Source organism: Salvelinus namaycush, chromosome 24 (genome assembly GCF_016432855.1).
Source record: "Salvelinus namaycush isolate Seneca chromosome 24, SaNama_1.0, whole genome shotgun sequence".
In the NCBI taxonomy this organism is placed as follows: domain Eukaryota; kingdom Metazoa; phylum Chordata; class Actinopteri; order Salmoniformes; family Salmonidae; genus Salvelinus; species Salvelinus namaycush.
This window is the reverse complement of record NC_052330.1, coordinates 14,310,725-14,371,672: the sequence shown is the minus strand read 5'-3', so window position 1 is coordinate 14,371,672 and position 60,948 is coordinate 14,310,725. Positions and strand designations below refer to the sequence as shown.

The 60,948-nt window shown below is 42.4% G+C and overlaps 2 protein-coding genes across 3 annotated transcripts; both read right to left on the bottom strand.

Annotated features, from left to right (window-relative positions):
• Positions 1–452: 452 nt before the first annotated feature.
• Positions 453–42,728, bottom strand: LOC120019746 (tubulinyl-Tyr carboxypeptidase 2-like). 2 transcript variants are annotated; one of them, XM_038963172.1, is made up of 7 exons: positions 41,842–42,728; positions 32,978–33,066; positions 32,296–32,352; positions 31,755–31,829; positions 26,038–26,419; positions 23,924–24,042; positions 453–616 (listed from the first exon to the last, which is right to left on the bottom strand). In XM_038963172.1, the coding sequence occupies exons 1-7, from the start codon at positions 42,157–42,159 to the stop codon at positions 547–549; spliced, it is 1,110 nt and encodes a 369-aa protein (XP_038819100.1). In that variant the 5' UTR covers positions 42,160–42,728; the 3' UTR covers positions 453–546. The 2 variants fall into 2 exon arrangements, with proteins under 2 accessions (XP_038819100.1, XP_038819101.1); XM_038963173.1 differs by lacking the exon at positions 453–616 and having other exon boundaries at positions 23,920–24,042.
• Positions 42,729–45,066: 2,338 nt separating this feature from the next.
• LOC120019505 (feline leukemia virus subgroup C receptor-related protein 1-like) lies at positions 45,067–53,588 on the bottom strand. The gene is made up of 10 exons (XM_038962802.1): positions 52,716–53,588; positions 52,394–52,538; positions 51,863–52,003; positions 51,232–51,299; positions 49,193–49,296; positions 48,337–48,447; positions 47,804–47,909; positions 47,341–47,452; positions 47,033–47,100; positions 45,067–46,506 (listed from the first exon to the last, which is right to left on the bottom strand). Exons 1-10 carry the CDS (start codon positions 53,376–53,378, stop codon positions 46,420–46,422), a joined length of 1,605 nt encoding a protein of 534 aa, XP_038818730.1. The 5' UTR covers positions 53,379–53,588; the 3' UTR covers positions 45,067–46,419.
• Positions 53,589–60,948: the final 7,360 nt, after the last annotated feature.

The window sequence follows — 60,948 nt, the reverse complement described above, 5'->3', positions numbered from 1 at the left end:
CACACTATTTGATCTTTTTTACATGATGTCAGCATCAAATTCACAGCTTTTAAAGCTCGCTTCACATTGTAAATGTGACTGAAGTGTAACTGTTGATCTCCTTTTTACATAAAACAATGTAGAGCACCCACACATACAGTATGTACTTCCCTAAAGGCATGAGAGATCTTGGATATGATGTCCGCTATTTAGACATAAGTCCTTTATTCAAAACATAATAGATGTGTATACAGAAGGCATACTGTCCTTCAGGAGTAGAGCAATGTTGAAATACTTATGATGTATGTTTTCGTACTGGATTTCAACCTCCAGTTTAGCACTGAGCATAATGTCATCATATTCACCCTTTTAGAAGAGGCTGGTAAAACCCTATAAATACTTTATGAATATGATATACACAATGTCTGTTAAATAGATATCCCATTTGAGGGTTTGTGAGGCGGACTGGGGGGGGGGGGGGGGGGGGTCAGAGTGCATGAAAGAAGCACCATGGACAGGAGAGGGTGGGATGGGGGTAGGGAGTCGCGGACACCAGGAGAATGAGTCTCAGATGCGGATCTGGTAGCCGTCATTCAAAGTACTGAGTTCCGCAGGCTTTCGATCCAGAGCTGCAGGTCTGCAAAAAGAGAGAGATCGGACCAATTAGCTTTAGCATCATATATTTTAGAGCAGTAAAAGACAAATAGCCAATCAAACTAAGGCCCTATCACGTTAGCTGATTAACTGTGTTGAACACCTCAGACACACTCAATAACTTCCTATTGAAGTGATGATCCTCTGTCGCACACAGGGCAAAGGTAAGATGGGGAATAATTGACTAAACCATTTGCTCATGTAGAGAGCCAGTTATTCAGTTCCCCAGTGTCAGTAAAGCCTGGGGCATCCTTTAGTGTCACGGCCTGGGTATAATACTGTTTTATGAAGTGTGGTCACGTAGACTGGCTCCCCATAGGTTCTCATCAGCATAGTGCAGTTGTCCTTGGGCTGAGGAGAGCAGAGGCGCAGCATTTTCTGACAAACACACACACACGCACGCACGCACGCACGCACGCACCTTACACCGTCAGAAGCATCTGATACCTACTGTTGAGCTCAGAGAGTAAGAGTGAGTGATACCAGAATAGGTATTGGGTTTGTGCTGTGTCGTAGCTGAATCAGAATTAGTTAGGTAACATAGATAAATAAGATGTTTTATTTATTTTATACTTGTCATTAGAATGTCTTCTTTTAGACTATACTGTTGGCAGTTGCATTTTCCTTTCTCCTCTAGGGAAAATGTCACTTGGGGCCCAGAGAGGGGAGAGGTCAGGCTTGTCTTTTACATGTCTGGTAATATGCAGAATATCAGAAAGGGAGAAGTCAGGTTTGACCATTGTCTTGCATATGTGAATATATCTGTGAAACCATGTGAAGGGCTCCACTATGTCTGTATGCCAGTCATACCCTCCTTTTCCCATTGCGGGGAGGAGTATGGCAGTGTCTGGAACCATTATACCACCCCTCTGATGTTGAACTTATCTTTCATAGTATATGACCTAGAGGTTCACTCCCCTTAGTGAGCTTCTCCAGGAGTGGGGAGAAGAGGGGGTGTATTTGAGATGGGAGTATCTAGAATTGACAATTGATATATGCCATTGGATGAGGTAATTTATTTTGGTAATATGAAGAACCAAGAACGAGAAGTAGAACCTCGTCTAAGAGACCAAACTGAACAATAATTTATAGCTAATGCTATCTGGCTATGGGATACTGCTCTCTCAAGTAAAAGTCTTTCTTTGTGAAGTTCCTAAGATCTGTGGTTCGTCATGTGAGTTGAGAGGGGTGTATCTTGGCTATAAAAGATACTAAGAATTGTTTTGTAAGGACTCTCAGAGAATTCATTTATAGACACTGAATTGATCTGAGAGTCAAAGGGCTATGGTGAAGCTCATATAATTAAAGATGGACTTCAAAATATAACTCTGACTTGTGTGTGGTTTGTAAACTCTCATCATTTAGTAATACAGGAAATTACCACGACAGCTGTAAAACAAACACACACATTTAGTTTGTCAGGGAACTCAGGGGGAAATAGAGGAAGAGTTAGAGAAAGAGAGAGAGGTACGGGGCAGACAGAAAGGGAGTAATGAGTGAGAGAAAGAGAGAGAGAGAGAGTGAAGTATGAAGTAGCAGCAGGACAGTCAGTCAGACAGTCAGACATCACTTTATAATCCTGCGCTGTGGTGGTGCTGTCCTGTCAGCTCAACCCTGCAGAGTTCTAGCACACAACACTGGCACTGCTATCACTCACACACACACACACACACACACACACACACACACACACACACACACACACACACACACACACACACACACACACACACACACACACACACACACACACACACACACACACACACACACACACACACACACACACACACACACACACACAGCACCTTCTCTCTGACAATGACAAAAATACATTTCAAAGAGAGTAAGTATTTCTAAAAAGAGGCTTAGTAACCAAGGTTTCATATGTCTCCTCTAATGTTGTCTGTTTTCAATATTCTGTTTGGCTCGAAGACCTGAAGGCACTCCTCCTGTCAGTGTTTCTCATGCTCCATTCCCTCCCTCAGAGTATATTTCCTGCTCAGCAGGGTTGGGGTTAATTCCACAAATTCAATTATACTTCAATTCTCTCTTGCTGTAAATTCCATGTAATTCAATGCAAATTCCAGATCAGTCTTTGAATTCAGAGATAATTAAATTATTCTAAATTCCAATGTTAGGTAAATTCCAATATTTAAATTCCCAATTCAATTTTATCCCCAACAATTCCACAACTTCCAATTAGATTTCAATTCCCTCAGGCTTTCAGGCTGATCATGTCACTGTTTAAACAGCCTAGCTATACTGCAAATATAGAAATATTTTAAAACAAATTCTGCATTCAACATTTGATACTATGTGCATTAATTCCATTAACTAGGAAATGTAAAATACTGAATTCTAATTCAATTAAATTATATTACATTCCACATATGAAATTCCAATTAAATTCAAATTCAAAAAGTCCAAACAGTCTTACTACAATTCAATTACAATTACATAACTTGAATGATTGTTGAAATTTGAATTGAATTCAACATAAATTCTCCACTTGAGTGAATTCAATCATTTAATTGGAATTTAAAATTCAATTGGAATTGACCATAACCCTGCTGCTCAGTCTCTCCCATCCATCGATCCCCATCTCCCCAGCTCCCTCCGCCAGAAATAGTGAGAATAAGCACTCATCTCAACATCAAACCACTCCATCAATCCAGCGTGTGTGCGTGTATGTGTGAGAGTATCGGATAATACTTCTTCAGTACCCTGGACAGCGCTCCAACTCCCTCCCCTGCTGCTCCGATCAATAGCAATCTGTCTTCCAGGGAGAGGGGGTACACTTAGAGGCCAAGCTTCAACACTCAAAGCACCTAGTCAGTCGATCAGTTAGTAAGACAGGCGTCAACTCTCTCTGAGCCACACCATTCTCATATTAAGGCTTCCCAGCAGCCCTTGTTAAAAGCCCAACTTTCACCACAAGCCTCGGAATTATCATCATTCCTCAACACAAAGAAACACCACTGCTGACCAGTCATCAGAATAAAGCCCTTAGAGAGAGGACAAATTACTTGAGGGTTGGCTTTCTGTTTTAGGCCTGATCAAAACAATTACAACTGTGATGATCCCCTGTAGGGATCACAGTCCAACATGCCACTGCATGGGTTTCAAAGCTGATTACACAACATAGAAGAAAGAGCTCTGTTGAACAATGATAACTCTGGTTTGGGGCAAAGTGAGGAGAGGCAAGTCTATGCTCACTGATGCCAAAGCAGAAAGCAGCAGAGGTGATGGCAGTGACCTTTTCTGGTTAGTTGAGTCAGTGGCCACAGGGGGCCACACTGGCTATGGGACACTCTGGTTGAGGTTACTTGTATGGGCTGACCAGTATTGAGGAGAGTAGGCAGGGGGTGTGGAGGGGAAACACAAGGACAGAGGTCCTAGTAGGCAGAGGACTGTTAGCAGACTATGCCACATGTCTGAACGTGGATGACTGCCCAGAACTGAAGGTACAGAGGGCAGAGGAGGTGGTCTGTGGTGGTTAGGGGACTCACAGGACATGGGGGGTCAGTGAGCCAGAGAGCTCTGTGGTGTCTGAGGCTCCATGTATGGGCCCTAGGCTGGCAGGCAGATGAGAGGCTGCAGACCTAGACTCCAAGCTCTGAGGAAGAGAATGTATTCTGACAGGCCAGAAGCTCAGAGCAGGAAAAGGACAAACACAGCAGTTAACATTCAGCAGCCAGCCCTTCCCAGCCCATTACAGAATAGACAACAGCCAGCCCAGCTGCAGTACAGTCTGCCTCTACAATGTACAGCTAAAAAGGAAAGACAGTGAAGATACGAACAGGAATGACAATGACAATTTTGTCTAAAGCAACGGATCTGACCCTCTCTGACTTTCCTTGTCTAAACAACATCATTGAATATTTCATTTTTCCGTAAAACACGTGATTTCCTTCCAAGCATTAACATATTCCAGTATTATAAACTGGGTGGTTCGAGCCCTGAATGCTGATTGGCTAACAGCCATGGCATATCAGACCGTATACCACGGCTATGACAAAACATGCATTTTTACTGCTCTAATTGCAGTACGTTGGTAACCAGTTTATAATAGCAGTAAGGCACCTTGGGGGGGTTTGTGGTATTTGACGGGTTGTGTCATGCCTAGCAACAGACCTTAGCCATGGTATATTTCCCATAAAACCACACCTCCTCAGGCATTTTTGCTTAAATATAACCTTGCATTTGATATCGGGAAACTGGGCGGGTCTAGAAGGTTTCTTGGAGAGCAAATCAATAATTGTTTAGTAGCGATATGACTGTCTCCTACGATGAAGCCAGATGAAAGTGACACAGCCAGAAGAGTGGTAAAGCAGAGCGTTTGCCTTGGGGTCTGTCAGCCTGTCTGAGAGGAAGATCCTAGGGAGGAAATCAATATTTATAATATTCATACACCTTCGTCTCCAGTGTGACACTTCCCACTGGGCACAGACGTCAACTCAACATCTTATCCACGTTGGTTCAACGTAATTTCATTGAAATGAAGTGGAAACAACGTTGATTCCACCAGTATGTGCCCAGTGGGTTATGACTATTTCATCTCTGTCTCACCTAGTGTTGATTTTTCAGTTTAACAAAATCCAAGATGGCAGCATGTCAAGTCGTTTGTTTGTGACTAGTACATTTTAACCTACTAATAATCTATTTATTTATGGTTGCGTAACTTCGTTGTTGCGTAGTGCAAACTATTTTATTTTTGCTGGTGTAAAGATCACGGGTCCTCCTCAACTCGGAACTTCATTACTTGAAGTTTACCAAAGTAACCCTATCTCTGGCTGGCCTGAGTTTCTCCTTCGTCCGCGGAGTGTCTTGTCCAAGCTGCTCCTTTTTGCTCTTCGCCTGGCTGTCAGTGGCAGCTCAACCCGTTCTCTCTATCGCCCTCAACACCCAATCTACTCACACGCGCAAACACTCACATTGACTCACATACACGCTGTCCCTCTCTCCACTTACCTTCGTTGGCCTCTTGTTTTTTGGTCAGAGAAAATGACAATTTACGTGGTATTGCTTTGCGCACTGACTTTACTGAACTCTGGAGAAAACGAACATTGTCGCAGGGTGAGTACATCTGACAATGTACTCTCGCGTCCATTAGACATTTTGTCTGCAGGAACTCGCTCTTTTTCACTCGGTCCACTCGTCCAAGTGCCGATGCATTTGTGGCATGATGTGAACAGTACGAATTTGTGTCACTACCAAAGTCTAATGGTTTTAAATGACTGTTTTGTATTGTCTGGAAACTCACTTGTAGAATTCGCTTGCAGTAGGTCTCTTAAAAAAGAGAAGCCGTGCAAGGTTATTAAACAGAGGTGCTTAGTTATTCTTCTGTTGTTGATATCAGGTAACGTGCAACCTAACCCTGGCCCTGATATGCAATGTCTCCAAACCCCCTCTGATTTTAAATCAAGATCTGGTTTTGGTATTTTTCATTTAAATGTACGCAGCCTGTTGTCAAAAATTGATGGGGTTAGGATTTGGGCTAAATCAACTGATGCTGATGTAATTGTGTTTTCTGAAACCTGGCTCAGCAAGTCTATTTTTGATAAGGATATTTGTATAAGTGGTTACAATGTTTATCGCACAGATCGGGTTAAGAAAGGTGGGGGTGTGGCTATATATGTAAAATCTAAATTCCATGTAAGTGTGGCAAAGTCTGAAACTATTTGTAAACAGTTGGAATTTCTTGCTTTAAATATTGAGGTTTCAAAGGGCCTCTCTATAACTGTGATTGGCTGTTATAGACCCCCCTCTGCTCTTGGTGATGCATTTTCTTCTTTGACGCACCTTATGTCTAAACTTCTTTACAGTGAAATGATCTTGATTGGTGATCTCAACTGGTGTTGGTTAAAGCCGGTGTCTGATGATTTAAAAATGTTTTGTAATTCTATGAATCTTACCCAGTTGATTAATTCACCCACTCGCCCAAATCTTAAATGCCCAGATAAATCTACCCTGATTGATTTGATATTGACAAATGTTCCACATAAATATTCTGCGGTTGGTGTTTTTTGTAATGATTTAAGTGACCATTGTGCTGTTGTTGCTGTTAGAAATACTAAGGTTCCAAAGACAAATCCACGTTTTATTCGTAAGAGAAATTTGAAGTGTTTTAATGAGCAGGCTTTCTTTCATGATTTGTTTTATTTTGACTGGAGCAAGATTGAGCTTATCCCTGATGTGGAAACTGCCTGGAAATTCTTTCATGATGGGTTTTTCCAAATAGTAAACAAACATGCACCATTCCGCAGGTTCAGGGTTAAAGGGCGGGATAATCCATGGTTTTCTTCTGAGCTGTCTTGTATTATTCACGACCGTAATCTAGCCTGGGCTAAAGCAAGGAAATCTTGTTCTGATGCTGATTGGCTTATTTTTAGGCAGTTAAGAAACAAGTGTTCTTTTCTTCTCAGGAAGGCCAAGTCTGAATATTTTATGTCTGTTACCACTGATAACCTGAATGACCCTAGAAAGTTTTGGAATGCTATTAAGTCTATGTCTGGTAACAGTAATGTTAATGAATTACCGTCATGTGTTTTGAAGGACTCTGTTGCTATATATGACAAAACTGAAATGCTGAATTGTTTCAATGAGCACTTTGTATCATCTGGTAGGCTGTTTGATTCAGTGCCCTCTGTCTCTGTACAACCCTGTGTGGATGAACCAGTGTCCTCTGTCTCTGTACAACCCTGTGTGGATGAACCAGTGAGAGCTGGTCAAACTTTTAGCTTTCTGCCATTCTCAGTGCAGGTGGTACATAAAGCCCTGAAATCCTTAGATCAAAGAAAGCCTGCAGGTCCTGATGTTTTGGATCCCTGCTTTTTAAATCTGGCAGCTGATTTCATAGCTGAACCACTTACATATCTGTTCAATCTAACCCTGGAATGTAATGAAATTCCAAAGATCTGGAAATCAGCATTTGTCCTACCACTTTTAAAAGGGGGAGATCCAACTCTTTTAAATAATTATAGGCCAATCTCAAAGCTGTCACCCCTGGTGAAAATACTTGAAACCCTTGTAAGTGAACAGCTAAAAGAGTTTTTATTTACTAACTCTATTTTATCAATGTACCAATCGGGCTTCAGGAAGAAGCATAGCACAATTACAGCAGCCATGAAGGTTTTAAATGATATCACTGAAGCCCTTGACAAAAAACAGCACTGTGTCTCACTTTTTATTGATCTCTCTAAGGCTTTTGATACAGTTGATCATGCTATACTGAGGCAGAGATTGTTGAGTGTAGGTCTTTCGGAGCATGCAGTTGCATGGTTTGCTAACTATCTGTCTGATAGAACTCAGTGCACTCAATTTGATGGGCTTATGTCTGTTAAATTGTCTGTCCTGAATGGTGTGCCCCAGGACTCTGTACTTGGTCCTCTCTTATTCACTATTTATATAAATGATTTAGACAGAAATGTCCAAAATGCACAACTTCATTTTTATGCTGATGATACTGTTATTTACTGTTGTGCCTCATCTCTTACAAAAGCTTTCCAGAACTTGCAAACTGCTTTTTATACTGTTCAACATACCTTGTGTCAATTGAAGCTTATCCTCAATACTGACAAAACTAAACTAATGGTGTTTTCTAAAGCAAGAAATAGACCTCTGAACCTTTCACCTGTTACTACCTGTCAGGGCAAGGAGATTGAGGTTGTAACCTCATACAAATATCTTGGAATTCTAATTGATGACGGCCTCTCTTTTAAATTGCATATTCAACAACTTACAAAAAAATTGAAGCTGAAATTGGGATTTTATTTTAGGAATAAGGCCTGTTTTTCTTTTGAAGCCAGAAGGAGGCTAGTATCAGCTACATTTATGCCTTTACTAGACTATGGGGATATTTTATATATGAATGCTTCGGTGTTTGAGATCAATTGACACTCTTTACCATGGCACTTTGAGATTTATTTTAAACTGCAAAACCCTTACGCACCACTGCACTTTGTATACCAGGGTTGGCTGGCCTTCTCTAGTCACTCGTAGGCTCAGTCACTGGTATACTTTTATTTACAAAGCCATTTTGGGTTTACTACCTTTTTATTTGGGCATTTTTATTGTTCAGAAATGTGGTGGGTACTCTCTTCGTTCACTGGACTTTATCCTGCTAACTGTTCCAAATGTCCGAACTGAATTTGGTAAAAGGTCTTTTATGTACTCTGCGCCATCGTCTTGGAACACCTTACAAAATAATTTTAAACTGGAAGAACTTGTCCCGATTGGTGTTTTTAAATCACTGATGAAGGATTTTGAGGCTGATTCCCTGACCTGTCAATGTTTTTAATTTGCTGTTTTTGATATTGTTATACTCTTGTGAATTCATGAATGGTTTTTACTAGATTACTTGTAGTTTTTCATGTTGTCTGTCTGTATTTTTTTGTAATGACTTGGTGCTGCCTATCTTAGCCAGGACGCTCTTGAAAAAGAGATTTTAAATCTCAATGAGCCCTTCCTGGTTAAATAAAGGTTAAATAAAAAATAAATTAAAAAAAGTCCATCTGCTGCAAAGACTTTGTCTACAAAGTGAAGTTAATGTCAGACTTTATCTCAGCTTCACATTTGAGTGTTAATGAGAACGATAATGCTGTGCTGAAGCCCACTGCTGAGCAGAGCTCTAGATAACTCCCTTAAGTGCATTACCTCTATATTCAGTCTTTTTCATGGCACTGCTAACATTTCTATGGGGACATCTACTGAACCATTCATCCACAACAGAGGAGATTTTCCAAGCTATTCAGGGATACATTAAGCTCTCAAGTCTAGCTATCATTCTGCATTTAACCAATTAGATTTAATACTGTGTTAATAAATCACTGTGGGGATAAAACTCCTGTCTTTGCCAATCAATGTTATTTGGCAGCATTCGTGCCATTAAACAAACCCAACATCTACAAATCTCTGAGGCGGCTTTGCTCGATGAGCAGGCAATGGATGGAGAGAAAAGAGCATTAGCAGGCTTCCACAGATCGGCTAGAATAACATGCTGACCACACCGCCCGCGTCTCGCTCGCTAGCTTTGAAAAATAAGTTTAAACATACATGTTATTCAATCATTGCACTCACAATGCTCGCGCATGTCAACGAGCATCTGCGAGGCCAGGCGCTAAAATAGAACCCGCCTCTCCCGTCTCCTCATTGGTTTTTAGGAGCATATACCCATGTGGGTGATTGAAAGATGAACAGAGGTCCACAATCCAGTCCAGTTGGTGGTGGTAATACACCTTAAAGTTGGTCCAAGTCCAAAGAAGAAGAAGTCTGAAGGAGGAGAGATTACTAGAAACAAACTTGGTTTATCTGTGGATTAATTGTCGGAGTAGAGGACCTTGTGCATTTCAGTTAAAATAACAAACCAGTGTTTATATCCCAGGACAAATTAGCTAGCAACAGCAAGCTAGCTAGCTAAAAATGTTTAATGCTTTTCAACCTGTCCCCAAATTAATATAGTTGGTTCAGATTTTTCAACCTGCGTGTCCTGATCACGTCTGGTGTAGATGGACAAAATCAACATGCACGCGAGCGGTGTGGTCAGCATGTTACTCTCCAATCTTTGTACACAAACTCTGACTGCTGATGACATTTTCTGAGGCGCTGGCTGAAAAAAAATGTGTATACCATAGCCAGGGACTCGGATAGACTATGTTGGTTGGCTCTGGGTTTGTGGTGAATAATTGAAGGTGTTGGTGACAGAGGACAATGACGTCTCCCTAGGGGGGACGTGTAGGCCATTACGGGAAAAAACACATGAATTTCACACGTGAACACGTGAAGTGTTCCAAAAACACATGATTTCACATTAAATTTCAGGTGAAATCATGTGAATTTCAACATGTGAAGTCGTGTTTTTTTCAGTAAAAAAATGTGACACGTACATTGAGGACGTATCAGGGGTTGGACAAGACTCTCTTCCTCAATAACTAATATCTTACAGGAGGTGACAGGCAGAGAGGTGGGTGTCTAAGAACAGGCTCACAATAAAACCCATCAGATTGAAAGGTGGTACTGAACACATACAGTGCTGTGAAAAAGTATTTGCCCCCTTTCGAATTTTCTCTACTTTTGCATATTTTTTATACTGACTTATCAGATCTTCAACCAAAACCTAATATTAGATAAAGGGAACCTGAGTTTATAAATAACAAAAAAAAGAGATACTACTTTAATTTAATTAACAAAGTTATGTAAAACCCAACACTCAGTAACTGGTTGTGCCACCTTTAGCTGCAATGACTGCAACCAAACACTTCCTGTAGTTGTTGATCAGTCTCTCACATCGCTGTGAAGGAATTCTGGCCCACTCTTGCATGCAGAACTGCTTTAACTCAGCGACATTTGTGGGTTTTCAAGCATGAACTGCTCGTTTCAAGTCCTGCCACAACATCTCAATTGGGATTAGGTCTGGGCTTTAGCTAGGCCATTGCAAATGTTTTGCTTTTTAACCATTATCATGTAGACTTGATTGTGTGTTTTGCATCATTGCCTTGCTGCATGACCCAGCTGCTCTTCAGCTTCAGCTCATAGACGGATGGCCTGACATTCTCCTGTAGAATTCTCTGATACAGAGCAGAATTCATGGTTCCTTCTATTAAGGCAAGTCGTCCAGGTCCTGAGGCAGCAAAGCATCCCCAAACCATCACACTACAACCACTATGCTTGATCTTTGGTATGAGGTTCTATCTGTGGAATGCAGTGTTTGGTTCACCAGACATAATGGGCTCTATCTCATCAAAAAAGTTGACACAAGTTTGCCAAAAAGCACCTGGAAGCACCTGTATGATCCTCAAAACTCTTGGAAGAATGTTCTATGGACAGATGAGACCTGGACGACTTGCCTTAATAGAAGGAACCATGAATTCTGCTCTGTATCAGAGAATTCTACAGGAGAATGTCAGGCCATGCGTCTATGAGCTGAAGCTGAAGAGCAGCTGGGTCATGCAGCAAGACAATGATGCAAAACACACAATCAAGTCTACATGAAAATGGCTAAAAAGCAACACATTTGAAGTTTTGGAATGGCCTAGCTAAAGCCCAGACCTAATCCCAATTGAGATGTTGTGGCAGGATTTGAAACATGCAGTTCATGCTTGAAAACCCACAAATGTCACTTAGTTAAAGCAGTTCTGCATGCAAGAGTGGGCCAAAATTCTCCCACAGCGACGTGAGAAACTGATCAACAACTGCAGGAAGCGTTTGGTTGGAGTCATTGCAGCCAAAGGTGGCACAACCACACATTGACTGTAAGGGGGTAATTACTTTTTTCACACAGGGGCATTGGGTGTTGCATAACTTTGTTTATGAAATAAATGAAATTGTTGTTTTATTTGTTCACTCAGGTTCCCTTGATTAAATATTAGGTTTTGTTTGAAGATCTGATAAGTCAGTATAAAAAATATGCACAAATCGAGAAAATCAGAAAGGGGGAAAATACTTTTTCACAACACTGTAGATCTCAGCCTGCAGGCCCTCTTTAAATGTCACTGTTGTTCACTTAGAAGAGCCTCTTCCCACTCCTTTGGTCTGTCAGGAAAGATAATGTGCATCATTAGTCTCAATTACTATGGTGTAAGAGGCTATTGTCAAGCCACTTCAAGTGGGGATTATGCACATGAAGAAACTCACATTCAGAATTGCATACCCACACACTCCCCTGTGTATTTATTTGGAAAGCGAAGCTAAAACTATTAATTTGGCTCTATACTCCAGCATTTTGGATTTGAGATAAAATGTTCATATGAGACAACAGTACAGAATGTACTTTACTGTAAATATAAATAAGAATAGAATATGTTTCTGAACACTTCTATATGAATGTGGATGCTACCATGATTACAGATAATCATGAACGAATCGTGAATAATGATTATGAGTGAGAAACTTACAGATGCACAAAGATCATACCCCTAAAACATGCTACCCTCTCACCATTACGAATAACAGAAGAGGTTAGCATTTTGGGGGGGGGGTATGATAGTTATGGCTATGTAACTTTCTCATTCATCATTAGACACAATTCATTAATGATTATCCGTAATCATGGTAGCATCCACATTAATGTAGAAGAGTTCAGAAACATATTCTATTCTTATTTACAATCAAATTTATTCCAAAATGACACAATGCATTATTTACCATTAATTTCTATTCGGCACAACATAATCCAAAACACAACCGAAATAAACTGCAAATGCATACAACGAGTTTGTAGAGTCACAAACTTCATGTAATCATTGCGTGCTAAGAATATGGGACCAAATACTAAACATTTGACTACTTTAATACACAAGTGAATTTGTCCAAATACTTATGATACCTTCAAATGTGGGGACTAGACACATTAAGTTCTTTCATTTCTAAAGGACAAAACAGATAATTAAAATACCCTCAAGCAAAAGGTGACATTCTGTACTGTTGCCTCATATGAAACATTTAATCTCAAATCCAAAATGCTGGAGATTAGAGCCAAATGAAAAGTTTTACCATCACTGTCCAAATAAATACGTAGTGTGGCTACCCGAGTGGCGCAGTGGTCTAAGGCACTGCATCGCAGTAATAGCTGTGCCACTAGAGATTCTGGGTTCGAGTTCAGGTTCTGTCGCAGCTAGCCGCGACCAGGAGACCCATGGGGCGGCGCACAATTGGCCCAGTGTCGTCCGGGTTAGGGGAGGGTTTGGTGGACTGGGCACAGTGCATGCTGACATGGTCGCCAGGTGTACAGTGTTTCATCTGACACATCGGTGCTTCTGGGTTAAGTGGGCATTGTGTCAAGAAGCAGTGTGGCTTGGTTGGGTTGTGTTTCGGGGGATGCATGGCTCTCGACCTTTGCCTCTCTCGAGTCCGTACGTGTAACGTCTGCTTCCAACGCACACCCTCAAACACGTAAATCCCCTCAATGCAGCTCACACTCTCAAACACATAGATCCCCTGAACACAGCTCACTCTCCAGATCCCAATCACCTGAATTCTAATCACCTGTATGTCATTGTCACACACTATTTAGTTCAGTTCTTTGCACTCCATCACTGTGAGGTTTGTTTTGTGACACTTCTATTCGGAGCGCTGGGTTTCCCGTAATTTAATCCTCCTGTGTATGATAGTTTTTGCCTGCCTCACTAACGACTCCTTTTGCCTATTCCCTGCCTGTACTTTAGCCTATCGAATTTCCTGTTATCTACCTATTGCCTGATCTCCCGGACTACGCTACTAGCCTTTTCCCTGCCTGTACTGTTCCCTTTTTGGACCCCCTGTGTATGACCTTCTGCCTGCCCCTGGACCCAGCTACCTGCCTCCTCCTGTGGTCCCTTGTAATAAACACCTGCTGCGCCCTGTCCTTGAAACCAGCTCTCTGTCTCCCCTCGTGTTCAATACAGATAAGGAGTTGCAGCGATGAGACAAGACTGTAACTACCAATTGAATACCACAAAATTGGGTAGAAAAGGGGGTAAATAATAAAAATTACATAATTTTTAAAAATTTAAATAAATACGTAGTGTATAAATGCACACACACGCGCGTGCCCACACGCACACAGACACACACATACCAGATGTCAAAGAGGTTTCACCCTCAATGTCAAATTACAACACACACAAACATACTGTAACCCATGCATGACAAAAATCCAACAATAGGCTTTGGATTGCTGAGCTGAACTATGACTTAAAAAAAACATATCTAGTCAGTCTGAGCCGGGCTGTACAAGTGTGATTACTAGAAGGCATCTCTCATGTATGTAGATCCTCCTCTCTATGTCTGTGTTCCCTGAATACTGTTGTAGCTGCTGCACCCTGAGCCAGCCCCAGATCCTATTACAGCCTCAGCCTGCCCTCTGCCAGCTGAGAGGACACCAAACCAGGCCAGGAGGATGGGTAAGAAGGCTCTCATCTTACCAGATCGCAACAGGGCACTGTGTGTTTGTGTTTGTGTGTGTGTGTGTGTGTGTGTGTGTGTGTGTGTGTGTGTGTGTGTGTGTGTGTGTGTGTGTGTGTGTGTGTGTGTGTGTGTGTGTGTGTGTGTGTGTGTGTGTGTGTGTGTGTGTGTGTGTGTGTGTGCGTGCGTGCGTTAGAGATGCGTGGGTTGACTCATAACCCGCAGGCCCTGCGGCTATATCGAAGGGGCGGGCGGGTTTAGGATCATGAAACATTGTGTGGATGAAGGGTGGGTTGAATAAAGAGAAAGTAATACATAAAAAAATCCGTAAGTGTATCATTCTTGTGCAATTTATATCTATAGGCAACAATGAGATTTTTCTTTCATTAGTGTGTAAGCAGCTTTAGGGCCTAACTTTACGCGAGCCAAATAGCCTCATTGCCAAATAGCCTAGTCGCCAAATGCTTTTGGGAATGGGAAGAAAAAGTTCACGTCGATCCACTGAGGCAAAAAGGGCAATGTTGGAGTTTAATTCAATAAGAGAAAAGCTGCGAAATGGAGAGTTGAAAATAAAGAGAAGGGATGGCTAGAAAAGTAATGTTTGGGAAAGATTTGGTGAAGTGGTGGAGGATGATAGCAGTGCCTATGTTATGCATGATGATTGTGAGGCGCTTTACAAATTTGACAGTCACAAGACAGGGACTTAAAATAAATAATATAAAATTGTATTGGTCGCGTACACATATTGTGCAGCTGTTATCGCGGATGTAGTGAAATGCCTATGTTCCTAGCTCCAACAGTGCAGTAATAACAATACAAAACAATACACGCAAATCGCCCAAAATTAAAAGAAAGGAATTAAGAAATAGAAGGTGTTTAGCTTGTCTGGGAGCAAGGCGTCTGTGTCCGCAACGTGGCTGGCTTTCCCTTTATAATCTGTGACTGTTTGGAGTCCCTGCCACATACGTCTCTTGTCTGAGCCGTTGAATTGCGATTCCACGTTGTCTCTGTACTGTCGTTTTGCTTTTTTGATTGCATTATGGAGGGCATAGCTGGTCTGTCTGTATACGTCCATGTTCCCAGTCACCTTGCTGTGGTTCGCTCTTTCAGTTTTGCACAAATGCTACCATCTATCCACAGTTTGGATAAGTTCTAATAGTCACAGTGGGAACCACATCCTCAATGCACTTGCTGATGAGCTCAGTCACCGAGTCAGTGTATACGTCAATACTATTCTCAGAGGCAATCCAGAACATATCCCAGTCTGTGTGATCGGCCAATGGCAAATAGGTCTATGGCACGTCAATGGAACTGTAGTCTACTGTTTGTATTTGTATTTATTAAGGATCCCCATTAGCTGCTGCCAGTTACTCTTCTTGGGGTCCATCAACATTAAGGCAGTAATATACAATTCAAAATATTACATGACATTACATTTCATAACACTTTTCACAACACATTAAGTACAGTTGAAATCGGAAGTTTACATAAACTTAGGTTGGAGTCATTAAAACATATTTTTCAACCACTCCACAAATTTCTTGTTAACAAACTGTCGTTTTGGCAAGTCGGTTAGGACATTTACTTTGTGCATGACACAAGTAATTTTTCCAACAATTGTTTACAGACAGATTATTTCACTTATAATTCACTGTATCACAATTCCAGTGGGTCAGAAGTTTACATACACTAAGTTGACTGTGCCTTTAAACAGCTTGGAAAATTCCAGAAAATTATGTCATGGTTTTAGAAGCTTCTGATAGGCTAATTGACATCATTTGGGTCAATTGGAGGTGTACCTGTGGATGTATTTCAAGGCCTACCTTCAAACTCAGTGCCTCTTTGCTTGACATCATGGGAAAATCAAAAGAAATCAGCCAAGACCTCCACAAGTCTGGTTCATCCTTGGGAGCAATTTCCAAATGCCTGAAGGTACCACGTTCATCTGTACAAACAATAGTACACAAGTATAAACGCCATGGGACCACACAGCCGTCATACCGCTCAGGAAGGAGGCGCGTTCTGTCTCCTAGAAATGAACGTACTTTGGTGCGAAAAGTGCAAATCAATCCCAGAACAACAGAAAAGGACCTTCTGAAGATGCTGGAGGAAACAGGTACAAACAGGTATCTATATCCACAGTAAAACGAGTTCTATATCGACATAACCTGAAAGGCTGCTCAGCAAGGAAAAAGCCACTGCTCCAAAACCGCCATAAAAAAGCCAGACTGCGGTTTGCAACTGCACATGGGGACAAAGATTGTACTTTTTTGAGAAATATCCTCTGGTCTGATGAAACAAAAATAGAACTGTTTGACCATAATGACCATCGTTATGTTTGGAGGAAAAAGGGGGAGGCTTGCAAGCCGAAAACGTGAAGCACGGGGGTGGCAGCATCATGTTGTGGGGGTGCTTTGCTGCAGGAGGGACTGGTGCACTTCACCAGTCCCTCCCTCAGGCCACTACTCTTCTACCACATACAGTATCTACAATACAAAATCTACAATACAAAATCTATGTGTATGTGTGTATAGAGTGTGTGTGTTAGCATGTGTATGGGTGTGTGTCTCTTCACAGTCCCCGCTGTTCCATAAGGAGCATTTGTATCTGTTTTCTAAATCTGATTCTACTGCTTGCATCAGTTACCTGATGTGGAATATAGTTCCATGTAGCCATGGCTCTATGTAGTACTGTGCGCTTCCCATAGTCTGTTCTGGACTTGGGGATTGTGAAGAGACCTCTGGTGGCATGTCTTGTGGAGTATGCATGGGTGTCCGAGCTGTGTGCTAGTAGTTGAAATTGATTGCTCGGTGCATTAAACAGTCAATACTTTTACAAAATCAAGTAGTGATGAAGTCAATCTCTCCTCTACTTTGATCCATGAGAGATTGACATGCATATTATTAATGTTAGCTCTCCGTGTACATGTTCTGAGCCAATTGTAATTTTCCTAAGTCCCTCTTTGTGGCACCTGACCACACGGCCAGACAGTAGTCCAGGTGCGACAAAACTTGGGCCTGTAGGACCTGCCTTGTTGATAGTGTTGTTAAGAAGGCAGAGCAGCACTTTATTATGGACAGACTTCTCCTGATCTTAGCTACTGTTGCATCAACATGTTTTGAACATAGCCGTTTACAATCCAGGGTTACTCCAAGCAGTTTAGTCACCTCAACTTGCTCAATTTCCATTTGCTCAATTCATTGCAAGATTTAGATGAGGTTTAGGGTTTAGTGAATGATTTGTCCCAAAAACAATGCTTTTACTTTTTGAAATATTTAGTACTAACTTATTTCTTGCCACCCATTCTGAAACTGACTATAGCTCTTTGTTTGTGTTGCAGTGATTTCACTCGCTGTAGTAGCTGACGTGTATAGTGTTGAGTCATCTGCATACATATACACACTGGCTTTACTCAAAGCCAGTGGCAGGCCATTAGTAAAGATTGAAAAAATGAAGGGGCCTAGACAGCTTCCCTGGGGAATGCCTGATTCTACCTGGATTATGTTGGAGAGGCTTCCATTAAAGAACACCCTCTGTGTTCTGTTAGACAGGTAACTTATCCATAATATAGCAGGGGGTGTAAAGCCATAGCACATATGTTTTTCCAGCAGCAGACTATGATTGATAATATCAAAATCCCCACTGAAGTCAAACAAAATTGCTCCGACAATCTTTAATCATCAATTTCTCTCGGCCAATCATCAGTAATTTGAAGTGCCATGCATGTTGAATGCCCTTCCCCATAAGCGTGCTGAAAGTATTTGATTTTAGAAAAAGTATTGACTGTTTGCACCGAACAATCAATTTCAATAATGATTGGTCAGCTAGTTGAGCCAGTAAAGCGGGCTTTACTATTCTTGGGTAGTGGAATGACTTTTGCTTCGCTCCATGCCTGAGGGGACACACATTCTTGTTGGCTTAGATTGAAGATATGGCAAATAGGAGAGGCAATATCATCCGCTATTATCCTCAATAAATGTCCATCCAAGCTGTCAGACCCAGGAGTCTCGTCATTGTTTATAGATAACAATAATTTTTTCACCTCTTCCACACTCACTTTTCAAAATTACAATGCCTGTTGTTCATAATTTGGTCAGTTATACTTTTGTGTATAGTCGGCATTTGTTGCTGGCATGTCATGCCTAAATTTGCTAATCTTGTCAATGAAAAAATCATTGAAGTAGTTGGCAATATCAGTGGGTTGGTGATAAATGACCCATCTGATTCAATGAACGAGTTTGCCTTTTTGCCCAAAATTGAATTGAAGGTGCTTCAAAGCTTATTACTATCAGTCTTTATATCATTTAACTTTGTTTCATAGTATAGAGGGGTTAAATGGAAACTGAAATCTGAACACTGACTGTAGGTCTATAACCTCTCACATGGTCTAAATATTAACTCCTGCAGAATTAAGCAATTCTTGCAGTAAAATTATACACCAAATGTACATTTTGACTCGGGAACAGGAGTGGAGAGAATGCTAATGCGCATTTAGGAACAGTGGCCGCGTCCCATACAGGCTGTTTGAGTATGAAAAAAATAAAAGTTTAATAGCATGTGACATTTCAATGCCCAGATGCCATACTAATTGCGGCTTTGACAACAGCTGCTCAATTTAATATGGGGATGTGCTACTGAAATCAATGAATAGTAGGAAACAACGCAATCGTGCATGACACATTATCAGTATGCAAAAATAGAATGTTTTATAGTATGTGAATTTTCAAAACTCTAATATGGTTTAAATGCCAGGATGTTATACTTAGAATTCGATGCACACTTTTCCACAATGCATTGGAAGAGGTGGCTGCGAGTGATAGGCCCTAGTTCTCTTCAAGTAGCCAAACAACAAAACTAGGCTACTTAATTGTGAAGATGCCAAATAGCGAAGCTTCTGCGGTGGTGTTCAAATGTAGGCTAAGTAGTTTTTGTTCTCCTTAAAATGATCACGAGTATTGCATCGTAGGTTACATCTTAGAAAACAGATTTTTTATTATTTTTTACCCAAAGTGTATTTCTGCTTTCTCATTGAAAAGTGTTTCTTGTTCTCTTGGCCTTCGTCATAGCTTTTAAACTAAATATTAAACCATATTTTTACATCTGAATGTGTCTGCACTGGGGACTCGGGATGTGGCTGCGTTATTGATGTCATGTTAATCAGGCCTTTTGATTTGAACATATGGATTGTTTTAGTTTTGTAGGCGTGGCTACATATTTCATTATTTCATTTAATGATCAAGCCTTAGCAGTTATTCTGATCTCGTTCCCAATGATCAGTGCTTTAGTTTATTATGTTGCTGTCAAGCGGTTCTGAATTTGTGATGCCCGACTGTCCACGTTTTCATGTGCAATAGCCTTTTGATTTGAACATTTGAAAAGTTTTGGTGTGTTTACTAGGCTATTTGATGTAATGTATATATGTTACAGCACTTTGGTTTCACTAATAAATATGTTGAAATGGAACCAAATGATCTGTTTCTGTCTTCAGTCCTTTTTAAATAGGATAGATGGGCTATAGGCTGCGGTATAGGTCAAATGTGATAGTTTGCCTATAACCAGCCTGAGTAGGCCTATAACAGTTTGGCCGGTATAGTCCGTCATTGTAAATAAGAATTTGTTCTTAACTAACTTGCCTAGTTAAATAAAGGATACATTTAAAAAAAATCTGCATCATAAAAGCTGATAGTATGTCAACCACATAAAATATGCATCCAAGCTGAACTTAAATCTTATCAGAAACGTATTGGGTCATTTTCACAGCATTCTATTTCCTTACAACTGGTCAAACTGATATAATTAGGAAACTTTGCACAGAAAACATTTCCCATATTTATTTTTTTTGCATTTTCTCCCCGGTCCCTAATGTCTTTGCTACGCGAAAGATGCAGAGATGAAAGAAAGAACTTTACCGACATTATTCTGCTGAGCAAGGGTTTATTTAGTCTTCTAGGGCAACATATACTGACAGAAGAGAAGCTACATGTATCTAATTATAGACAAGTTAACTAACAAACAGCCTACCAAAATGTCGGAAATTATAAGCAGGAACATATATAAATTAGGCAAAAAATCCTGCACCCCCTGTAAAAAAAATAATTCCGCTCTCTCTGACTGTTGCCTACAGCACATGTTCAATATTTGCGTGTTAGGGTCGGGTGCACATATAGTCGTTATTTGTGTGATGGGTTATTAGCAATTGCGGAAGGGTGCGGGTGACCAAACAGCTGAACCACGCACTTATGTGTGTTTATTTGTATCAACAACTTCAAAATCTAGTTTGGTTTTAAATAAAGTATCAGTGAGAGTGGATGAGTCTCTCTTCCAGCCTCTATCTCGTCAGAACCACTAGCTTGACAACACTTCCAGTCCTGTTCCTCTGGCTGTGTCTCTGTGTGACACACTCAGTCAAAAGCAAACTTAAATATAGCCAAGAGGAATTATGAGAGTCCATGCATAAATCCCAGGATGCCTTCTGCACAGGCTTGAGGTATAAGTTGTCCTTCACCAAAGATCTACGATCAGATTACACTAGCCCCCTTCCTAACCTTAACCAATCGAGGATGAGACAAGATCTGATTTGGGGGGATGGGCAACATCTTCTACACTCCACAGTGCAAGTATCCCAGCAGCCTCTCTGTCAGGGCAGGATCCTCCATCCTGAATCCTCCAACAGTTCTGGTGATTGATAATAGGAGAGGACACTTCCCTTCTATAAGACACACTCCTCTGGGCTGACTGGGGCTTTCAGATGTTGTCAGCAGAACTTCTTCCTTCCTCCCTCCCTCTGCTCGGCAGGCTGTCATAATACTGCTGTGCTGTCAGAATGGACCGTCAGCCCAGCCAAGCCGCTGAGTTAGGTCCTCCATCACGACACATACTGTGGTGTACACTCACGCGTAGGCTACATACCACTGGAATGCACATTGCACACATTCACTCCCTCCCCCCCACACACATACTGAAGCTAGTGTGCTTCCACGTTAACTCCAACTTAACCATGAGCTGTTCACCCTGATCAGCCAATGTCCGTATCTACTCTAGTGCTGCTGCTCAGCCCCCTGTTTCCTCTAACTGGCTGCTGCAGCTGATAAGAATATGACAGACTGAACTCTTCCTGAACTGGGATCTTTAGCCAGGAAGCAAGGCAGGAAAAGGGGGTTTAAGGATAAGAGAAGAGCAATCGTCTACAGTAAACATCTAACTTTCTTAACTCCTTAACCCCTTACAATCGTGGGAATTGGCCTATATGGATAGGGGTAGATTGAAATGTTTCTTACAGACTAAATATTAAATTCATATGCATAACAATGGTAGCAATTGAACGTGAACAGTTTGAAGATAATGTGAAAATTATTAGACCAAAGGTGAGTGCACATCAGTTCACCTGACACAACACTGAATCCAAACATTACACGGTTGATTTGATGTGCATTTTAAATTTACTGTACTTTTCGCCACATTTGTTGATAATACTCTAGATACATCCAGTAACATGATTAGACTATTCCTGGAAAATGTGCAGTAAGTATTCTTACTCCTGACAAAATCTGCCATTTTCAACCCGTATATGGGTACGAGTGTAAAGGGCTACAGTCAGCAACTTCAGTAAGTGTGTCAGGGTTCCATGCCCAGCTAGCAAATAACGTTTTGAGAACCATATTTTTCTTATAGCTTGGTGAAAGCCTAGTTGTCCAATGATTATTTGCATACAAACTTCCTACAAAGTTCTGGGAATGGTGCAAGATAGTTGCTTGGCTTTGGAACATTCAGCACATTTAAGGAACTTGACAAAATAACAATTTTCTTGGTATTTCATTACTTTAACAGAACGTTTCATAAAATGTGAAACATGGTTAAATTTAATTACATTTTTGGTAATGTTCTAGGGACGTTCTCCAACTGGTTTGACATTGGGAATGTTCTCAAATAATTCAGAAGGTAAAGAAACAATGTTCTTCTGTGGGAATTTCAGTTCTTCAGCATAATGTTTTCTACAGGTTTCCTCATGATTCTAATTAATTCATTAAAGTAATGATCTCAGAACGTTGAGAGAATATTAAGAAATAACATTATTCTGCGGGAATTTCAGTACTTCAGCATAATGTTTTCTGCAGGTTTCAGCATGGTTCTACTTAAAGTCATGCTCTCAGAACATTAACAAAACTTTCCATAAAAACCACAAGAAAACATTAGTAACGTTCAAAGAATGTTCAAAGAATGTTTAAAAAAATATATACTTTCTATTCTCAGCATAAACAAAACTCTCTCTATCCTCTATCTTGTTAATTAAGTGTGTTCAGGAAGGTTGGCTGCTCCCACTAATTGGCCACACCTGATCTTAATGAGTGCTTGCTTCCTTTGAAATGGGGTCTGTTGAATAGACTCAAATTAACAGCTTTGTATGTGTAAAAAAAAATGGCATGCTAGCTCCATCCTGGTGGCGCAGTGGACTAATTCCATGGAGAGAGAACAGTAGATCACAGGTTGGAATCTCACTGACGCCGTGCCACAATAAAGAAGAAATGTGTTTGCATTATTATTATAATGCCTAAGCAAATTAATTTTCATTAGTCATATATGCGCTTGGAGTTCAAAACAGTTAACCCAAATTAAGCTGGCAGTTATTAAAAGTCTCAATTGAAACATTCAGTGAATGTTTTAAGGAAGTTATTCAAAAACCTCAAAATAACCTATTATTTCCGTTCTCACAACGTTAATAAAAACCTCCCAGGAAAATGTTCAGGGAACCATAGTACAAAGTTTTCAGAACCTCCCTGCAACCTTAAAATTAACATTCCCAGAAAAGGCTACATTTCACTTCCATTCTCAGACCATTCTCAAAAGCATTCTGATTTACTGGTCAGGAAACATATGGCTTCATTCCCAGAACCAATGGAAAACCAAAAACATACGTTCCCACAACTTCCAAGGAACCAAATGTGCTAGCTGGGTGCCCTCATTGATATAAAAAGAGGATGAAAAACATGGCATATACACACAGCCAATTCATCTCTCTCTAACATCATAGCGTCTAGCCAAGAAATCAAGATGGGATATTGAGAGGTTTTATAGTTGTGATGATCAAGTTGATATGAATTATTAATCTCACTCATGCATATCCAATCTGATTTGCTTTAGATTCATTTACTTTTAATTAAAACCTGCCCAACTTTCAATTAAATCTCTAAGAAAAGATTTAAATGAACTCTAATCTCAGGATTCTTGACCATAAAACATTAAACTAATGATATCCAGGAAACTTTCTTCAAAAGTAACCTGATGTGAACTCTTCCTAGTTGTTAGGGAGTGTTGAGATGTTAATGTAAAACAATCTAAGAAAGGCCATTCCCCCTTCCACCTTTTGTCTCAGTGATGCTAATAACCTAAGATTGATCCCAAGGATACTTACGACTTGTCTCTCCGGTGGATGTGGCGTCTTTGGGGGCTGCTCTGTCGGCGGTGGGGGGAGAGAGACTTGCCTCTGGTCCGTTCTTTGATGGGAGACTGGGCACTCGATGACTTCAGGATCTGAGATAAAACAACAGAATAAGACTTAGGAATCTAATGTATAAGATCCGGTTTGAGCTGCAGTTTCTTTACTGCACTAATATGTAAGTGTTGTTGGTTTTGTTTAAAGCTGCAAGCTACAGGAGGAGTTGCTTTAAAAAACATCAATTAGCAGACATGTTCACCATTCAGTGCCATGGGGCTGGGGAAATGAAAAGTTCCACTTCAATAAAGAGAGCAGTTGAAGAAGTTCACTTTTAATGACACAGTGGGATCTCAGGGACATAGTGAGTAAAGGCGCCATCTATGAATCAATGTAGGGAGAAGAGGAGAGGGGATGACGACACTGTGGGGAGTGGAGAGACTTTGGAGAGGAGAGCCGAGAGTGTCTCTCTTCATTAGTAAAAACACTAACAGACAGTAATGAAGACAGCCTCCCAGGCAGTGCCCTCATTAACGTGATGATACCCCATTAACCCAATCAGCCCACTAGTCAACTCCCTCTGCAAACTCAATTACCCACGGGGCTCACACCGGCACATATAGGCAGTTTTTAGGCACACACACAGGCAAAAACAAACAGGCACACATGCACACATGCATGCAAGCACACACACACACACACACACTACAGGCACTGAAAGAGAGACTAACATATTACTAACATCCACTGTTTGGTTAGCAGAATTCGAGTTTCAGGGTCACCCTGTCCTGTTAGAAACCTATGGAGAGCTCACTGCTGACGGACAGTCCGGAGGAGACTGGAGAAGAATTATGAAAAGGATTTCCTGGAATGAACAAACAGGAAGCAGCTCATATTCCGTGCTCTAGAAACCACATGCAGCTGAGAGCATAGGCAGGATGTTAGTCATACGATTGGTGATAGACATAAGGATGTGTGTTGTAGTGGGGGAGGGTTAATAAAGGACAGACAGTGCTCTGCTATACTGTATAAAATGCAAGCTTTCTGTCTGTGTTGTGCATAGAAGACACACTAGATGAATTTCCCGAATAGCCTTTGAGGATTTTCACTGTAAAATTATTCTTAGATTGATTCCTTCAAATGAGAAAAGTGTTTTTACACTAATGTCCCTATTACTAGTTCTAAAAAGGAAAAGGGTCGTAGGTGAGTTCTTCAGCATCCAGAAATATCTATATATACACTGACACATTTTCGGTATGTACGTGAACTATGCACAGCTGACGAGAGGTCAAATACAGAGGTTAAGGCTGTTTCTCCAGCGCTGGGCAGCTGGGAACACATGACCTACATTTACTGTTGCTGTGATAGTCAGACGCACCATCTTACTACCATCCCCCACCAACCACCACGCTACAGCTGAGTCAGATAAATCTGGGAGATGTGGTCCAACCAGCCAGCTTCTCTCTCTCTCTCTCTCTCTCTCTCTCTCTCTCTCTCTCTCTCTCTCTCTCTCTCTCTCTCTCTCTCTCTCTCTCTCTCTCTCTCTCTCTCTCTCTCTCTCTCTCTCTCTCTCTCTCTCTCTCTCTCTCTCTCTCTCTCTCTCTCTCTCTCTCTCTCTCTCTCTCTCTTCCACTGAGGGGAACTCTGGCCTTAATTATCCCTGACGGTTCATATTACACCCATCGCCCCTCCGTGGTAGCCGCCCTGGTTTCAGACGGGGAACAAAGGGGGAATTCCATGACATGATGCCGTTCCAGACGGAGGCCAAGCCAAAGCAACACAAACGAGTTGAACGCTCCTTCAGGGATGACCTCGGGTCAGTCGACTAGAGAGCTTATCTATTGTGTTGAACATTTTCAACCTAACAGAGTTCAAGGGTACAGTATACTGTACCCTAAAATTCAGAGTATTTTTCAAAGGTGAAATATAGTACTTGGGCATCCACAGGGTTACATACAGTGTTGTAGATACTAAACGGGGGAAATGTATGAAAAGAGGGCAGTGAGGCGTCAAGTAATCAAGTTTGACACATATGACCTCTCATGTCTGCCTAGAGGAGAAAAATGTGAGAAAGTAGGACAACAACATGTCACCTTCATCCTCATGTCTCGGCCATGTTTCTCCAGCTCCTTCCTCATGTCCTCTCTCCCTAGGCGGGCGGCGTTGAGCACCAGGTACTTCCACTCGATGGGCTGGAAGACGTGCGGGTCGTGGGGCACGTACAGGCCGATCTTCACCTTCTTCAGCGTGTGCTGGTAGCGGCGGTACGAGTCCTCGAACTCCATCACCAGCTCGCTGAGCGTGCGGAAGGTCAGGGCCTTGTCCATGAGGTCTTGGCGGCGGCTCATGCCCAGCGTACCATAGCGTCCGTTGCAGTAGACGCCCAGCACCACGTGGTGGAAGTGGTTCCCTGAGAACTGGGTCTTGAAGCTGATGGGGAACCGCTCCACCGACGTCAGCCCGTTGGTCAGGTATCTGGGGTGACCATGGTCAAGGACGTTAACTGGCATCATTAGCAACAACAACAGTTTCAGGGAATTTAATGCTGTCTACTAAATGGTTGTAATTATATACACAGAAAGAGAGAGCGAGCGAGAGAGAAAAAAGAAAGAAAGACATTTATAAGAAGGTCAAAGCAAAAAGCATCATGGTTGAAGGGGCTAGCATCAGTAGCATAACCAACAACAACTTTTCAGAGATTTAATACTCCCTAATAGTCTCCTGAATGGTGATCACTTGATGTTTACGAGAGAGGGAGAGAGAGAGAGAGAGAGAAGGGCGTATCCAAGCCAGTGTTAAGCCCACTCACAAATTCATTATATTATTTTCCATTAACTCATTAGCTAACTGGCATTGGCTGTTTGATTAATGGAGTAGCAGATTTAGTAAGAATGGCTTGTCTTTGAACCCAAACACAGCCACACTCACGATATCTCTAAATCAAATCAGCTAATGGAGGGAGTGAATGAGAGGGCTTGGAGCTGAGAGGTGTAACAGTCATTGCTTCAGTTTCATTACAGCAGACAGACTGTAGTACATCTCTGCACATCATAGGATGGGATACTATCACAAAACAGATACATTTCTTTCAAACGAAATTTGAGGATACAGTATATGCATATTTCATTCGAAAGTAGCCAGACACTCAAAGACTGTTATTCCTAAAAGTCCCAGGAATAAATAGCTGGTGTGTCCCAACGTGGCATCTAGTGTCTCACACAATGCACACCAGGCTAGCCTGTCCCTGGGGCTTATACTCTGTATGTGGCTCCCCAGAACTCTTATGTAACTGGCCTGTGGATCCACTGCAGCGTGGCTGCGCGGCACACGATGCGGCAGATTTGACAAATCTGGCCTGCCCAGGAGAGAGGGGGGCGGAGGGGGACACGGCAAGCTTGGAGATGGGTTATCTGGGACTGTCCAGGTCCCGAGGCAGTAGAGGCACTATAGTGACACACACAAGAATATGAAACTCCACTGTGTGTGTCAGTGACCTAATGACCAGTAAAAAGCAACTGACTGGCCTGAGAAAGGGTCAATCAGATCAGAGTTTGACCCACTACCAACCATTAGCCTCAGCAGTACTCTGTGATAATGACCTCATCATCATCCAGACATATATTATGCATCTATGATCAATGATCCACTCATCCGTATCATCATCAGTAATGTTGTCGTCTCATGTTTTCAATAAGCAGGCTGTTTTCGCTGCGCCCTCACTCTGCAGTGTTGTGCAGTAACAATAACACAAGCTGGCTGCTACTGTGGTTGAGATAATACATTGGATCTGAGAGAGGGAGCACATTTCAGCATCAACTGACTGGTTTGTGGCTTGGCTCTGTTTCCTCTCAGCTACCAGCTACCAGCAACCATCTATTTTTTTTATTTTTTTATCTCTCCACGTCAAGCCCTCTCAATGGCCAGAGCACCTGTCCGTCATCTTCACATCCCGCCCGCCCGCCCACCCCTAACATCACAGCACTGTACTTTCATTAAATAATCATAGGGGCCAGCCGACCAGTTTAACAGCTGCAATAGGGATTCCCTTCCACAACATACATAGTTAAAAGGCATCTTTGTAGCGTCCGTGTACGGTCACGAGTCATGTTTCACAAGCAAGAGGCCTGTAGAGCAATATTCACAGAGGAAGCCTCAACTAAATAAAGTGGGCTTATCCCATTTGAAGAAGAGAGCTCTTGAGGTTTGAGAGAAGAGTGACAGGTGTTATTTAAGATCACCACAGGACAGGAAGCATCATGAAAGGAGGTTATGGTAGTTGACATCAACACTTTGGTCAGTTACACTCTGTTTTCCCATGAGAAACAAACCCAACGTGGGTAGAATACTGACATACAGTAGAAATAATCACCCTCAGAAACAATACTTTTTTCTGACACCTTGTTTTTTCACAGAGTAGGGAGCGCAGTGTGGCGTCGGTTGCAGATAGTTGGTGTGATTATTCATTGAGGCGGCAGTTAGAGCAACAGAAAAAAACGAAAGCCCCTCTGTCCTCCCCTGTGGTAGCTGGGTCTGTCTACACTGACTCACTCACACACACCAGTGGTGGGCCGTCAGGGCCTGCAAGGCCTTCTCTGCTGGCCTAAACATCATCAGAATATAATTTTTTTTAAAATATATTTTCCCACAAATATGTATTAAATTATTCCCCAGAGTAAGAGTTATACTCTTCATTTCATAGCTTTCCTCTTGGTTGCACTGCTTCCAGCCCCAGGTTGAGATTTGGAGGGCTGGTCTTTATGTTAGATCTTTTATCCAATCATATTCAGCCATCATGTGTTGCCAGGGGTCTAAAATCTGCCCTCAGGCCTTCAGAATCAACAGTGCGGGCGCTTGTCGCTTATAGTGAATGGAAATGAAAATTTAGTGTCAACTAATCAGCTTTAGAGTTGGCTATTGTACGCCTGCTGGCTGGCTCCAGTGTTACACAGGAGCCAGCTAGCAGGCGTAGTGCGTGCACGTCTTTTGATTGGATTACCAATATTGAGAGGCAGGTCCTATGGAGATCTAGGAAACTGAATTTGATAAACGAATTAATTCGCGTACTACTAAGCTGTTTTTTCAACCCACAATGGCGGAAGGAGGAGAAGATATCGATTTGGTCGAGGATATAATTATAACGCCATTCTCAAGACAAACTTTTCAAGAAAAGTTAGACATTGTAAGGAGAGGTCGCCCGACGCCACAAAGCCTGTCACAGGCGGGAAAGGGCTTCGTTCGCTCGTCACTTTCAAAGTTTCAACTACGAGCGCTGTCAATGGCTCCTTGGCTCCGAGAAGCACTGCAAACTGTACTGCTGGGAATGCCTATTATTTGCAAGTGATCGATTTGGTGTTTGGAGCCACACTGGCTTTGCAAACTTGAGTTGTCTAACCAAGGCAGCAACGAGACACCAAAGTACGGCTGGGCACTAACAAGCAATGGTGCTTTTGAAAACTTTTGGGGACACCGGAGTGGATCTACAGCTCAAAGAACACGCGTGCAGGGCAACGGAGCTGCACAATGAAAAGGTGAAGGGAAATATTGAAAAGACTCATTGATTGTGTCATGTTTTTGGGTAAACACTGTTTACCCAAAAATGTCAATTTGTCAATTTCAAGGTGACGCAACGCCTGGTTATACTGCGTTTCTGTCTAAATGTATAGTGTCTAGAGCCATGGCATCATAATGAGGTGGATTAATTCGGGTGGGACTGTGTAATACCTCACTGAAGGCCCAGGCCCCAGGCCCACGGCACGCCACTGACACACACACATACTGTACACACACACAAAGTCCCCCCATTGCTTCTCCTTAATGAATGCCCCATTAACTAACTACAAAAATATCACATATTACCAATGATGCAAGGCATGTGATCCACCCCAACCCCAATAGTAGCATATTTCCTCTTATCTGCCACCAGGCAAGAGCTCTTTCCATCACCTGGGGAGGATTATTGTTGCCATAGAAACCAAGCAAAGCGACGTGTTTACTAGCTCCAGCAGTACTAGCTCATGCTGCTTTGACACCTGAGCTGGGCAAACTCCAGGGAAGCGTTGCAAATATTAATGACACGCCTGTTAACTGCCCCCTAAGCCCTTCTCCAACAGAACAGCATATCTCTAGGTATATGGCAAACACTCTGTCAGTGTGTGGTAGATTAAGATACATGCTTGCTCGGTCGCCATGATGCTGTGTGTGGAAGATGGCCCAGAGTAAATATGATCCACGATGCACCACTGTGTGGTCAAGAGGAGGGTCAGCACTTTAGTAAAACCATCTGCTGCCCCTCTTAAAAATGTTTTTTAAAACCAAATATCAATCATTAAGTGAAAGGCAAAACCAACTCACAATAAACATCTAAAAATTCTGTTAGGACAAGACTGCCATTGACCCCTGATCCAGCACATTCACTGTTTTCTAAAGTACTAAAATGATATGCCCTCACTTACCCTAATTCTTTGATGTTCTATCAATCCTCGTAACAGGCAACGACAAAAAATCGGTTTAAATGTGTGACAGTAATAAGAGCATACATAGTTCCATTACAAATATGTCCAAGACCTGATGAAACAGAGTTACTCATAATTACTCATAAACTCTGTTTCTCCTCTCTGCGAAAAGCATCTTAGGCTACTGTACTCAGAACCTCTTATCTGTAGTAGAGGAATCTGCCTTGGGTGGACCTACTAATGCACCACGTTACTGGTGGCCTCAGCTCAACACAAAGACAAGGCTGAAGTAGTTGATCTGGAGGGAAACATAGGTTGTATCATAAGAAAACACGAGTATACAACACTCCATCGACTAAACCATTCACAGAACAAAACTAAGAGCCATGCTGTAACAACTGAGTCTCTCATTTTTCTCAGTGTTAATAATGCATGAACTGAGTGTTGTCGGTGAGTATCTGAACATATCAACTGGTTTTGTATCTTAGCATACAGCTTGGCTGGCTCTTTCATCTAGGAGACCAGAGAACGTCTGTTGCAAGTCAAAGCATCATTGAGCTTATCATCTTTGTCAATGAGGGTTAACAGGTTCGGTCTCACCTGACAGACTTGGACTTGAGCCTATGACATCTCACTTGGCAAAAACTGGCCGAATCAACGTTGTTTCCACGTCATTTCAACCAAAGAATTCAATGTGATGACGTTGAATCAATCCAACTGATTGGATTTGAAAAAAAGTAATTAACGTAAGAGAATTTGGTATTTATTTTTAACCTAAATCCAATGACATGATGACATTTAATTAATTATTTCATATTGAATTCAAGTTAGTTGACAACTTAACCAAATGTAAATGAAAGCTAGATGTTGAACTGACGTCTGTGCCCAGTGAGATAAACCGAGAGAAAAGCCTGTCAAGTCAACAGACACAACAGACACGGCCTTTTTCTTCATGATACCAGCCTGCGGTTTTGACTGAGGATAAACCTGTGCCCATGAGAAAGATCAGGCTTGGACGTGACAGTAATCGTTTGTGAAAAGGCCCAGCAGCCAAGCAGCTCTAAATGGCAATGTGCGAGACGCTGCAGAAACTTTGCTCTGCCTGCCTATATGCTAGGAGGGAAGTTACATTTTGAACTTTCAGACTCTTGTTTCCTAGCAACAGGGGCATCTGTGAGTTTTATTGGCCTAAGGGGGAATATTAAAGGGAAAGGGTATACCTAGTCAGTCGCACAACTGAATGCATCTAATTGATTTCAGGGGTTTCATCGGGCACCTCAGGACCTGAAACAGATCAGCTCTAACTCCCATCGGTTAATGTGTATCTCTGACTGTGCCTACAGACAAAGAAATGATACATTCCAAGGATGACAGCTTCAAGGCATTTGATTGGAAGAGATTCCCTGATCATTTCTCTCGCAGTCTCCATCAACCTGAAAGAGAACAAAGATGATTGTAGTGAATATTCTTGTTTCATACAAAGTCCCCTTTGGTGCCTTATACAAGCAATGACACAATGGTGTTATTCAAACAGGATTTACAACAAACCCTGTTTGATTGACTTCAAATGTGTCAAGTACAAGCCAAGTACACTAATGAAAGCACCATCTTCTAAATACGATGACCCCTTTTACATATTTTCGATAACACGTTAAATGTCCTGGCTGTCTTTGCAGAGTACATGCACATTGCATGTGTACTCTGGGTAAAGGACACAGCAAGAGGCAGAGGACAGCTATTTTCCACATATGAACTGGCCTATATTCTTCTACAGACAAATGATGTTGTCTCACAGAGTAGTGGGACCTCTCTTCTGGCTCGGTACAGTGGCAGACACAGTAAAGACACAAACAAAAACCAATTGAGATACCACAGAAACGGCCTCACAGCCACACTTACCCACACAATGGTCTGGTTTTCCTTATCTCAAAGAACTGAGTTCCTGTGTGATTGTATCTGACAGACAGTTAAGGGGCATTCAAAGGAGTCTGTAATTATTTACAACGGTTGGGCGAGCGGGGAATGGTGATGTTTCTGATATCAGGTTGATGTAATGTATTGTAGGCTAGAGGTTTATGAATACCTGAGAGAAATTAAACTGTACCTCAAAGACCTCATTTATTACATTTTGTCCCCCTCACTGTCATGTGTCAAGTCTAACTGAAACTAATTTGAAAACTATGGCTATTCTTCATCTGAATGTGTCTCCTGCAGTTAACAGAGTGAAGACTTTAAAGTACTGTGACATTATTTACAGACCCACGGAGCACCTGTAGCTACAGTATGACAGTTGGTGCACCTGCACTCCCCTGGCTACAATCACAACAAATTAAACCCACCTGAAAACGTTGACACAGTGTTAGTTAGCTAACACACTGCATACATACTGTTCAACCCCCAGGGCTCCAGAGTGAATTAAACAGTGTGAAATGTGTCACGGATCTGCAATGAGCTATAGGAGGACACTGTGCCCTAAAAGGAGCTGTGGTTTCTCTCTTCTCAGCGTGTTCTGTGAACGGGGGATGAGAGGAAGATAAGGGAAGGGAGGTGGCAGGTTGCGTGCTCGGCAGGGAAAGGATACTGCAGTGTCTTCATGTAGTTCTGGATGGCCAGCAGCCAGGCAGGGACAGACATGGAGGGCTTGAAGTTGGGGACCGATGGCACAGGGTGCTGTGGAATGACAAAGAAAGACTATGTTAGATTGATCTTGGTGGTGGTGGAAACATTAACATGTGGCAATATTGGCTTCCTGTTAAGGCAAGGGCTGATTTCAAGGTCTTAACCTGCAAACCTACAAAGCATTACATGGGCTTGCTCCTACCTATCTTTCCGATTTGGTCCTGCCGTACATACCTACACGTACGCTACGGTCACAAGACACAGGCCTCCTAATTGTCCCTAGAATTTCTAAGCAAACAGCTGGAGGCAGGGCTTTCTCCTATAGAGCTCCATTTTTATGGAATGGTCTGCCTACCCATGTGAGAGACGCAGACTCGGTCTCAACCTTTAAGTCTTTACTGAAGACTCATCTCTTCAGTAGGTCATATGAGTGAGTGTAGTCTGGCCCAGGAGTGTGAAGGTGAACGGAAAGGCTCTGGAGCAACAAACCACCCCTGCTGTCTCTGCCTGGCCGGTTCCCCTCTCTCCACTGGGATTCTCTGCCTCTAACCCTATTACAGGAGCTGAGTCACTGGCTTACTGGTGCTCTTCCATGCCGTCCCTAGGAGGGGTGCGTCACTTGAGTGGGCTGAGTCACTGACGTGATCTTCCTGTCTGGGTTGGCGCCCCCCCTTGGGTTGTGCCGTGGGGGAGATCTTTGTGGGCTATACTCGGCCTTGTCTCAGGATGGTAAGTTGGTGGTTGAAGTTATCCCTCTAGTGGTGTGGGGGCTGTGCTTTGGCAAAGTGGGTGGGGTTATATCCTGCCTGTTTGGCCCTGTCCGGGGGTATCATCGGATGGGGCCACAGTGTCTCCTGACCCCTCCTGTCTCAGCCTCGATTATTTATGCTGCAGTAGTTTATGTGTCGGGGAGCTAGGGTCAGTCTGTTATATCTGGAGTACTTCTCTTGTCTTATCCGGTGTCCTGTGTGAATTTAAGTATGCTCTCTCTAATTCTCACTTTCTCTCTTTCTTTCTTTCTCTCTCTCGGAGGACCTGAGCCCTAGGACAATGCCTCAGGACTACCTGGCATGATGACTCCTTGCTGTCCCCAGTCCACCTGGCCATGCTGCTGCTCCAGTTTCAACTGTTCTGCCTGCGGCTATGGAACCCTGACCTGTTCACCGGACGTGCTACCTGTCCCAGACCTGCTGTTGTCAACTCTCTAGAGACAGCAGGAGCGGTAGAGATACTCTTAATGAGGACATTTACTCCTGAGGTGCTGACTTTTTGCACCCTCGACAACTACTGTGATTATTATTATTTGACCATGCTGGTCATTTATGAACATTTGAACATCTTGGCCATGTTCTGTTATAATCTCCACCCGGCACAGCCAGAAGAGGACTGGCCACCCCTCATAGCCTGGTTCCTCTCTAGGTTTCTTCCTAGGTTTTGGCCTTTCTAGGGAGTTTTTCCTAGCCACCGTGCTTCTACACCTGCATTGCTTGCTGTTTGGTGTTTTAGGCTGGGTTTCTGTACAGAACAAATATATGTTTTTGTGTGTGTGTGTGTGTGCCCTCCACCCTCCACCCCCTACAGATAGGTCTCATCAGCCCTCTACCCCCTACAGATAGGTCTCATCAGCCCTCCACCCCCTACAGATAGGTCTCATCAGCCCTCTACCCCTACAGATAGGTCTCATTAGCCCTCCACCCCCTACAGATAGGTCTCATCAGCCCTCTACCCCCTACAGATAGGTCTCATCAGCCCTCCACCCCCTACAGATAGGTCTCATCAGCCCTCCACCCCCTACAGATAGGTCTCATCAGCCCTCTACCCCCTACAGATAGGTCTCATCAGCCCTCTACCCCTACAGATAGGTCTCATCAGCCCTCTACCCCTACAGATAGGTCTCATCAGCCCTCTACCCCCTACAGATAGGTCTCATCAGCCCTCTACCCCCTACAGATAGGTCTCATCAGCCCTCTACCCCCTACAGATAGTGTTCTAAGCTCTCACTCATCACACAGGCTCATTTCAAAAGCTTTATATCAAAGCTGTGCAAATGAACAAGCAAACAAAATGTGTAATATTCAGCAGTTAGTTGCGCTGGGTCTTATTTCTGAATAATCCCTCACACAATCCCCCTGCCAGCCCTATCTCCACTGTGGAGAGCCTGGAATGGAACATAATTCTGCTGGGTCAGGGAAGGAGTACAGGGGTAGTTCTTTCTTCTCTCCCTCTCTTTACGTCTCTCTCCACAGCAAACGGAGGGATGGGAGGATGAGGATAAGTGCTGACTGAGGAAAGGATTTCCTAGTGCTTGGTATCAGACATCTTCTCAAAGTGTAGCCAACCACATCACATATAGAAATGTAATAACACAACCGTCTAAGAAGAACTTAATTGACACTCAAAGCTGGAATCCTTAATGGTGAAACTGCCAAGTCCATTTGCAATATTACAACAACAAAGAAGTTACTGCAAAGAATGAACACAGTATTTTGGGGGGGACATCATTGCACGTGTGATAGAACAGCAGAATATGTACATGTACTGCAAAAAAAAATGACCATGGCGCATGACACTCAACAATCAGTGAACGGCCGTGGGGTGGACAGTGGCGCTGTTTCCTCTTCTGCGGATTCCATCTTAAATAGTACAATGTAAACTTGAGTAGCGGCAGCTGTACCCTCGCTTAGACAGCCCGCTTAGAGTTTGTCAAAAGGTCTGATGAAACCAAGATTGAAATCTTTGGCCTAAATGCCAAACATCACATCTGGAGGAAACCTGGCACCATCCCTAAGGTAAAGCATGGTGGTGGGAACATCATGCTGTGGGGATGTTTTTCAGCGACAGGGACTGGGAGAATAGTCAGGATCGAGGGAAAGATAAACGGAGCAAAGTACAGAGAGATCCTTGTTGAAAACCTGCTCCAGAGCGCCCAGGACCTCAGACTGGGGCAAAGGTTCACCTTCCAACAGGACAACAACCCTAAACACACAGCCAAGACAGAGCAGGAGTGGCTTCGGGATAAGTCTCTGAATGTCCTTGAGTGGCCCAGCCAGAGCCCGAACTTGAACCTGATCGAACATCTCTGAGGAGCCCTGAAAATAGCTGTGTAGCGACATTCCCCATCCAACCTGACAGAGCTTGAGGTGTGCCAAGCTTGTAGCGTCATACCCAAGAAGACCCGAGGCTGTAATCGCTGCCAAAGGTGCTTCAACAAAGTACTAAGGGGTCTGATTATTTATGTAAATGTGATATTTCAGTTTTGTATTTTTTATAAATTTTGGGGGAAAAAAGGGTTTTGCTTTGTCATTATGGGGTATTGTGTGTAGATTCGAAGGTATTCAGACCCATTGACTTTTTCCACATTTTGTTGTTACAGCCTTATTCTAAAATGTATTAAATAGTTTTTTCCCCCTCATCAATCTAAACACAATACCCCATGAGTAATTTAAGTATGTAACGTAACAAAATGTCAAGGGGTCTGAATACTTTTCGAAGGCTAAGTTTGGACACACCTACTCATTTAAGGGTTTTTCTTTATTTGTAAAAAAAAAAAAAATCTACAATGTAGAATAATAGTGAAGACATCAAAACTATGAAATAACATATATGGAATCATGTAGTAACCAAAAAAGTGTTAAACAAATCAAAATGTATTTGAGATTTTAGATTCTTCAAATTAGCCACCCTTTGCCTTGATGACAGCTTTGCACGCTCTTGGCATTCTATCAAGGCCAGGTCATCTGATGCAGCACTCCATCACTCTCCGTCTTGGTCAAATAGCCCTTACACAGCCTGGAGGTGTGTAGGGTCATTGTCCTGTTGAAAAACAAAATTATAGTCCCACTAAGCGCAAACCAGATGGGAGGGCGAATCGCTGCAGAATACTGTGGTAGCCACGACAGTGTCACCAGCAAAGCACCCCCACACCATCACTCCTCCTCCTCCATGCTTCACGGTGGGAACCACACATACGGAGATAATCTGTTCACCTACAGTACTCTGCGTCTCTCAAATTTGAACTCATCAGACTAAAGGACAAGCAAGTCTCTTCTTCTTATTGATGTCCTTTAGTTGTCACGATCGTCATGGGAAGAAGTGGACCAAAGCGTAGCGTGGTACGGGTTCATTCTATTTATTTCTTTAATGAACACCGACAACAACAAAACAAATACGAACGTGACGTTCTGCAGGGCAAAATAACAACCAATGCAAAATTAAGAACCCACAAATGAAAGAGGGAAAAAGGACTGCCTAAGTATGATTCAACGATAGACAACGATAGACAGCTGCCTCTGATTGGGAACCACACTCGGTCAAAAACAAAGAAATAGAAAACATAGAAATAAAGAAACTAGAATGCCCACCCTAGTCACACCCTGGCCTAACCAAAATAGAGAATAAAAACCTCTCTATGGCCAGGGTGTGACATTAGTAGTGGTTTCTTTGCAGCAATTTGACCATGAAGGCCTGATTCAAGCAGTCTCCTCTGAACAGTAGATGTTGAGATGTGTTTGTTATTTGAACTCTGTGATGCATGTATTTAGACTGCAATTTCTGAGGCTGGTAACTCTAATGAACTTATCCTCTGCAGCAGAGGTAACTCTGGGTCTTCCTTTCCTGTGGTGGTCCTCATGAGAGCCAGTTTCATCATAGCTCTTGATGGTTTTTGCGACTGCACTTGAAGAAACTTTCAAAGTTCTTGACATTTTCTGTAATGACTGACCTTCATGTCTTAAAGTAATGATGGACTGTCGTTTCTCTTTGCTTATTTGAGCTGTTCTTGCCATAATATGGACTTGGTATTTTACCAAATATGGCTATCTTCTGTATACCACCCTTACCTTGTCACAACACAACTGATTGGCTCGAAAGCATTAAGGAAAGAAATTCCACAAATTAACTTTTAACAAGGCACACCTGTTAATTGAAATGCTTTCCAGGTGACTACCTCATGAAGCTGGTTGAGAGAATGCCAAGAGTGTGCAAAGCTGTCATCAAGGCAAAGGGTGGCTACTTTGCAGAATCTCAAATATAAAATATATTTTTATTTGTTTAAGACTTTTTTGGTTACTACATGATTCCATATGTGTTATTTCATAGTGTTGATGTCTTCACTATTATTCTACAATGTTGAAAATAGTAAAAATAAAGACAAGCCCTGGAATGAGTAGGTGTGTCCAAACCTTTGACTGGTACTGTATAAGATAAAAGCATGGAGTTATAAAGTGTGTCTTATTTTACTTCTATTCTCATTTAGATGCAGTGTTAGTGTTGAGAGAGTTTACAGAAGCGCAACACACAATGTTCCCAATTCACCCTGTGTAATTAGTTGTCTGCCTGCTCCTCTTTCTTCCTTTCCTTTTCTCCAATCTGGAGAAGAGGAGGGTGCCCTGCGGAGCTCAGAGAACTACCGGAGCTGAACGTAAGAGTGTGTGACTCAACTTAATTCCTTATTATAAAGGTGTGAAAGACTTCTTATTAAAAAAAAGAGGACAATTACGCAGAGGGAAATGGAGACAAGCTTTGAAATTTATATTTCAGCACTGCAGTAAGTGGGATAGTATTAACACCTGGTGACCTTACTGAGCAAGGCTGAGGCTGGCAATGCATGGTCTGTCTGTCTGTAGACGTACCATACGTTCCTCACAGGTGGACAAGTGGGAATTAAAAGGTAGTTCAAAGAGGGACTTTCTCCCTTTCCGTCCAGCCGTCCCCTGTCTGTCTGTTCCCCAGCTTTAGAGAGGTCGTGTGGGGGTCGAACAGGCCGTCCCCTGTGTGGTGACTCTAATCTAACTTTACTTCCCCAGGGGACATCACTGAAACCTGATAGCGACAGCCAAGATGTGACTGCAGCACCAAAGACCCTGGGCATCTGTCTCTCTCAAGAAGATAGTTGGGCATTGGTCAGAGACTAGGCCTGTTCAGAGCATGATTGCTTACGGTTTTCATGTGATTACCATAAAGGTACCATAAAACATTAGATTGAACCTTCTCCCATTGGACTGCATGTGAAATAAAAACAAATACATAAATGATTCTTCATTCAGTAGCACCACATTTGGAGATCAGTTTATTTATTTTTTTATCCGTTATTTTACCAGGTAAGTTGACTGAGAACACATTCTTATTTACAGCAACAACCTGGGGAATAGTTACAGGAGAGATGAATGAGCCAATTGTAAGCTGAGGATGATTAGGTAGCCATGATGGTTTGAGGGCCAGATTGGGAATTTAGCCAGAACACCAGGGTTAACACCCCTACTCTTACAATAAGTGCCATGGGATCTTTAATGACCTCAGAGAGTCAGGACACCTGTTTAACATCCCATCTGAAAGACAGCACCCTACATAGGGCAATGTCCCCAATCACTGCCCTGGGGCATTGGGATATTTTTTAAACCAGAGGAAAGAGTGCCTCCTACTGGCCCTCCAACACCACTTCCAGCAGCATCTGGTCTCCCATCCAGAGACTGACCAGGACCAACCCTGCTTAGCTTCAGAAGAAAGCCAGCAGTGGTATGCAGGTATGCAGTTCAGACTAACCAAATCCTATTGTGATGCAATGAGGTGCACATGAGGTAAGTTTGAAACAGAATGGGAGGCTTTGGGCTGAAAGCCTGTTTTGTTTCCTGTAAAAAGCTTTTTGAAAATAATTATGCCATAACAGATTATCCTAGAATCAATTCCGAGATGGTGGATTAGTTCGCTCACAACCAACCCCTTCAAATAATCAGGGCAAAGTAAGGGCACAGAGCTCACGCAGTGGTGTTACCATTCCTGACATGGCATAGTAATGTTACCATAATATCAATAGAGCAGAACATAGAGAAATACAGTATTTCAGGAGACCGAGAGTCAAATCTGCTAACGTCTTACCAACATGCCATATGGGTGGGACAGTGGAACCATGTATCAAGTTTCCAAAACAATGAATGACTACAGGTAAATACAGAAAACCCTTGCAAAAATTGCAAGGAATGAATGGATCACGAGGCACGCTTTAATCACACCTCCAGTCCTCAGAGTGTGCTGCAGGTTGATGCTGTCTGACACTTCACAGGTTTCTCTCTGTAGCCTATAGCTCTGTATGAATACATGTGAGTTCCACAGACAGCAGTGCAATGCTCATTCGTTCCTCCACACAGTTACCCAGACACTGGCCCTGAGGTTATCCCTGAGCTGCCTGTAACACTGCCCAGTCTCTTTAATGAGTTAGCTAGCCCAACGGCTGCACCTGGAAATCACAGGCTGGTCAAGCAGGCCTCAATATAGGTCACTGTTACCTCTGGGATATTCAGGACTCCACTCTCCTTTCACACTTTTTGGGCCATTTGGGTTTTTCAAAACAGTGTTAAGTTACATTTACATTTACATTTAAGTCATTTAGCAGACGCTCTTATCCAGAGCGACTTACAAATTGGAAAGGAGGGCTCGTCCGGGGGTTACCGCCTAGTATTGCGTAAGAATGCAGAACACAACGACCATTCACCTATTCACAAAGGCATAGACTATAGATAGTGTTTGTGTTGGTTTATTCTTGAGTGGAGAGGGTTAGATGATGGACAATGGTATATAATGACATGAGTGAAATCCCACAGGACTGACCAGGCCTACAGGTTACTGTTATTGTGGACTGCCAAAAGGTAGTTCATAAGACACTGAACATAAAAGCAAGTTTCACACTGTCCCTTGATGATGCAGTGTAACGGATGTGAAATGGCTAGCTAGTTAGCGGGTACACGCTACTAGCGTTTCAATCAGTTACATCACTTGCTTTGAAACCTAGAAGTAGTGTTGCACCTTGCTCTGCAAGGGCCGTGGCCTTTGTGGAGCGATGAGTAACGACGCTTCGTGGGTGTCAGTTGTTGATGTGTGCAGAGGGTCCCTGGTTTGCGCCCGTGTCGGGGCGAGGGGACGGTTTAAAGTTATACTGTTACAGCAGCACCAAAGCAGCCCCTGGTCATAGCTCCAACAACTAGTGCAGAAGCAGCACCAAGAATGGACACAGACCGTGGCAATTACAAAGATTCCTGTGTGCATTGTTGTCATATGCTTTATATAGCTGACAGTGTACTATGAGCTTGGGATTTGCCATCACATGCACTAATTGCCGGCGTACAAATTAGTAATGCTCCAGAGTCTCCTTTCTCAGCACAGTTCCACTCCCACCAGTGACAGAGAAAGAGGCTCTCAACACTGATCCCTGCTTGGTGACACTCAGTCCCAGTTATGTCTGGCCTCTGATGAAATTACTCAGGCAATGTAGTGTCCTGTTGGATGCCAGGGCAGGCTGAAATAGTCTGCATGCCTTAATGCTTCATTCCTCAACAGGATAATCAGGAAAGACTTTCAGGAGGAAATCTTCAACTCATCCTGTTATGTTCCTGTGAACACTACTCTCTGTTATTATCTATGCATAGTCACTTTAATAACTCTACCTACATGTACATATTACCTCAATTACCTCGACTAACCGGTGCCCCCGCACATTGACTCTGTACCGGTACCCACTGTATATAGCCTCGCTACTGTTATTTTACTGCTGCTCTTGAATTATTTGTTACTTTTATTTCTAACTTTTTGTAGATATTTTCTTAAAACTGCATTGTTGGTTAAGGGCTTGTGAGTAAGTATTCACTGTACGGTCTACTACACCTGTTGTATTCGGTGCATGTGATTTGATGGATTCTTTGCATGGATGGAATTGCAAATGATATTTGTTGAATTGCAATTTGAAGCATATGTCAGTGTTGGTTATTACATGGTAATTGCACAGGATTTTTAGCACAATATCACTGCTTATCTGTCTAGCTTTGAGGCTATACTTACTTTGGGAAGGTATGCAGAATTCCTTATCTTGCTGACCATGTCTTGTCCATCGGGGTGTACTTTGGCTACATGAGTCCACATCCTCTCCCAAGTGACACCCTCAATGGGAAAACCAGTTCTGTTCACGTAAAAGAGCACACCCCCATCTTTCTCATCTTCTTCTCCCGATGAACGTCCAGCGTTGTTGGGGGTGCTAAGGGTGGCAGATTCAGCACCCGGGCTCGAGTTGCAATACGTACTGCCACTGGTACTTTTGGATCGGTGCCTCCCCATCTTAGCTGCAGATGAACAAGTGCTAGTGGCGTTGGGTCCAGTCATCGTTCAATTCAAAAGTGGAGGTCCCTGCAGTTGGCAGCCCGTGATGATTCCACTTGCTTTTGTCAATAACCCAGGCTTCCTATAACATGTTGCTGTACCAATATCCACTACCGTACATCCAAATAACGGATACTGCAATCACTCAAATAAACGAAATTAAGAAAAAAATCGCATATGTCAAGCTTTTTAGGTAGAAATGCACCAGAAAAAAATATACATTTCATATTCAGCTAAGCATAATCTTTACTCATTAAAAGGCTGAAAGATGCCACCAAGTAATCAAACCGCAAAGCATAACCTACTTAAATACCGCATAATGTGTGGACCATTCATAACAATGTAGTTTGCTGGTTAGCCGTAGTAGAATATTCACGGTTAGGCTCGCTCCTCTTTAACTTCATCCTTTGCTCAGAACACTGCTGGAACGTATGACCCCCACAGCTTGAGACAACCCCTGCAATGCATTCCGACCCGTTCGTAGTCTACATATTTCCCCAATATCGAGTAGGCTATTCGAAAGCTTTGTCCTCATGATGAAAACTCCTCTTTGGTAATTTAGTCATCCATCACATGGTTAATTTTTTGCTTAAATGATGTCACTATGTGGTTCTGTCTATAGTAACCCCGGCAGCCAGCCGCGTTCTAAATTATTTCATTGGGTGTAGCAACAAAGAGAGGCGGACTTACGTAGACTTCATACCAAATAAGGAACTAGTCCCTTTCTGTGATTGGTGGCGATAGCGGATGAGGGCGTCAACAAGTGAAATTTGCAACAAATGGGATTTTTTTTCCACCACTGGTCAACACTTTTAAAGTCGTACTGTCATAAAGGTTGTTACAATGTAACAACTTCACACTGATTCAAGGTAACCAGTTGGTGTCGGACGTGAAATGGTCAGTGGCTATTCAGAAAGTAAACTTATGGACATACTTACATATTGTCCAAGATGATCAAAGGCGTGATTGTTAATGCATAGAACCAATAAGTATTGTTAAGTGATAGGAGGACATTTTATTTATGTATCAAAATACCCTAGCGGGATATCAAGGTTAGGCCTACTTGTTTAGAAATGTGAAAATATGCACTCCAGTAACAGGCTAGTTGGTCAAATATGCACATATTCTGGACAATGTCAGCCAATTCTAATTGGGTTTTCTAACTTTCTCTACACGTTTTCCAGTATTGGGAAAACCTAGAGCTAGCACTTCAATCACTTATGATACTGTCACAAAAAAACATAATTTGTTGAACCATCAAGTTATTAGAACACAGTATGCTTTTAAAATGGATTTGCATATTGGTCACTACATGAAGAAACCGTTGTTACAATGTCTAAGTCATTACTACAACTCTTCTGTAACCACCTCATTGACTCCAAGTTATAAAAAAGATGCAAAATAATAACCACTGACAATACTGAGCGGAAAATCCTTTTATTGTATTGTTTTCACTTTCAATTAACATTATCTGCAGATAAGCAAGTATCCATGAGGCCCCTTTCCACGGACAAAATTCAAAGGACAAAAAACATAAGCAATACAAACACCTTAGTTTTACAGTACACTCTGGGGCACTTTGAAGGGATTGTGCAACATCATACACATTATATAGCAGCTGCAGTGTAACAGTGTTGGCACTGACTATACTGTGGATTACATTGCTAAATTATAATCAGGCTGTCAGAGACTTTAGATAATGGCGTGTCAAAGCCATATAATAATTGATGGTTAATTGTCACATACACCAGATAGGTGCAGTAAAATGTGTGGTTTTATAGCCATAGTAGCACAGCACCCCTGGAGTCGGGTTACGTGCATTGCTCAAGGGCACATTGATGGATGTTCTACCTTGTCGGCTTGGGTATTCGAACCAGCAACCTTTCGGTTACTGACCCAACGCTCTAACCGCCAGTCTACCATATGGTGTATTGCACATACACTACATAACCAAAAGTATGTGGACCCAGCTTCAAAGTAGTGGATTTGGCTATTTCAGCGACACCCGTTGCTGAAAAGGTGTATAAAATCGAGTACACAGCCATGCAATCTCCATAGACAAACATTGGCAGTAGAATGGCCTTACTGAAGAGCTCAGTGACTTTCAACGTGGCACCATCATAGGATTCCACCTTTCCAACAAGTCAGTTCGTCCAAATTTCTGCCCTGCTAGAGCTGCCCCGGGCAACTGTAAGTGCTGTTATTGTGAAGTGGAAACGTCTAGGAGCAACAACAGCTTAGCCGCGTAATTGGTAGGCCACAGAAGCTCACAGAATGGGACCGCCGAGTGCTGAAGTGCGTTGCGCGTAAAAATCATCTGTCCTCGGTCTCAACACTTACTACAGAGTTCCAAACTACCTCTGGAAGCAACGTCAGCACAAGAACTGTCTGTCGGGAGCTTCATGAAATGTGTTTCCACTTGGTGGAGGAGAAATAATGGTCTGGGGCTGCATTTTATGGTTGGGACTAGGCCCCTTAGTTCCAGTGAACGGAACTCTTAACGCTACAGCATACAATGACATTCTAGACGATTCTGTACTTCCAACGATGGGGCAACAGTTTGGGGAAGGCCCTTTTCTGTTTCAGGATGACAATGCCCCCGTGCACAAAGTGATGTCCATACAGAAATGGTTTGTTGAGATTGGTATCAAAGAACTTTACTGGCCTGCACAGAGCCCTGACCTCAACCCCATCGGACACCTTTGGGATGAATTGGAATGTCGACTGTGAGCCAGGCCCAACATCATTGGGCGAACTTACTAATGCCCTTGTGGCTGAATGGAAGCAAGTCCCGGCAGCAATGTTCCAACATCTAGTGAAAAGCCTTCCCAGAATAGTGGAGGCTGTTAAAGCAGCAAAGGGGGGACCAACTCCATATTAATGCCCATGATTTTGGAATGAGATGTTCGACGAGCAGGTGTCTACATACTTTTGGCGATGCAGTGTAAATACTGTATATAATTAGTTCAGTTTGGATGTACTCATTCTTAATTGGGGACAAATAAGAATGAGTGTCTATGCAAGGATTACATTTAATACAATTATTAATTTCAGTGGTCTTTGAAATATCAAGAGCTTGGTAAATGGAATAAATTTGAAGTAAGATAAATAAATAATTGAGACATAACTACATTGCTATAAAACATGTAATAAGTTCATTATCAAAATTAGAAAAAAGCAATGAAATGTTATGAATGTCCATATAGAAATGGTACTTCTTCATTATTCAGAACTAAGTAAAATGCTAGAAAAGAAAGGAAAACATCTGTCAACCAAATAAATATTTTTTCTACAGTCATAAGTAGCTAAATAATAACATTCGCTCTGACACTCAAATATGAATAATTATAAGCACATATCCTGCAGGAAGCAGGATAACAAATAAAGGCCTATGGATTGGATCTTCTGATTATTGATTGGATGAGAGGAATTATTCCTGTTAAAACAAAGAAAATACAAGAGCCAATATAGTGGTTTAGAAATGTTCTGGGAGATGGCTACTGTGCATAGTCTTTAAAGACACAGACTGAGCTATATAAGCTCCTATGAAGGTTTGGCGATGTTTGAATTGTGATGCTGCAGTCATTATGACTCCTGTTTGTGCTTCATCATCCACACAGCATTCTTAGTATTTCCACAAAATCCCTCTAGGTGGCGCTGCTATACCATTAGCTACCTATCTCGGCAGAACAATTATCTGTGCCATGTATTCAACAAACGTATCAATGTTTTAACACTTTCAAAAGCATTCATGTTAGTAATATACTGAAAAGTAGACTGTGCATGTTGCACATTTGCCATATGCCTTGTGCACCTTGTGTGTCATATTTGGTCCATATTTGTATGAATGGCTTAAATCTCAAGACAAGAAGTAACAATGATCATCCTCACAGGCCAAGGCAGGTCAGAGATCCTACATTCTATGCTCCCGTGTGGTTCTGTATTATGCCTTAAATAGGTTTAAATAAGCACCACTTCATGAACCAGAGATGATGGTGATTGTAGAGACAGTAGTGGATCATCAAGCAGAAGAAGCAGGGGGACTATGGGAAGTCTGAAAGGTGTATTTGAGTGCTTATAGTTTACCTGTCTGTAAACAAATCATGGCTCAGCTAAAACCACTACAGTAAAAACATTATCATAATAACACATTACAAGATACAATCCAGAGAAAATGGAGATTTCAAGTAACCTCAGGAAACTTTGTTGAATGCGCTGTAGGCCTCCAAAATGTTCAGTAGATTGTTAAGCGACCTATTTGGGTTACAGTGAGGTCTCCTGGGAAAAGCTGACTGATGTGTCCATCTTGGCGCCATTGGTTGGCTTGTCTGATAGGCACTTAGTAGTGACCTAAGACAAGAGGAGGAAGATATATTTAATTAAAGTCTTACATAGTCCTTTCATGAGAAGAGTCTTCTCATCACTCAAGTGGCTAGTAACAATGGCATAAGCCAATCACTGTTCATTAAACCAACACAGTGGGGTGCATAATCACAGAGCCAAATTCCAACGTCATAGGGCATCTCAACTGCCTGAAGACTATTTCAAACAATGCATTGAAAATACATGAATTAAAAGGTTTTATTTTCTTTCACTCTGCTCTCTGCATGATACAGATTGACATTAGACAAGCCCGGCAGAAAGACTGTTCTGTCTTTTGATGTTTACCCGGGTCTTGATGTGGGCAATCTCATGACATATGAGACAGCTTCAAAATGGCTGTCAATGTAAAAGAACAAGCAGACTAGTGACCTGACCTCTGCGTGTGATACATCATTCAAGGAAAAGGTCACAAGTGATTGAGGGGGTGACCTTTCAGTAGAAAGAAAAAATAAGAGAAAATCTCTCTTAGGGAAAAGGAGAGAACGTGACTTACTGCTTGAAGAGTTTTGTTGTCAATGCCCATGTTGACATTGTTCCTTTTCAGTTCTGATTTTATTAAGGCTGAAACAAAACAAAAGAAAGTGATTAAGAGAGCCTCAAACAATATATAAACATAAACATTTGTGGCGTAGCCTTCATAGTATTGTTATGTATTGTATTATATTGTATTCTCAGTCTGTTTCAGTTTTCATAGCAGAAGGTGAATCATATGGAAGACATCCATACTCCACAGAACAGAGCAGAACAGATGAGTGCAGAACAGATCAGAGCAGAACAGATCAGAGCAGTGAGCCAACCAACCTGTGAGAAAGATACCCAGGAAGATCCAGACACAGATGAACAGGTTCCCAACCAGGGGGTTATAGTCTGTTGTCAGTTTCCCCTGGATCAAAGTAAAAATAATCCCAAAGATCTGAGGGAAGAAGGTGATATGAGAGTGAAAAAACATTGGACACCTGTATTGTGTCAAGGGTATACAAGCATTATACTAACTGACAAAACAGATTGCCTTCCCACTTGGCAAATAAGCTTAACCTGTATGAAGAATCAGAATAGAAAGTATATACTGTGTGGATATATACTTATTTGAAAATGGTTGTGGTTAGGGTAAGGTTACACAATATCCTGTTAAGAGGAGGACACATTTTGTGTTGTATGAGAATGCACAAAAGTATTTACCTGAAAAATTCTCTGGAGTCAGTCACACATGGTTCCACAAACAATGAAAAAGACTTGTGATTGTTAGCACGTGTTTGGGGCTCACCTGTGCAAAAGCATTAAGGAGACCAGAGGATGTCCCTTCCGATTCAGGATATGTAATTTCAACCCCAAACTCAAAGCCAAGCGGAAGGTAACCTGTCATGAAGAACCTACAGAATGACAAAATCATCAGTGAACCATGGCTGCCCTCAGGGAAAACAGACTGCTTTATGGCGATGCCGTTGTTTTGGTTGAACATAGCCTCTGGCCACTACATAGCTAATAAAGTGGAATTGTGTGTGTGAGTGTTTACCTTCAAAACATACAAGAGCAAGAAGAACTGATGACAAAATAAGTAACGACAAGAAAAGAAGGTGCCTGTTTTTTAACGCCATACTGTTCACTAGATCTTCATGTTGACACAATGTGCAACATTGGCAATTATAACTATATTACTTCTTAATTGTCATTTCAAGAACTTATTTACAATTTTAGAACAAACCAGGTCGTCATTGTAAATAAGAACGTGTTCTTAATTGACTTACCTGTATAAATAAAGGTGAAATAATAAAAAAATACAAAGCAGGGTTATCTTACCCCAGCACCCCAGCAGTGAAGAACACCAGGTAAATAGTGTTGAGGTTCAGAGTGAAGCTGAACAGCACCATACCAATGAAAGACAGGATGTACACTATCAGAGTGGTCATTCTGAGGAACAAGCACAGGACAGAACATCGTTGGGAATAAAAGTGGATGTTCTATACAGAGGCTCACAATTGAAGAGGGAATAGGCCGGTATCATGGGCAGGGAAAATGTACAACGTCACTCCCACCTTCATCATTCTCTCTATGTCTCAGGGACTTACTGTAGATAGCCTATATAAGTTGACTTTATTATGAATTACTTCATAGCTTGCTGAAAATGTCCCTGATTCTAACCATTGGTTTCATACCCAACCCAGCACCTGTATGAATAGCATATCAGAACACATCACAGTTCTCCAGAGGATAATAAGTTAAGCAGAGGGTGACTTTCAGAGCAAATGAGAATGCTTAGTCATGTGAGAAATCTCCCTAAATCTGATTCGTCAAAATGACTTGCATTAAGAGCATGTTACTTCAAACCTGTGTTAATTGGATCTGAACTGGCAGGACATCATTTTTGGAATGTACAGCAGGCTGCTTATCTAAAGGATGAGTTAAAACTCAAGGACACTTCAGTTTGTCTTTACAACACTTCCCTTTCTAGTAACCGCAGAGTACTGTATGTCCAGAAAAAAAGCCACCTCAGCGCACAAAGTCTCCAGAAATAACCGTAACGCTTTAGATAGACATACTGTAACTGCCTTCTGCAACTCACAATTGCATCATGTGCAACATAGTTTAATAACTGTGTCACCAAAGAATGTAGTGATTTATGTCACTGGCAGTTGGGCTTGGGGATGGTACCTACTTGTAGGTTTTGGTGTGGTCCAGCCACAGTCCACAGATGATGGAGCCCACCATTCCAGCCACCACCAGTGTCAGGCCAATCCTGCCTGCATTCAGCTCCTGGTTCTGGGGTGAAGAGGTTGATGTTAGTGGAAGGTACAGCAGGCTTTTCCAGGGACATGTGTCACACTATCATATTCGCATCAAGGGCCACCCACCAAAAAAGGGCCACCACCCATCAGAAAAGCCATTCCGTGACCCAGGAAATAAAACTGCAAGGTTTCAACATCATTACATAGATAGCTTTTTGAATATGAACACTGTGGTTCAAGACTTGTAAAAGTTTAACATTAGTTCAATATTATGAATCAAAGGTACAATTTCAAAATCATAGCGCATTTTGGGTAATTCCTCCCAGCAACATTATGAGGTTGACATGTCACACGTTACGCTGTTCATGCTTATAGAAAGCAACATATTTATCGGACGAGAGGAATCCCAAAATAATAAAAGATTAGAAGTTGTTGAAACGTGCTAAATAAATTTTTCTCAGATGCCAAACCAGCGCTTTATGTAGCTGTCGGCACCTTGAATGTTTTGTGAGCTGTATTAGCTAGCAAACGTTGTGCGTTCTTTAGTTTGGCTAGCAGGAAAAACAAAGCAATGATGGCCTTGTAGGCTAAATACATCTGCCAAAGCGACTTCTATTAACTGCCAAAACCAATGCACACGGTTGAAATATATTTCCTTATTTCAGAGTTCATCTGGATCAGTGAAGGACGGGTAACGTGTTGCTTGACCTTATGCAAGGGCGAACACTGAACGGACAAATAGTTCTCTGTTCTGTGTGCCAGTGTGCAACAAAAGCAACCAAGGTGAAAAATGGCAACGTCAGAACGTTGCTAGGGAAATTACCCAAGATGTGCTGTGATTTCGATGCTAAATATAGTAACTTTGATTAAAGATTGCAGTTTTACACGTTCTGAATGAGACAGTGTTCCTGTTCATAACATTATCTATATGTTTGATGGGTGGCTCTTGGAGTAACATGGCTAAAGCGTAAAAACTCACCAGAAGCGGGCAGGCAGAGCAAGCAGAGATAGGCGAATGGAAAGGACAGGACAGGCAGAACAGTGACTATACGATAGCAGGATAGTCCATAACTCCAATCATCTTTGTTGATAGGGATGTTTGGTTTCCATACATGGATGAATTGGTCTAATTTAGCATGTACGGTAAAGCCTCAACCCATAGCTACCTCTTCCAGTTCAAATGAGCTCTAAAAAAACTTTAATAATGACAACATTTGTATTGTTTTTTTGTGTGACTACAGCGCCTGCGATAAAACACAAAAATAGAGACACTTTCTCACTGAGCGAGGCGTCAAAGCAGACAACCCACCCGCCCGGCTTCAGTTGGGTCATTATAATTCAAAACAATGCATTCAAAAATAAATCATACACCCCTCGCATGCTCGCCTTTGGTGAGTTTAGGCCATAAGCGAAAAGTTGAGGCTCAAGAGGACACCAGACAAAATATGGCCTGGATGCATGTATACTTTAGAAAGAAAAGGAGAGCCGCACGCTCTAGGAGCTCAGATGCAATACTTTAATAACCAACGTTTCGACAGCCAAGCTGGATGCATGTATAACCTTAAAGCTGGTCACATGGTCTGTCGGTTTAGGGGGTACAGTTCAGGGATTTATGGAAGGTCTGGTGGGAAAGTGATGTTTCCATCATTTGACATTTTACAGTGAGAAGAGGCTGCTACTAGAGTTCACGGAATGTTGCTTGTCTTTCAGTCTTTCAACCAACCCTGACTGTCTCTCTCTTCCAAGGGTAGCAGGCATGCGTGAAAAGTGGTTATGAACTACAAACAGGAGACAATGGATTCGTGCCCTGTCATGGTTTGAGCTCTCATTTCACTCCCTTTTCCTTCAAGTGTTTTACTTTTGTGCCGTTCCAGAGCTTGTGTTTGATCTAGCTATGCATGTAGTAAATCAACCCATCAAATAATCTTGATTTTCAGTAATTGGAACACACATTTTGTACTCCACTTACCTCGTAAAATGCCATAATCATCTGATTGAGAAGTGTTGACACAGAGTAGAAAGAACCAGTCATGATACCTAAAAGAAAATGTATTTATTTTACTGTTTTATACCGACATAGTGATAAACTTCAATAATCTGTATAGTACACACAAAACCATGAAATTTAACTGAACACCAACAAAAGAAACTCAAATTCAAGAAAGGATTAGCTAATAACCGGACTGAGCACTGACTGGGCAGTCAGTCTGCCTTGGGGTGTATGGGGTTAAAGACAGAAGGATCTCATAATGAACAACTATCCCCAGGAAACAATCAGTGGAATGGACAGAATGCTATAACAAGAGACTTTGAAGGACAGCACACAGGATAATTGGCCTGGCCCCAGATCTGTGTGTGCTTTGGTCAACACCTCAAACTTTCATTGTCATGTAATAAACTTTGTAATGACAACAAACACAACAGATGAGTTAGCTAAAGCACAGACCTGAGTCCAGGCTACTGGCAAGTAGTCAGGTGTCTCACCATAACTTTTAAGAAGCTTTAGGTTACTGCATGTAATACAGCAGTAATACCATAGTTATAGTGTAGTTACAAGATAAGGTGTAAGATAAGGGAAGAGTATAAGTCAGGTGTCTCACCATAACTGATGAGCAGTAGGATGAAAGGTTTGTTCTTGAACAGGTTGATGATGGACTGTCGGTAGGAGTAGTCTTCAGGAGCACAGTCAGGTAGGACAGCCTGAGCTTGGCTGGGAGGTAGTGGGGGTCTGTCTTCCATGACTAGGAGAAAAGAGACACAGACAACATCAACACATTTGGCTGGAAAGTAGTGGGGGTCTGTATTTTATGTCTAGGAGAGAAGTGTCATAGTCAACACTAACACTGTATTTACAGCTTTACAACATAATGGACAAGTGTTTCTCTGTTTCTTGCTTCAAAAGCACTCAGTAGCATGTGACTGCAACGACTCCTATGCAAACCTGGTTTACAGTGGTATGTTTGAATGGTTGGTATGTTTGTATGGTATCCGTAACCTGTGGAAAATATAAGTGCAGTCGTCTGGACCTATGGAGTTTGTTGCTACAGTGACTATGATGTGCTATCCACCGGGTGCATTTCTGCAGAGTACCATTCCAGATGGCATGACAAGGCTTGTCTCAACTTAATTACCAATTACAGTCAAGATGAACAGAGCAGTGGAGACTACAGCCGTCCCATAAAACATAATGCTGATGTTGTGTCCCATCAGCTCTATGTTTTCCACAGTGTTGGGGACCAGGACAGGGGGAAGCAGGAAGCCAATAGCAGTGCCCAGCTAAAGAGGGATCAGACAAATTCATCAATGTCACACATACTCCATCAAAATACAGAAATGTCATTTTTATACAGCAGTCAAACATGTACACAGCATTAGCCTGTAACGTTTACAATGTCATTAGGCTAAGGGATTCATTAGGAGCCCCCAATCACATGACTCAATAGGCCTACACACCTGGTTACCTAGCACGGCTGTTGCACATGCGGTAGACACCTCCTTCGGGCCAAACCACACTGATGCAATCCTAGAGGGCAGCCCGAGGATGAAGACTTGGGCTACGGAACATATTATCTGTGCAATCACTGTTACACCGAAAAGATCGGGCCGGACGCTGGCGCATTTCACCCACGCACCGACGCAGTTGAAACCCGCGCCCATAAGGGCTGTCAATTTCAGTCCTTTTTTATCCAGTAACCATGTTGCGGGGAAGATCAAAGGCACATACGCAACCATGTATACAATTGACAGCCAATCGATCTTGTCGCTGGATACATTGTAGAAGTGGGCGAAAATGTTGGTGATGATGCTGTACTGGATCCATTGAAATGCGTTGACGAGGGAGTAGAGGCTGAACACAGCTAAAACGGCGAATCTTCTCCAAAAGAGCTTAGTTTCGATACATTTTTCATCTCCAGGAAGCATAGCCTGTTTCTCATCTGGCGGTATCTCCTGTTCCAACGCCTTCGAGTCCAGTTCTGTCAGATGTGCCGCTCCATTCGTTAGGTCGGAGTACTGATCCCCGGTTGGGACTGCTCCGTTATGAACCGGCGTCTTGATGTTTATTTCAGATGCGTTGTCAAGCCGCAAATGCTCCTGTACTAACTCGCCAGCCACCATGATGCTGGGCGGACGTTGCCTATCTCTATACCTTATAGTCAGGAAGTACGTTTACACAAAATAGGGCAGAGCCAACATTCAGTTAGTAGGTAATACAACAACTATTCATACCGTTTAGAAAAATACCTTTTAAAATGTTGTTGGCTATCTGTATTATTCGCTCTCATATAAAGCGCCTTCTTTCGCATGGTAGCCTATGTCGGTGGCGCTTTAGTGGATGCGCAGGGGATGCGCATGGGATGGGGGCAGGGTGCATTTACATCACACAACTCACACATGGAGGCCTTCCGATGATGACTCCGACCAATCAAAATGCAGGATTTGGAGGGCTCTCCGAAGGGACTGTGTTATAGTAGCACTAACTCTACAGTACGGTTATGATCCCCAACCAGTCCCAAATATGTGAACGAAACAAGTGCGCACCGGCCTCTATGCATAGTAGATGAAGAAAAAATATTGTGATAGTAATATGCTGTTATTCAAATAAACTGCATAATTTCCTAAATAGTATTGAGGTTCAAATGTGGTATCGTTCGTTAGTGACACATGGTCTCCTCAATTATCTCTCCCTAATCCTAATCTTAGTTAAATCCAGTAGGTCTGCCTAGCATATTGGACACTCGCACTAGAAAACTAATGTTTAGAGAATGTGTAATGAAATCATCCACCTCAATGACATAGGCCTAAAAAATATAATTGCTCAGTTAATTGTAGGCCTTAATAGCTACAATAGATTTATAGATGGGATGTTACACTTTTATTAGGCCAGGGTGTATTGATGCATTTGAAAACGTGGGTCTTCAACTCATCCTCAGATTTACCCATTTTCAAAAGGTTACTTTTCAAGAGCCACTGGCACACGTAACTCACTTCCACCATATCATTAGGAATTCTAATAATTTAGTAATTTAATTGGATCTGTATGATGTCACAGTTAGCTTTGCTGCGCGAAATTCTCAGGTTTCTAAATCCATGGAAGCCGCAGCGGGGCTAGAAGGCACAAAAAAGCGCTCATTACAACACCTCATTATACACCACATCATTTGGCTGCTATTTGCTATAGCGCAGTGGCGACCCATCATTCAGGGCAGGTGGGGCAAAACCCCAGCTGTTTCAGCCCCACCTGTGTAGCTAAAAAAATATATACACTGCTCAAAAAAATAAAGGGAACACTAAAATAACACATCCTAGATCTGAATGAATGAAATATTCTTATTAAATACTTTTTTCTTTACATAGTTGAATGTGCTGACAACACAATCACACAAAAATTATCAATGGAAATCAAATTTATCAACCCATGGAGGTCTGGATTTGGAGTCACACTCAAAATTAAAGTGGAAAACCACACTACAGGCTGATCCAACTTTGATGTAATGTCCTTAAAACAAGTCAAAATGAGGCTCAGTAGTGTGTGTGGCCTCCACGTGCCTGTATGACCTTCTTACAATGCCTGGGCATGCTCCTGATGAGGTGGCGGATGGTCTCCTGAGGGATCTCCTCCCAGACTTGGACTAAAGCATCCGCCAACTCCTGGACAGTCTGTGGTGCAACAGTCTGTTGGTGGATGGAGCGAGACATGATGTCCCAGATGTGCTCAATTGGATTCAGGTCTGGCGAACGGGCGGGCCAGTCCATAGCATCAATGCCTTCCTCTTGCAGGAACTGCTGACACACTCCAGCCACATGAGGTCTAGCATTGTCTTGCATTAGGAGGAACCCAGGGCCAACCGCACCAGCATATGGTCTCACAAGGGGTCTGAGGATCTCATCTCGGTACCTAATGGCAGTCAGGCTACCTCTGGCGAGCACATGGAGGGCTGTGCGGCCCCCCAAAGAAATGCCACCCCACACCATGACTGACCCACCGCCAAACCGGTCATGCTGGAGGATGTTGCAGGCAGCAGAACGTTCTCCACGGCGTCTCCAGACTCTGTCACGTCTGTCACATGTGCTCAGTGTGAACCTGCTTTCATCTGTGAAGAGCACAGTGGCGAATTTGCCAATCTTGGTGTTCTCTGGCAAATGCCAAACGTCCTGCACGGTGTTGGGCTGTAAGCACAACCCCCACCTGTGGACGACGGGCCCTCATACCACCCTCATGGAGTCTGTTTCTGACCGTTTGAGCAGACACATGCACATTTGTGGCCTGCTGGAGGTCATTTTGCAGGGCTCTGGCAGTGCTCCTCCTACTCCTCCTTGCACATAGGCGGAGGTAGCGGTCCTGCTGCTGGGTTGTTGCCCTCCTACGGCCTCCTCCACGTCTCCTGATGTACTGGCCTGTCTCCTGGTAGCGCCTCCATGCTCTCGACACTACGCTGACAGACACAGCAAACCTTCTTGCCACAGCTCGCATTGATGTGCCATCCTGGATGAGCTGCACTACCTGAGCCACTTGTGTGGGTTGTAGACTCCGTCTCATGCTACCACTAGAGTGAAAGCACCGCCAGCATTCAAAAGTGACCAAAACATCAGCCAGGAAGCATAGGAACTGAGAAGTGGTCTGTGGTCACCACCTGGAGAACCACTCCTTTATTGGGGGTGTCTTGCTAATTGCCTATAATTTCCACCTGTTGTCTATTCCATTTGCACAACAGCATGTGAAATTTATTGTCAATCAGTGTTGCTTCCTAAGTGGACAGTTTGATTTCACAGAAGTGTGATTGACTTGGAGTTACATTGTGTTGTTTAAGTGTTCCCTTTATTTTTTTGAGCAGTGTATATATTTGGCTTGTTTTGCATGTTATTTTGGCATTCATTTGTGTCACATATCAGTTTGCTAACAATGTAAAAACAAAATACAGTGCATTCTGAAAGTATTCAGACCCCTTGACTCTTTCCACATTTTGTTACTTTACAGCCTTATTCTAAAATGGTTTCAATTGTTTTTTTCTCATCAATCTGCACACAATACCCCTTAATGACAAAGTAATTTGTGGAAATGTGTTAAAAATAAAAAATGAAATATCACATTCACATAATTATTCTGACCCTTTGCGCAGTACTTTGTTGAAGCAGTGATTACAGCCTCAAATCTTCTTGGGTATGATCTTACAAGTTTGGCACACCTGTATTTGGGGAGTTTCTCCCATTATTTTCTGCAGATCCTCTCAAGCTCTGTCAGGTTGAATGGGGAACATCGCTGCACAGCTATTTTTAAGTCTCTCCAGAGATGTTTGATCAGGTTCAAGTCCGGGCTCTGGCTGGGCCACTCAAGGACATTCAGAGGCTTGTCCCGAAGCCACTCCTGCGCTGTCTTGGCTGTGTGCTTAGGGTCGTTGTCATGCTGGAAGGTGAACCTTTGCCCCAGTCTGAGGTCCTGGTGCTCTGGTGCAGGTTTTCATCAAGGATCTCTCTGTACTTTGATACATTCATCTTTCCTTCGATCCTGACTAGTCTCCCAGTCCCTGCCGTTAAAAACATCCCCACAGCATGATGCTGCCACCACCATGCTTCACCATAGGGATGGTGCCAGGTTTCCTCCAGACGTGACGCTTGGCATTCAGGCCAAAGCTTTCAATCTTGGTTTCGTCAGACCAGAGAATCTTGTTTCTCATTGTCTGAGAGTTCTTTAGGTGCCTTTTGGAAAACTCCAAGCGGGCTGCCATGTGCCTTTTACTGAGGAGTGGCTTCCGTCTGCCACTACCATAAAGGCTTGATTGGTGGAGTGCTGCAGAGATGGTTGTCCTTCTGGAAGGTTCTCCCATCTCCACAGAGGAACTCTGAAGCTCTGTCAGACTGAACATCAGGTTCTTGGTCATCTCCCTGACCAAGGCATATGTCCCCTGATTGCTCAGTTTGGCCTGGCGGGTAGCTCTAGGAAGAGTCTTGGTGGTTCCAAACTTCTTCCATTTAAGAAGGATGGAGGCCTCTGTGTTCTTTGGAACCTTCAATGCTGCAGAAATTATTTGGTACCATTCCCCAGATCTTTGCCTCGACACTCCTGTCTCGGAGCTCTACGGACAATTCCTTCAACCTCATGGCATGGTTTTTGCTCTGACATGCACTGTCAACTGTGGGACCTTACATAGACAGGTGTGTGCCTTTCCAAATCATGTTCAATCAATTGAATTTACCCAAGGTAGACGCCAATCAAGTTGTAAAAACATCTGAAGTATGATCAATGGAAACAGGATGCACCTGAGCTCAATTTCGAGTCTCATAGCAAAGGGTCTGAATAATTATGTAAATAAGGTATTTCTGTTTTTATACATATATATTTTTTTTTTACGGTTTTTGCTTTGTAATTATGGGCTATTGTGTGTAGATTGATTAACCAAAAAAAATGTAATCCATTTCAGAATAAGGCTGTAATGTAACAACATTTGGAAAAAGACAAGGGGTATGAATACTTTCAGAACGCACTGTATATTGAGTTAATAAAGCTGCATACAAACGTGGTCTCTTTTTTGCTTTCTTGAATAAGGCAGGTCCAAAATGCAGGTGTTTCAGCCTAGCTCAGTGCTTTCTGTGGTTGAGGGGCAGCCATCAGAAAATACAACGCATATGCGTTTATAATTTTCTCTAATTGCGCAGTGATTTGTTGAGTGTTCTATCACTCATGGGGACACTATGAGTCACCACAGAATCTACAGGGCGAGCTAGGCAATTCAATCCCCCTTAGGTGCTGCCATAGATTTACATTCAAAGTCCCCATCCAAGAAGGCTCAAGATCATTGGCCAACAGATAAAATTATGTCAAATCACGTTATATCTACCATAGCGTTGATTGGACTGATCATGCCAACATCATACTTTCAAAATCTTAGCTAGCAAGCTTGACAAGCAGTCATCATCATGAATCATGTCAACAATCTACTGGAAAATAATTTTCAAACCTTTATATATGAAGAGAAATTATAGATAAAACGTATCGGTGCTCATCGGCCATTGGACATAAACATTACACAACAAGTCAGAAATCGCAACTTCAACAATGAGTGGTTTGGAAGGAATCAGTGGCCAACTGCAAGCGTTGCAAAGCAATCACTATTTTGCGTCCTCTGCCTGCTATTCGGTGGAGAGGGTGTGTGGTCCAAGTCTGGATTTAAGGATTTAAAACATTATCGCTTAATTATTAAACATTATTCTGTCAATCCAGCATGACTTCTGCCGCTTTCAAAACAACTGGAAACTCGGAATTGGGAAATCTCAGACTCAATGAGTTCAAAATAACTGGGAACTCAGAAAAAAACAAGCTCCGACTGGGAAAATAGGGTTTTGAATGGTCATCCAACTCAGAATTACAAGGCGGGAAATCAGGCCTCTTTCTAGAGCTCCAGCCTGAAGATCACTGACATCATGATTTTATCTTGTTTTTTTCCAGATTTCCCAGATGTCATGAAAGCACTATGAATCCAGAGAATGCTAGACTTTGATGAAAACATTTGCCCACAAGAAGGACCGCCGTGCCACCTTCCTGTTCAAGTGAGCATAGCACAATCCAAAAATGTAATACACCAGGGAGATATGCATACTGTAGCTAAGAAATTCATACTAAGTGTATGTTGTGTAGTAAGCTATTAGTAGCCCATGTGTCTCACCCTAATAATTTGGTCCCTCTCCCCCTCAGAACTTTGCCTGCTGTTCTGAATTAGTGGTGCACATGTAGCCTACAGCCTATTTTAGAGAAATGTCATCATCTAATAGTGTAAAAGCTTTCGTTGTCTGCTCATTTGCCCCCGTTAATTATTCTTCTGTTCTGACTTGGTGTACAGGGATAAAACTGTAAGAGCGGCCCATGTTCTGAATTCTGTCACGGTACATTTCAAAAGTCTTGAACAAATAGTTATATTGACTACGTCCGTCTTAACTTGCTCCTCGAAATTACGGCTTGCCTTTAATCAGCTCATTGTTCCCTCATGGCATAGTTTGTACATCTCAATTGTTATAGGCCTATTGCTTATATACGTCTATCTCATTAGTACTGTGTCTTATTGATAGATTTAGGCAATGTTGGAAGGATTTAATTGTTTTGCTTACTTTGTGTATTATAATTAGCTCATGTGATTTTCTTCATGAGGAGGGGATACTATAAAATGTTGTTGGGTCTGTTACCGTGTGACAGTCTCTTCACATTCAAATATTTGTTTTCGACAAAAAGTTCAGTAATATAACCCATGTAATTCCAGTTGATATAGCGAGGGTTCTTTTGTTTGTGCAATGCACTGTCTGTGGGTCGGTATATTGTCTTTAAAAGTGGATCATATTTTCCGTCCCTTTTAGACCACATAGGCCTGATAAAATATTTCAAATGGTAGGTTAACTGCGTCTCTCTCTGCTCTCTCTTAAGGCCTCAACATCTTGTTGAATCTTCTGTACTAACATCTATCAGAATTTCTGTCTGTGTCCATTTTGAAAGTGCAGAACGAATAGGCCTACCTCGTAGCAGCACGTTTGCATGCACTTGCTTATACTTGGAGCTAAGTGTTAATGATACAAAAACAAACTTTATGAATTTACTCAACATAAATGTACTAATGTTTGTGTATGGTGCAAAAGTCAAAACTCTATGTTGGCGTTCATTATTATTGAAGGAGAATGTGATTCTTATCGACTTGCACAAATCCACAAGTAGTCAGTAGAAACCACATTTGTTTATGCAAGACAGGCATATCAGCTATGATTTTTTTTTAAGCAGTAAATGAGGCTGAATGAACTGTTTCGATGCCAGACGAGCCTCCGCTGATAGCCAGGTGTAGCCGTAGTAAGGATTCACTCCATGGTGCTGAAAGGAAAGCTCCACTGTCGGAAGAGCATTTTGTACTGTAGGCCTTAACAGTTTGTGGGCACCGTTTTCCACCGTTATAGCAATTCATTTGGTGGAGTTTGCCCCACCAATATTTACATGCTGAAATTGCCACTGCTACAGTGGTGTTAGAAAGCTTGGTTATGGGAAAGAACAGAGAAGATACATTTTGACTGTCATTTGCAAATCGTCTGCGACTTCAAGTCGCTCCAGGGCAGAGACTCCGGAGCAACGGTCCGTTTTGGTCAGCAGGACATGTCACCAAATACCAGGAGCAAAAACGTAAGCATTGCCATCGTCATAGCCAATGATTGCTGATTTTATGTGTGACCATAGACATTGATGTTAGTGTCTGCTGACTGTCAGGATTTCTGGATTATGCTATGACATGTTTTTCCCACCATGAACGTGGTCTTTAAAATTCTGCTCAAATTGAAACCATGTGATGGCTAATAATAAAAACTCATGGATAGTGACATTTTTATATTTTTCAAGGGCCACCTGGTATGAACCAGAGGAACAAAAGGCCCACCTTGGCCCGAGTGGCGCAGCGGGCTCTCAAGTGGCGCAGCGGTCTAAGGCACTGCGTCTCAGTGCAAGCGGCGTCACTACAGTCCCTGAATAGAATCCAGGCTGAATCACATCAGGCCGTGATTGGGAGTCCCATAGGGTGGTGCACAGCTGGCTGGTGTGTTTACGGGAATATTCAATCTCTCCCTATCCCAGTCTGCTGTCCCCACATGCTTCAAGATGGCCACCATTGTTCCTGTACCCAAGAATGCAAAGTTGACTGAACTTAATGACTATCGCCCTGTAGCACTC

Coding starts and splice junctions, on each gene's coding strand:
- LOC120019746 (XM_038963172.1), bottom strand. CDS start 42,159: ATGACTGGACCCAACGCCACTAGCACTTGTTCATCTGCAGCTAAGATG. Junction 32,353..32,977: donor AACTACATGAAGACACTGCA/GTATCCTTTCCC, acceptor ACTGTCTGTCAG/ATACAATCACACAGGAACTC. Junction 26,420..31,754: donor GAAGCTGTCATCCTTGGAAT/GTATCATTTCTT, acceptor TGGTCACCCCAG/ATACCTGACCAACGGGCTGA.
- LOC120019505 (XM_038962802.1), bottom strand. CDS start 53,378: ATGGTGGCTGGCGAGTTAGTACAGGAGCATTTGCGGCTTGACAACGCA. Junction 52,539..52,715: donor CAGCCGTGCTAGGTAACCAG/GTGTGTAGGCCT, acceptor ATCCCTCTTTAG/CTGGGCACTGCTATTGGCTT. Junction 46,507..47,032: donor ACAACAAAACTCTTCAAGCA/GTAAGTCACGTT, acceptor CTCTTGTCTTAG/GTCACTACTAAGTGCCTATC.